Source organism: Ursus maritimus, unplaced genomic scaffold (genome assembly GCF_017311325.1).
Source record: "Ursus maritimus isolate PB19 unplaced genomic scaffold, ASM1731132v1 scaffold_9, whole genome shotgun sequence".
Lineage (NCBI taxonomy): Eukaryota > Metazoa > Chordata > Mammalia > Carnivora > Ursidae > Ursus > Ursus maritimus.
Window position 1 is genome coordinate 66,219,358 of NW_024427107.1, and position 72,089 is coordinate 66,291,446.

The 72,089-nt window shown below is 41.0% G+C and overlaps 1 long non-coding RNA gene across 1 annotated transcript; it reads right to left on the minus strand.

Annotated features, from left to right (window-relative positions):
* Window positions 1–39,861: 39,861 nt before the first annotated feature.
* LOC103661682 lies at window positions 39,862–57,087 on the minus strand. Its single transcript, XR_005833616.1, has 3 exons — window positions 56,929–57,087; window positions 53,367–53,476; window positions 39,862–41,503 (listed from the first exon to the last, which is right to left on the minus strand). It is a non-coding gene; the product is annotated as an uncharacterized LOC103661682 (long non-coding RNA).
* Between the last annotated feature and the right edge of the window lie 15,002 nt (window positions 57,088–72,089).

Consider the following 72,089-nt stretch of genomic DNA (forward strand, 5'->3'; position numbering starts at 1 on the left):
TAACTTCTCCAGTCACATAACCAATAAGTTGTAGAGTTGGGATTTGAACTCAGTTCTCTTCAGCTCAAGAAAAATCTCCTCTTCCTACCACAAATGAACTCTTCCCAAGATTCCTCAAGTCAGCTTCCTGATTACTTTCCTTTAATGCACTTTGGTCCTTCAAGCTCTCCAGAGATATCAAAATATATTCTAACCCAACTGACTCTTTGACCCAAAAGTCCCCTGCACCTCCAGTGATTCCAGGAGCCCAAATTCATTCCAGGAAATTCATGGTTCTCACTAGCTATCTCTCTCAAAGATTTTCCCCCATTGTAAGATATCCATCCTTTTAACCTGCTCAGTCCTGAACTTCCCATGTCAGTAAGTGGCACCATCATCAAGCCAAAAACTTAGAGGACACCCTCAATACCTTCTTTTACTTCCCTGTGCCATCCAATCCACGTGTTAATATTTTCTGTGCTCCCACCAGGTATGTCTCAAATCCATCATTTTTCTCCAGGATTCTAAGTGTCCGATGTCCTCTCATAGCTTCTAATCCTTTCCAATATTTTTAATGTCCCTTGAGAAACAATCTATCCCATGCATTCCAGAAATAACGGGTTTAACACAGACTAGGGGCTTACGTGATTGTGGGAAGAGCTGAAGGGGTGGGGCAGATAGCAGAGAAACTGAAGCTGAAAGTCATCAAAGTCCATACTGAAGATCTCCACCTGCAGTACCGAATCTGGTGGTTTTCCAAAGCTTGCCTGGAGTTGCAGGCAATTCTCAGAATGTCTAGGAAGCTCCTAGACTGTCTAGTCTGGTCTGAAGCCATGGAGCAAGTAGGTTGTAGAGTTTGCTGACAGGCTTTTCCGATGCTCACATCTGCTCCTTTGCCCATCTGCTATCACTGCTAGAGAATAAGGCTTTGCATTCACTTCTATTTGCAAGACATCACAGGCAGATGTTACGCTCCTTCATGGAACATAGCTCAGAACAAAACATGGAAGGTGATTACAAGAAATGAAGTTGCTAACCTTACAAGGATGTGTTGGTGGCATTCAGCTGACAGCGGAGAGCCCACCCCACCATCTGCCACACAGCAGCCAAAGGATCTTTAAATACTAACACAACCGTATTATTTTACAACCGTGCTTAAAATGATTCAATGGCTTCCCAGTTCTCTTAGGATAAAACCCAAACTCGTCCCCATGACCTGCAAACTTCCTTGATCTTTCTCTCGCCACTTCTTCAATTTCACCTCATTCCAGCCTTCCCTTTAATCACTATATTCCAGCCACACTGGTTTTCATTTCATTTCCTTTCATTCGACATGCTGAACGTTTTCTCATGTCAGAATTCATATATTTACTCTTCCTTCTGTCCAGAATGGTTTTCTCCTTGATTTTCACATTCCTGTTATCTCAATGCTCTCTCTAAAGAGCCCTTTCCCGGTTTTCTCTGCTGTCCCTGTTATTTTCTTCGATGCATTTATTGTGATCTGTTCTTATCTTTTCTGTTGGGTTATGATCTGCCATACCCATTGGGACATAAGCTCAGTGAAACCAGGTACCATGTTGTCAAGGGCTGGTTCTCCATCCCGAGTTAGTTATCAGTTATCCTCTTGGAACACAGTTCATCATGGGCTGAGTTCACCCCTTCAATCAGACAACATCAGTTTCTTTGGTGTCCAATGACCTGCAGCCATTGTACCAACCTTAACAGAGGTGCTAAAGAGATAAAAACAGTATCTGCTCAGTGCAATGCTTAAACAGTTTCAGCACATTTCAGGCAAAATATCCTAACGAACCCTGAACTCTGCAGCCTTCTACCCCTGATGTTCTACAATGCCTCTCTCCTCTCATCCCTTGGCATAGCCAGAAATACCCTATCAGTTTGATTATTTGTAACTTTACCCCCTTTCCCAAATATTTCAAAATTTTCTTCATTAATCAGTACTAAGCTTAAAGATACTCCAAATTCATTTATTTCTTGTCTGTGCTTGCACGGCTCCTTATTCTATTCCCATGATAACCTTCATCACCATCAGCTTATTAATTGATTTCTTTGTATATGTATCGACACCTCACTAGATGATGTGTTACATGAGACCAGGGATTCTGTCTGGAGTTTTTTGTCTTATATCTTTAATGGCGGGCATGGAGAAGGCACTCAGGAAACATTTATTGAATTGCACTGAATTCTTTCTGAGAGCAAAGTGCTGGGTTAACCCCCACAGAACTGTAAGATTGTGGAAACACCTTAGCTAAACTGTTTATAGATCCATAATGCACAATGCCAGCTTTCTCCCCTGATTAATGGTGTTTTCCAACCATTCATCTCATCTTTCTATCTACCCCTTGCTGTCCTGTGTTGTCTTGACCTCCACATTATGCTAAGTGCATGCCACCTCGTGTTCTCAATGAATTCTCATAAATAGGAGCCACCTCACCAGCATCTGGCGTGCCCAGCACTAACCCTCCGCTGCAAACCTGAATGGCTTTGCCACATTCAGATATTTCTATGAACACATCATTCACTTGTCCCTTCAAAGTCTAACGGATACTAATTAGCAAATAAATCAAACTGAATTTTCCATTAAACATGCTTTCATTCGTGACAGTATTTACTTGCCTGCATGTAGTAGGGGAAACAGGGATGATAAACATTAGCCACTATTTTTTCTCTTGTTGAAGATGAACATAAATTAAAATTTCCTCAAAATAGAGGGTGATATATTTTTTTTTAATTTTATATCCTGATGTGGTCTGAAGGGAAGGACTGCGTACTGAAAGTAAAAGCTAACACCAATTGTAGCTACCAACTGTGAAATCAGACGTGTCAGACACTATGCTAAATTATTTCTGAGCCTCACAAAATTGCATGGTAAGCGATTAACTCCATTTTCCAGATTACGAAAATGGTTGCAAAAGAATTAAATAGGGATACCTTGGGGACTCGGTTAAGCGTCTGCCTTAGGCTCAGGTCATGATCCTGGGGTCCTGGGATTGAGCCCTGCATTGGGCTCCCTGCTCAGCGGGAAGCCTGCTTCTCCCTTTCCCTCTGCCGTTCCCCCCTGCTTGTGCTCTCTCTTTCTCTCAAATAAATAAATAAAATGTTAAAAAATGAATTAAATAACTCAACTAAGGTCACAGAGATAATTTGAAGATAAATTAGGCCTTAATACAAAGTTGGCTTCATTCATAATCCAGAACTCCTTTGAAAAATAATCAATTGTGTGAATGTGACTTCCACTTAATTGTTCTAGGTCCATTTTCTCCACCTGCAAACTTGGGGGCACTAATTAGATAATACCTGTTTTTCCTCTGACTTTCTATGGTTCTACGTTCCTATACCGAAAGCTATTTGAGGCAAGTCTGACTTAAAGCATTATGCACTTTGAAGAATGCAATAATGGCGATGATGATGACCATGATGATATATACAAAGAAATTTAACACCGCGTAGATGAGGCAGGGAAATATTTTTTTTTGCCGAGAACCAGAACTAAAATGATTGCTGTAAGTGAGCATGAAATGCAGCTCTGAAAATGTGCAGGAAAGATGGCAGAGTAAATCTGGGTCACACAATCATCCTTCTTATTACCTAGCACAACCACCACCACCAAAACAGTAAGTGTCAGCAAAAAACCCATCAGCAGCAAATAAGCTGGAAACTGGATATAATGTTAGGCCCACAAAGAATAGAAGTGGCTGCCAAGGAAGCACTTGATAGCTCTTGCTTCCCATCCCACTGATCGACAAATAGGGAAAGTAAATAAAATTCTGGAAAGATTCATCAATACCCCCAATCTGAAATTATTAATAGACAGACCAAGGAAATATTTTTTTTTTCAAATCCTAGGACTAAAAACTCTATTCTTGAAGATTTCAAGATCTTAGCAGAGGCACTTCCTTTCTCTCTCCTGCTCTCTCTCTCTGTATGTATGTACACACACACACATACACACACACACACACACACACACACACATGCACACTGCTGCTGGGAGTCACACATTTTCCTAGAGATCCCTGGTGAACTGGGAGAATGACCAAAATTTAAGCATATCAACTCATGGAAATGAGATATATACATTTCCAACTATGGGATATAAATGATGATATAGGGAATTAGAAAATATTTCAGAAAAGAAAGTAACACTCTAACATAGTTGAAACTATAGCATTTCATGGACATTGCCTTCTCCTTCCCACTGAGACAACCTAGTTTCAGAATAGATCTATGAGAGCACAGATTCTGGAATATCTTAGGAATTCAAGAGGAAGCCAGAGCTGATCAAGACAGACTTGAGAAAAATATTCCATAAAATAACATGACCTTCGATGCAAAATTAACTATAACTAAACACTTAACTCAAATAAACATCATTCAAGTATGCACCTAAGAAAAGAGTATGGTATGAAAAAGATTAATCCAGTCTGGAAAAACAAACATAACTCAAGGAAAAGAACATTGCCTCTAAGTGTGTGTGTGTGTGTATATATATATATACACACACACACACACACGTATATACACACACATATATATATAGTTTTTCAATAATCAAGAGTTCAAAGATGACTAAATAAGAGAATTGCAGGAAAATAAGAGAATTATATGAAAAAGAGATAGATAGTAAAACACCGTCATAAAATTAATATATAAACTAAAACCAAAAAGAAACAAATAAGCTACATTAGAGAATTTTAATTAGTGACAAAAGAGAGCTTTGTGGTATCACTGGGACGGTCCATGAAAAGGGGGACATTCTTACAGACCCAACCAGAGATTAAGTGAACAGTCACATGAAATCAGAAGATAATTTTTATTTGTGAAGTAGAGAACTCAAAATCAAGGGAGAACTGAATATTCAGAACAAAATAATACTGTATGTTCCCAGAAAGCACTTTTTGTAAGACAGACTAGACTTACTGTGCATCCAGGTCTAAGGAGAAAGTTGCTGATAAGGAGGAAAATCAGATTTATTTAGAAGCTCTCCATCGCACCTATTAGTGCCAAAGACAACAGACATAAGTCTACCCAATTCTAAAAAAAAATTAAACACCATCAAATTGTACCTCAAATACAGAGCCAGAAGTAGATCTTCTCAAATGTGAGCCCTTTTTGCAAAAACAATTGATGAGATCCTGTTAGCCAAACGGCATGGCAAGAAGACTAGTCAGGTAAGTAAATAAAGTCCCAAGTTTAGAAAGGCCTTTGGTGTCACTGCAGTTTCCTACACTTTTGTTCAATTACAAATGAATGTAATACTTTATTTAAAGCAGCATGGAAAATCGGGCACCTGGGTGGCTCAGTCGGTTAAGCTTCTGCCTTCAGTTCAGGTCATGATCCTGGTTTCCTGGGATCGAGTCCCACATGGGGCTCCCTGATCAGTGGAGAGTCTGCTTCTCCTTCTGCCCCTCCCCCCCGTTCGTGCTCTCTCTCACTATCTCTCTCTCTCTTAAATAAATAAATAAATAAACAAAATATTCAAAAATTTAAAAAAACATGGAAAATAATCCAAAAAAGAAACATTTAAAAGCACACAGAGTATGAGATAATAAGACCGTTTTTATTCTCACATCTACATACACAGATATCTCGAGTCTACTTAATGTTACTAGTCCTCCTAGCTGGTGATTTTTAGATGACTTTATTAGTTTGTTGCTTTTTTGGCATCTCTTGATTTTGAAAACAAGCATGTGTAAATGTATAGTGAAGTCAACTCATTATTGTTATATTCAAAGAACAGGAGGGAAAAAATTAGGTCTTAGCTTATGGTCAGCCAAGGCAGGTGGAGCTTGAGAAATAGAAGGGCAGAGGGGCAGAGAAAGGAAACGTCCCACCAGCGTGGCAAGGTAGGAGAATCTCTTCCAGAACTCACCATGTGATCTTGGAGGTTCCTCTCTGAAACCTCATAGACATTAGTCCTCTTGCCTTACTGTCTAAAACTTAGTTCTATTGATAATAAAACAGGGGAACTGCCGCTACATCAGAATGTGTCTGTAATAATGACAGGAAACAATGCATGTGGTAAGACCAGAGCGATTATATGAGCATGTCGACATCGGCTCGCCTCCCACCGGAAGTGTACTGGTTTCCCAAGCAAAACGTTGGATTTAATGGTAGTTAAGAGGGAATAAAGTGAGGAGAAAATAAAAAATAGCAGACAGGTGAGCCTGGCTCTGGTGGGAAAATTGGTTCTATTGCCCCACATTTCTTCAGAAAAATAAGCCCCAAGGATCGTTTGCAGTTATGGCAACCCCGGTTCCTTTTTTCTGTGGTTCACCTGGGAGGTGGAGCTTATCTGCCTGCCTACAGGGATGCAGAGACAAACACAGGTGGAAGTCAGATGGAATAGAGAAATCCCAGGATCTTTGAAGGGCTTGAGGAGAATGAGCTCTCTCTTTTAAACCCAAATCGGGGAGGCAAAAGCCTGGATCCACTTGTCCATCCTACCCCTCTGAGGTGAGAGGCCATTGAGACCAGAACCAATACAAAGCAAAGCACAGGATCCATCACACACCCCCAGCCCCAAATATATTAAGTACTTGGGCTAATTCCCTTTTATTTGAGGGAGGGAGAGCTGGTTTGGGCCATTTATGATGAAGAGTCCTCCTATTTGACACAGATGAGATTGTCCGTCTTCACTTGTATTTGTCTCCTCGTTTAGGACAGGTTGGGGAACATCTGCAGTGTCTGAGTCCCAAAGATGAGGGGGAAAGAAACACACTGAGAGATATTTCTGGAAACAATTGTGTTCCAGCATGGAGTTGCCTCATGAGGTTCAAGAAATATAAGCGGATAACTTACATTATTTTAAAATTAGCTTCGGTGGCATAGAGTTCATTTTTTTTTCCCCACATCTGAGCATTCCAGGATGAAAACCTGTGGTTTGTGTCTTTACTGATAAGACACAGAGGAGACCGTTTTGAGGCCTTTGCTTATAACATTCTGCCAGCTGGGAAAGCCATGCCTTCTTCCCTGCTGCACGAGCTCCCTTTGTTTGACCAACTCCCGCTCAGGATCTAATGCTCAGTTTTGGCATTTCACCACAATTTACCAGCCATGGGTGCCAATGCCTTACCCCTAATCTCCCCGATGGGGCTCCCCTGTGTGTCTGTGACAGCCACCTCCGACCTCTCTCATTATATATGTCACACGGTAGTATGGTCCTCTCCTACTAGACTGTAAGCTCTTTGAAGATAAAGATGACTCACAAGTCTTCGTACTTTTAACACACACCACAGATGAGGCACGTGACAGATGTGCTAGATAGCTTTTGTTCACGCCCACCCTCAAGTCACTCTCTGCACTCCTTATTCTACATCATGGAGAATAATGCCATCGGGGGGGTCCTTGCCTTTTGATTCCTACTTGGGTTTGGCTAGTGGAAAGCACAGGCACGAGATAAAAGGGGAGAAGGTGAGGTTGGAATGTTTTTCCCTTGGCTTTTTCCAGCAGCCATGGCTTGCCTCCGTCTCTCTACCTTAAGGCCGCAGATACTGTCTCAGGGTGCGAGGTATCAGTCCCTCCCCCTGACTTTTTAGACCTATGAGTGGTAAGGGCTTCTCTCGCTAGCTCCGGGACACTGCACTACTCCTTGTTGGTTCCACTAACCCTGGCCCCACCTTTATTCAACTCTCCTTAAATTGCTAACTCTTTCCCATTATATACTGACTGTAGGTTGCTAATCGTAAATGTTTTAAAGAATCAGCGATTGACTAATGAATCATCGAACTTTACATCAGAAACCAGGGATGTACTGTATGGTGACTAACATAATATAATAAAAAATATTTTAAAAAAAAGAATCAGCGATTGGATGGATGATAAAAATAGGGATTGAAGGTATGAGTGATTGGCATAAATAGTATTGGAGTGTTCCAGATTTGCCTTCATTGTGGTGTGTGAGCGTGCTGTGCCTGACTGGTCTGAACCAGACAATATATGATGGGTGGGTAAGGGAGGGCATCAATTTGGACTAAGAATAAGGAATGTTTCTTAGGGTCCTGAAGTTATCCAGAGGTCAGGTGCTGTAGGTAAGATCTAATTTACTGAGATAACGGTGGGGGTGAGATAAGGCACGAGCAGGAGATAAAGTGTGGATCAAGGGGGGGTCAGAGGCACAAATAACCAAAGTCAAAGCAGACAAAGAAAGTACAGGAAGTGCTTGGATTTAGACACAGAGAAGGAAGAGGTGGGTCCAAGGTTAAGATACAGAGTGGTGCTTGCCAGGGAAGGCTTTATAGATGCTGTCTCTTGTCTCTGTATTCCATCATGTGTAACTTAGGAGACGGACGTGTGTGTCTTTTTGCATGAATTTTACAGGTACTTACACATGTTTGATCACTACCACCACCACCAAACTACATGAGGATATAGAACCATGCACACACACATGCACACACCAGACACAGTTCTACTCCAAAAACCCACAGTTAGCACGAGTCTTTTGGAGGGGATGTAGAGATGTCAATTGTGGTTTCCAGGGAACACTCCCCTAGGAATTCCATTTTTGTGTTTCTTTCAGACAAAATCAAAGAAACCTGCATCTATTTCCACACTTACCCATTGTCTCCATCCTGATGTTCTGTTTTGCTTTCTGCATCTGGATCAGTCCATTTTGCCTCAGGGACTAGCCTTCTGTGTTAGTCCCCTGGTTCCACTATTGTCAAGGAGCCTGTATGAAGTGGAAATAATGTGATTATGGCATTTTATGTCATTTCATTACTGAGGGTTTCTTCACCATTAATGCCATCCTCATTCTTTTGTTGACCTTCTCGGGGTCTCTCTCCTCCCAAGTCTGGATTTTAATGTTGCTCCTGATTTAACTATTTAAATAAACTTAATTATTTGCTTGCTTTTACCAAAATCACTCTTAATAACTGCTATTGTCTCTTATAATTACAGTAATCACGTTGGCTCTGAGTGACTCACAACATTAGCTTTCAGTCCAATAAACCCTGGCAATTGTATTTGGCAGAAGGTCTAGGGTATTGTTAGTGAGAAAATAGCATGGCGCCTGGGTCTGGTGGGTCAGAGCTACACTGAAAAGTCAGGAAGACTTAAGGCATCCCAAGGTAACAAACTTAAAGGTTTCAAGCAACCCCAGCTAGATCTCGAGATCGGGAGATAGTTTAGAAAAGCCCTTTAAGTTTATAGTCTTTGAAGTCAGACTATCTATTTAAACCCATCTCTGCCACCGATAGAGCTTATGTTCTTAGGCAAGCTAGTTAAAGTTTCTATGTCTCAATATCCTCATCTGTAAAATGGGTATAATTAGATACCTGTCCCACCTGTTTCAATTGCTTCCATTCTGACTGATCTGTAACCAAGCCATACCACTTATTAAATATTTTAGATACTACCCATATAACCATATATAACCATAAAGTATAGCCATGCAACCATAAGATAACCATATCTTTTAAAATTTTGAAATGTTTCCATTTTCTTTTATTTCAATTCTATTCACATTTTTATTTTAATATTTACTTATGTGTTTGTTTGTTTATTTAAGAGACAGAGAGAGAGAAAGCACCAGGGGAGGAGCAGACGGAGAGGGAGAGAGAGAGAGAATCTCAAGCAGAATCCATGCTTCGTGTGGAGCCTGACACGGGACTTGATCTCATGACCCTGAGATCATGACCTGAGCCGAAATCGAGAGTTGGATGCTCAACCAACTGAGCCACTTAGTCACTGCTTATTTATTTATTGTTAATTTGAGTACGGTTGACACACAGCGTTGCATTAGTTTCATGTGTATAACATAGTACATTCATTCAACAGCACTGTATTGTCATGCTGTGCTCACAAGTGTACCTACCATCTGTCACCATACAGCACTATTACACCACCATTGGTATATTCCCTATGCTGTACCTTCTTATTCCTGTGACTTCTCTGTTCTGTAACTGGAAGCCTGTATTTCCCACTGCCCTTCACCCATTTGCCCATCCCCCAGCCCCCTTCCTCTGGCAGCCATCATCTTTTTCTGTCAAAATAACCATATCTTATGGTTTCTGTGTGAAAATTAAATGGGTAACCAAGGTATAGCCCTTAGTACTGTACAAAGTACATAGAAAATACTCAGAAATACTGGCTGTTAGAATTATTTTCATTTTTATTATTACTCTTCAGAGAGCTTTCATCTGGGTCACAGATATGTTATCTCATAAAATCCTTTGCTAACTATTAAAATTATTATTATTATTCCATTTTATGGGTGAGAAAATCAAGATTCAGAGTCGTTGAATATTACAGAGCTAACAGGTGGCAAAATGGGATTTCACCCTGGTCTGGTTCTTAAAACTTTTTACTATACCGCATTACTTTGAACCAGAAAGAGCATTTATAAAACCCAGAGGGGGAAAAAAAGTTTTGGGTCAGAATGTCCCTAAGTATAACAATTACGAGGGGCAGAAAAAGAATTAAATAGTACCGAGCATAAATCATATCACACCAACACCTGCAATGGGCTCTCACAGCTCTTTGTTTTAATTAAAGAGCAGGATCAGAAATCCCATATGTTCAGTTCTAGTCTTGGGAGCAGAGGCCGCAGAGGACAGAACGTGTCGTCACAACCTCATTGACATGCATGAAGTACAAGAAAGAATAAGATAATTGAAATCAGTAGCCTTTCTTTTTTAAGAGATATAGTGCATGTTACAGTATGTCCACCCGGCTCCTTCCCTTGAGGACCAAAGTACCTATTCCCCTGCCTGCTGGGAGTGGATTGCTGACAGCTCTCAGCTGAGTCCCCCACTGAGCACTGCTACCAGATGAAGAGAATCCACTTGTCCAAGGTTGATCTCCTTCCTGGACACAGCTTGCAGCTACTGATTGGTCAAAACAGAAGTATAAAGGACTCCAGGTTTCCCCTGCTATCTGAAAGCAGATCACGCTTATGAAAACTTTTGTAAGCAGAAATGGGGTAGAGCAAAGGGTATCCCCCTGCTTTCTGAAAGTTCACAATATGCCACTTTGCTTTTAGGAAAGACCATTAGTATGGTACAGACTTTTTTTGGAAAAACAAAAATCCTCTTTGGATTTCTCTCAATTAGCAAGACAGGTACTAAAGTGGGTCTAAATGTGATGTGGTGTCATGGGAACTTTTGGAAAGTGGGGGATACCTGCATTCCCCTTGCATCGGCTGGGGGCAACTCTGTGAGAGCACCCAGCTCCAGAACTTCCACCTTCCCTGGGAAATCACCGAGGCTGCTCGGGTCCACTTCTCTTTCAACTTGCCCCTCTGCCTTCACGACACCACAGGTATTCACCCCAACAGTGCTACCCCATGCATTTCCTGCCCATAACTCAGGGCCTTGGAGCCTATGTCCTACGAAATGCCAACTGTAATGTGGGGTAGAGTAAGCACCTTTGTTGCGGCAGCCACCCCTGGTTAGCCTCCGTACTTCCGACAGCGCTCTAATGATTTGTCAAATATTTACTGTAGTATCAGTGACTACATCAGGGCACAATAAATATCAGAAGCACTTTTGTGAGCACCAGGATGGAAATATTTTATGGATTTCCAAGGAGCAATTCAGCTGTTGTCAGAGGCTAAGTCAGTGGTCTTGGCAGAGATCCAGGGCTCAATGAGCACGTCCATTAACATTACTCTAACTCCAGCATCTTGAACGCTCAGGCCAGCGTGGAAAAATATTAATTACCATTAACCAAATGGTGTTTGGGGAGTTTCTTCCTTCTGATTTGTTTACGACTATACAGGTCCTGGGAGCATTCCCTTTAGAACTGAGTCCCTCTGGCGATAGGTTGCCCTCCAGGTGCCATGTCAACAAGGGAACATTCCTGAAAGTTTTCTGGATGTGAAGATCACGGGGCACGTCGTTGCACGTCCTAGTGGTACAGTGTGCAAAGGGCAGAGCACAATCCTCTTAGGGTTTTGGAACTCAGATGATGTGTCATCATCACGTCCACGTCTCTGACCTAGTACCCTCACCTCTGGTCATTGCGAACCATGTGGCTTACTCGTCACTCTTCAAAGCCATCCCATGTCCTCTGCCCTGACAATCTGGCAGGTTCCTTAAGGCTTAGAAGAAACATGGCCTGCAGTGTCATGTAGTCACCATATTCTTTAAGGAATATTAATAAATATAAGCCTCTCCAGCAAGCAATTGACCTTTGTACTGTTCGTCATTGTAGACAGAGGAATTTAACCTCTGAAAGTCTATCTGAAGTGAGCAGTGCAAAAAGGACACACTGATTTTTCAATATAAAGACACGTACAAATTTCCAGGCATGACCATAAAAACAACCCTGTTCTCTTTTCATTCCGCCTTCGTTCTGTAGAATTTCAGCTTCATCCGGGCAAGGATTATGTCTGGTTTTTTTCACTTTTGTCTCCCCAGTATCTAAAACAGTGCTTAGCACGTGGTAAGTGTCCAATTAATATTTAACAAATCAATACATGAGTCTTCCAAAGTGCAGAAGGTAGTGGAAAAAATGAAACTATGTTGAGATATAAAGAAGGCTGGCCGAAGAAGAGGGTACCAAGGTATTTCTAGTTGGAAAAAATCAACATTGTAAAGATGCCAAAGTCTCTAATAATCAGAGAATTTACAACATTTCCACTCATGAAACAAACTGACTTTTTTTCTTTGAGAACTTGAAAAAATATTCTAAATTTCAGCTGGAAGAAAAGAATAAAATCGCCCTTTCCATTTTAAGAAGAAAAGTCGGAGAGGTTTTGTTCCGCCACATGTCCCTGCACACACACACACACACACACACACACAGAGTAATCACAGTGGTGTGGAAAGGGAGGAATACTTGGCCTGGTGATGGAAGAGCTTCAGTTCTGTGAGGTATAAAACCATGAAATGTGAGGTTCCCCCAGTTACTGTAACTGCTCCGTTGAATCGTCCTTTCCCACTGGTTAGCAGCCATTTTAAGCATTATGATTATTAAAACAATCTATTTCCAGTCCAGACCATTCTACAGCTTTAATCTCAAACTTCCCCTTCCACCTTCCTTTCAGCATAGACTCTGCTTGTGGCTCTGGGGCCTCTGAGAGGGGGAGAGATGTGTGAAGTCTTCTCTAAATGTCCTTCTCCTGCCAGCGCCTGGTGAAACCCATACTGTGAGATCCATAAACCCGTATTTTCTGTGGAAATTCCAGCTGCTATTAAAGAAGTTAGTGAACTCCCAATGAATCTATTGTATATCCCGGCCTAACAGTTACGTTCTCGGTGACTCAGAACAACAATTTTTTATGTGAGTAAAAAAACAAAAACACAAAAAACAGAGATTGGGCCTTTTAGCACCTTTCTGAAGGTACAGCTTGCAACATTAACTCCATTTTTACAAAACCCAAGTGTGAAAAGCATAAAACGAATGACATTACATTATTAGCACGTACCATCTTCCCTCTCCCACTTCTCCCAAAGGAGAGAGAATTATTACTTGCTAGGTCAATTCTGGATCCTCCTTTATTTATATAAGAATATCAGAATCAGGCCAAAAGGCAAAGGACAACAAAATAAAACAAATGACCTGAGCCAGAAAGACCAATGTTAGCGAGAGCGATGGGGCTGTTTCAGGCTGGGGAGAATGAAAATTTTTGAGGTGCATGGAGTGGGGGAAGGAAGAGATTTAAGACAGGGAAAGAGAAATTGAAAGGAATTGATACAGGGAAGGGGATTTTTTTTTTTTAAAGATTTTATTTATTTATTCGACAGAGAGAGAGACAGCCAGCGAGAGAGGGAACACAAGCAGGGGGAGTGGGAGAGGAAGAAGCAGGCTCATAGCGGAGGAGCCTGATGTGGGGCTCGATCCCACAACGCCGGATCATGCCCTGAGCCGAAGGCAGACGCTTAACGACTGAGCCACCCAGGTGCCCCAGGGAAGGGGATTTTTAAAAGAGTTTTGCTGACTTCCAGGAACGTAGCCACCTCTTTCAAAATTTCTCCTTCCATTGCTTTATTATTTTTTTTCTCGGAGAAGTATAGTATTTCCACTGTAATTATTTCTAGTTGCTGGACTATTGGTTTTTATGTGACTTTGCATAGCGCTGGTTGCAAAGCAATCAGCTTATACGGGGTACGTGAAGTCTTTCGTCTACCAAACATGCCATCTGTGTATTCTGGTCAACAAGAATCCTTCCAAATGCTTGTGATGCCCTGATGTGGAGAGAGTAAGATAATGATCTCTGAATGAATGCTCCCGTGGTTTCCCCAAAAGTTCTGTACAGCAAATACTGCATTGAAGTTATTTTCATCCTTAATAGTCTTGAATTTATCTTCAAATATCTGAGGTTCGTGTTCCAGTTTTACTGTGTTAACTGTGCAACCAAACTAAGAGCCTTTTGATGACAGGCAAGATGCATTATCTTTGTATGTGGCCACAGCGTTAGCAATTGGCCACCTGGGCCTACAGTAAACACTCAGCGTAAGTGGATAAGTGTGTAAGGCCTCAACCATATCCAAGAAATCCTTTGGTTGCCTTTATAAAGTCCTAGATTAAGGAGTCCTTCTGTTCTCATTATGAATCGATTCTTGAAGAATTTAATTACCTATAACTTCAGCAGGTAGGACTCTTCCTTAAGGGGTCATATCAGCTGCACTCCTCATACACCCGGAATGCGGTCTTTTTTTTTTTTTAAGATTTTATTTATTTATTTATTTGACAGAGGGAGAGAGAGTGAGAGAGCACAAGCAGGGGGAGCAGCAGAGGGCGAGAGAGAAGCAGACTCCCTGCTGAGCAGGAAGCCCGACGCGGGACTCGATCCCAGGACCCTGGGATCACGATCTGAGCCGAAGGCAGACGCCTAACTGACGGAGCCACCCAGGTGCCCCCTGGAATGCTGTCTTAAAGAAGAATAAATGTTTCAAGTTTGCTTGAATCCATGAGGAAATGAAAGAGGGAACGGAGAGAAAGATACAGGAAGGAATAGAGAAAGGAAATAATATGAGAATTTAAGGCAATTCTTTAGGGGAAAAATATCTATTCCAATAACTCCTTGGTTGAAGTAACCAATCAAAATGCCCAAGAAACCTGAAATATTCTTTTTTCCCATGTTGGAACATCTACAGGTGTTTTGGGTAAACTATTTAAATACAGGAAACAGGTAATATACAGACTTCCCCATACTCGCACATTTCCCCTTTTATCACCATGGTTACTCTTATTTAAATTTATTAGCACTGATGGACACTAAGTAATGTAGTAATGTACTCATACTGAAGAGGCTAGATGTGTTTACACAGTGTGGTGATTGCTAAACTACTTTTTTCCAGCCGGTCAAAGTGTCACCAGTTTTTCCCTTCTACCTTTTTCTTATAAAAGGCAATGCATCAAGTACCTTCTGAAGGCTTCCTGTTCCATCCCGAAGGAGCTTCTCAGTAATGTTCTTTCATCATAAATTGCTGGGTGTTCTGAAATGTTTTCTCCCCTGAAGTTATAAGTCACAAATTTCTGATGTTTTGTCTAATCTCTCTCTCGGCATACTGATTCTCTGGGGACAAGTGTCATGAAAATGCGTTTGGATAGATAAAAACACATTCATTCTCAGTCTCCACTGACCCTGCTATTCAAAGAGTCAATATCTATACGGATGGCAGTTGCATTCTCCGAAACATGGATTTTTCTTCTCCAAGTCTTGTAATTACTGATGCTTTGGACTCTTCCTGCTTTATCCATCATACTGAGGTTATCCTTGAAAAAGTACTGCCTGAGCCTAGAGCTCATAAGTCAACATCAATGATAATAGAAAGCATTTAGTAGATCCCATTAAGCACTTATCCTTCTAAAAGCTTTTTGTGTAAAAACTTTTTCAATCCCCACCACAACCCCAGGAGATCAGTTCTACTACTATCCCTGCTTTATACATGAGGAAAATGAGGCACAGAGAGGTTAAGTGATTTCCTATTTCACATAGAGCAAATGGTAGAGGAAGGGGTTGCGATGTGGGCATTTGCTCATAGATAGCTCCCTACACACTGGAACGTGTTGTCTCCAATTAGCAAGAAACGGCAGCAAGGCAAGATTTTTAACCTGTATGTAACCTTCATGGGGCCAACAAGGCCCCTGAGAATTACATGCAAACATGTCTGCACACTGTGTGCACAGGCGTTTGTGATTATGTGAGCATTTTTCTGAGAAGAGACTCTACGGATTTCATTCAGTTATCAGAATGGTCCAAGGTTCCCTAAGAAGTGGTTAAAGAACAATATAGTGAAAAACAGTCTAGTGTTTGAGATCTAACGACTCACGGTTTAAATTCTGGCTCTGTCACTTACTTTATTGAGTCATTAGCAGCTTTAATTTTCCTGGTATGTTACACGGGGAATAACAATGCCAACAACATAGGGTTACTGTACGAACCAAACAACATGATACATACCCAGCATCTAGAAGACCGTCTAGCATATACAGCAAATAAGGAGAGGTCCCTTCCTGAACCATCTGGAAGCCTCTAGGCAAACAGGATACTTCCCATCAATCAACATAAGTAGTGATGTCTTCATCTGCTTCTTTTCCCAGGTTCCCAGCGATCTTTCCTAAATGTTTCCAGCCCAGAGCAACAGTGGTGAGTGTGGATCCAAGGTACGATGCTGGTCTCTGTTAGACCCAGTTCTCACCTTTACACAGATGGTGTTCAAGTTTTCTCCAGGCCCAGGTGAACCTCTTAGTCCTGATACTCATTTCTCTTGGCAGAGGACCGATTAGGAAAGATATCAACAAAGCAACAGCCTAAACCTTCCCTATGTGGGGTGCAATTGATACTTCCCTTTTAAAAAACTGAAAATTTTCTGAATTTCGAGGAAAAAGCAGGTTAAACAAAAGAAATTAAAATGTGACTGCATTGATTTTCTTGGCTGCTATTAAGAAATTACCACCAATTTAGTGGCTTAAAATCATACAAGTTTGTTATCCTGTCTGAAGTCTGATGTGGGTCTCACTGAGATAAAATCAGTGTTACCAGGGCTGCATTCTTTTCTGGAGGCTCTAGGGGAGAATCTAGTCTCTTAACTTCCCCAGTTTTTAGACACTTGCCTACGTTCCTTAGCTCATAGTCCCTGCCACATTCCAAGCCAACGATGGCCAGCCTGGTCTTTTTCACTCTGACATTGACTTTTCTTCTGCCTCTCATTTCACTTCTACTTCAGAACCCTTGTGCTCACCTGAAAAATCCAGGATATTCTTATTTTAAGGTCAGTTGATTAACGTTCTTAATTCCCCTTTGCTATATAATATAACATAGTCACAGGTCCTGGGGATTAGGATGTGGACATCCTTGGAGGGCCATTGTTCTACCTAACGCAGTTACCTTCTAAATTAGGTCTATCATGACCACCTTATTTAAAATTCCAACCCACCTGTACCCTGCCGATCTTCCCTATGAATTTAAGACATAAAGGTTGTAATAAAGGCGTGAGGTGCCAGGGGCATAGATTTCTTTCTTTTCCCCCCCCCCCCAAGATTTTATTTATTTATTTGACAGAGAGAGAGAGTGCACAACAGTGGTAGGCAGAGGGAGAGGGAGAAGCAGGCTCCCCGCTGAGCAGAGTGCCCGATGTGGGGCTCGATCCCAGGACCCTGGGATCATGGATAAAGGAGTCAAGTTGACCTGGGTTTGAATCCTAGTCCTGTCATTTTTAATGTGATAATCTTTGGAAAATCTTGGCATTTGGGGGCCTCAGTTTTCTTATTTGGGAAATGGTGATAATACGTCAACTGCACAAGATTTTTGTGACTATAAAAGAGGATAGTGTTTTATATGTTTCTGGCACAGAAACACACATGGCAAGTGCTCGGTATTTATTCCCTTGCCAGCTTTCTTCTTCCTTCCCCCTCTAATTCTAGTCAAGTTCTTTGTTTTTTAATTGTGGCCAAATAGATATAAAAGTTACCATTTTAACCATTAAGTATACAGTTCAGTAGTGTCTAGTATGTTCACATTGCTGTGCCACGGATCTCCAGAACGTTTTCATCTTGCAACACCGAAATTCCGTACTCACTGAATAATTCCCTATTTCCCTCTCCTCGCAGTACCTGGCAACCACCCTTCTACTTCCTGTTTCTAGGAGTTTACTCCAGATGCCTCCTATAAGCGGAGTCACACAGATTTGTTTGCCACTGACGTATTTCACTGAGCCTAACGTCATTAAGTTTCATCCATGTTGTAGCATATATCAGAATTTCCTCTGACACAGCATTTTTACAGCTAAAGAATATTCCAGTGCATGTATATACTATAAATTGTGTATCCATTCATTCACCCATGGTCATTGGGTTGCTTCCAACTTTTGGCTATTGTGAAGTGCTGCTATGAACACGGATGTATACATATCTCTTTGAGACTCTGCTTTCAGTTCTTTTGGATATTTAACCAGAAGTGGAATTGCTAGATCATACGGTAATTCTATTTTTAATTATTTGAGGAACTTTGATACTGTTTTTATAGTGGATGCATCATTTTACATTTCCACCAATAATGCACAGTGGTTCTATTTTTTTTCCCACATCCTTGTCAACACTTGTTAGTTTCTGGGGTTTTTTTGTTTTTTTGTTTGTTTGTTTGTTTTGATAGTAGCCATCCTGATGGTTGTATAATATCTCACTGTGACTTTGATTTGTATTTTCCTAGTGATTAGTGTTTGAACATCTTTTCATATGCTTCTTGGCCATTTGCGTATCATCTTTGGAGAAACATTTCTTCAAGTCCCTTGCCCATTTTAAAAAATCGGGTTATTTGTTTTCTTGCTGTTGAGTTGCAGGTATTCTTTATATATTCTGGGTATTAGCCTCTTATCACATATATGATTTGCAAATATTTTCTCCCATTCCTTAGGTTGCTTTTTCAGTCTGCTGATTGTGCTCTTTGATGCAAAGACACTTTTATTTTTAGGTAATCCAGCTTCTCTGCTTTACTTTTATTGCCTGTGCTTTTGGTGTCATATCACTAATGAGAGTTATAAGTCCTCCTTTAACACATCCATGCATACACATAGACACACACACACACACACACACACACACACACTCATAGGAGCCAAGCATTTAAAAAGAAGCATTGAAGAAATCACTAAAGCCACTACTACCAAATGAAAGAGCAGACTAAAAAACCAAAACAAACCAAAACAACTGAACAAACAAACGAACAAAAAGAGCGAAAAGAAAGTTGTCTATTTCTTAGAAATTTCCTTCTCCGATAAGAAATGTGCCATCTTCACGTCTTATGGTGTCTTCTCCTGAGAAATAAACACGCGGAAATAAGAGCAGCTGTGCTACAATCCTGGCAAGAACAAGGAAGTGGGAGCCAGTAAATCAGTATTCTTGCAATTAACGAGCTATTTGACCTTGGACAAACCATTTTCCCCTTTTTAGGTCTCACACATCTTATCGGAGATCTCCTCCACCTTTAGTTCCCTGCGCCCAGGTATTTTTTCACGTTCAGGAGAAAAGACCATATCCTTGGTCCTATCATTTGTGACACTGTTGGTGGGTTTACTAGCAAGCAATTGCCCCTCTGACCACTCTTTAGAGTGCAGTTTCCCTAATGGGATGAGAGACAATGGGATTTCCTAGCCAACTGCTTTTACTATGGTCTTCCCACACCAGGTGCCAACTGATGAGTGTCAAGATAGAGTTCAAAGCTCATTCATCACCCTTCTTGACTCCCTTGATGTCTGCAGGTGTTTCCCCCTGTAGTCATTCCTAGTTTCCAGACCATCTCCTCTAGTTCTTCTGAGGAGCCCTGCAATATTGTCATTGATAACTTGCCTCAACTTGGTTTGCTCTTTGTCTTGTCTTGTCTTGGGCCAAAGAACCCTTCCTTAGGCTCGAGTCTTACTCTTGTCCATCTAAGACTGCCAAGGTCATACCCCTCCATTCTCAGAAATAACGCTTTTCTGCATTTCTTCCATCACACATAAAATCAGTGTCTAAAAGCAATTCTGAGCTACTCAAATTCAGAGTTCTCCTTAAAACTGAATATCTTAAATCCTACGTGGCCCAGAGTCCCATAACGATCATGACCTCCGCTAGGACCCCAAAATACTCACTATTCCCACAAATAACTTGACTGATGCTATCTGGGCTCGTTTTAGATTATAATTAGAAGTTTTTCTTGAAAGTGATGAGCCAACTTTTATTTCATTCCGTTCCTAGGCTGTTCTTGTTTAAAACTACTGTGGCAGAACTTACGCCACACAAGTGGGTGGTGACAGGTGTGCAATAAATAGAAATAACAGATAATGCTCCAAACATTTTCATTTGTCTCTAATGTGTTATCACACTTAAGTTTGAAAATGCGGAGGCCTGATGTTAGGAATTAGTGATAACCAAACTCTAAAGTCACAGAAAACACACACACACACACACACACTATGTCCTAAACTCAGAAGACTACTAAGGAAACTTCCCATTGCCTGTAAGTTTCCTGGCATATTCACATACATGCACACATGTGCTCTTGCATGCACACACACACACACACACACACTTCTTTATTTCTTCTATTCCAGACTGGGCTTAGAAAGACTGCCACATCATGACGCTAAGTGCCAACCTGTATCAGATCACTTTTATTTCATTAAGTTTGTTGTAACATACTTTTACCCCCTAGTAATAGCATAAATACAGACAATCTCTGGCCAGCCCATGACATCCCTTAGACACTTACTGACTTCGAAATGCCATCACCAGAGTCTGAAATGTGGAAGCTAGATCTTAATTCGGGAGCAGCACTGTGCTAAGGGTGGTTGGCACCCCGTTTGCTTGTTGCCTTTCTTCTTGATTTAAATTCCTATTCTGACTCTAGCATACCGGAGAAGACAGATGCTGAAAGAAGAGGGAGTCAGGTTTGTGACCCCAGCGAGAAAAGTGGGAGAATCCAAAAACGAGGAGGGATTTAGCAATAGACTCCACAAATTTTCATTGTGTTTTAGGAAGCAGGCTAGGAGCTTAGAACCCCCCGGGAAAGGCAAATCAGGCCTTTCTGATAACCTGGAAAGACATCGCTAAGACAAAGAAGGATCACTCACAAGAGTAACAAAAGCCAGAAGATCACGTTACTACTTTGGAACTGATGTTGCAATCAGAAATACAGATCGTGGAAACTTGTGCTCTATTTCCTGGATACAGAAAGACTCAGTATATTGCTAAACTTGATCCAACTGACCAGGGGTGAAATTCAGACTTCTAAGACTTCCTGTGTTTTCCATCATGCTGGTTGAAGAAAGACTATGAAGTCCCTTGAACCCTATGCTGAAAGCGTTTCGACTTTACTCAGTAGGCAACAGGGAACCAGTGACATGTTTTTGAGCAATAGACTGATATATTATCACCTTTTGGTAATGTCTTCTCACTAATAAATTTGGTTTGTTTTTGCCCCGGGAGGAGAAGTATACTGTGGTTGATCTTTTCAAATCCTTTTTTTTTTAGAAAGAGGGAGAAAATAAATGTATAGAAAAATAAGCAAAAGCAAATAAACAAATAAATATATAGAGTGTGTTTCCAGTTTAAAAAAAGGTAAATAAGGGGCGCCTGGGTAGCGCAGTCGTTAAGCGTCTGCCTTCGGCTCGGGGTGTGATCCCGGCGTTCCGGGATCGAGTCCCACATCGGGCTCCGCCGCTATGAGCCTGCTTCTTCCTCTCCCACTCCCCTGCTGTGTTCCCTCTCTCGCTGGCTGTCTCTCTGTCACATAAATAAATTTTAAAAATCTTTAAAAAAAAAGTAAATAAATGCAAATAACCAGAGAAACAAAAAGCCTGAGTTATATAAATCATGGCCAGTTGGGTACCAAGTTATTTTTCCCTACAGAAGCTCTTGATAAATGGTCAATAAACGTTAGGTGGTGTATTATTTTGTAGTTAATTCCTCTTATTCTCCAGTTTGCTCTTCTAAGTCATTTCACCACTTTATAATTGTGGCATGTAGGAACATATCCATATATATCTTTTTCCCCACACCAGGAGAAGAGTGCAAAGATCTCATTTCAGACAGCTAGGTGACTTACAGGAAGGCCTACAAGACAATTCTGAAAATACAGTGCAGATCTCCTGAGCTTTCTACATTTTCAGGTTAACAGTTAGTGGTGGAAGAGAACATTCAATTTGACTGAAAAATAACACACACAGAATACAAAACTCACAGTCCAAGGGACTTGGCTAGGTACCAAAATTTACATTTTCCCCGCCTGTAATGCTAATAATTCAGCATTCCATTAACACTACATTAAAAAAAAAACCTCTCTTTTATCTTAACCGTCTTTGTGGAAAACTCCCTCTTGGCCCGCTGATTTTTGACAACCTGTTGCAAGGTAATGATAATACAGATTTGCCTCTGAGCCATATTACAGCTCAGCTTCCTGACAACCTTGTCTCTGGCTAAACAAATCATTTGCACCCTGCCTGATTTGTTTCCGTGTTTGTAATTCAACTGCAATTTGCTCCTTCCCATGGCTAAATGAAAATGTGGTCATCAGATCTAATCCTTCCTGTTGCAGCACCATGAATAATAGGGTTTCTGAGGTGCAACACATAAATGTTTTACTAACCACAATGTAGGTGGGACGCCATGGCAGAATGAGAGTGGTAGAGATAAGATTTCCTACAGATTCATTTTTACAGGATCTAGAGGCCATGTTACGGTGTGGTGCGTTCATTAGGCTCTTTAAAAAAGCTGTTTCTCATCCGAAGAAACATAGTAACATAAAGCTGTGCTTCTCAATTCCTTGACATACCAGCTGTATATTTTCTTCCTGGTTGAGTTGGGAGCTAAGATATATCATCAAGTATTCCCAGACCTGATTTTAATTCATTCACTGCCATTTTTTTTTTTGTCTTTGTTGTTATTTATTTTTTTCTACATAGCATTGCTACCTCCTGGGCAAATTAAAAGCCACTGTAGAATAATGAGGTTTATACTGAAAATAAATTCTTCTCACTGATGCCGGGCCAGTCACCTGAAACTATAGAGGGGGGTAAAGCACTCGGAGATTTGAGAGGGACAAGGACGTGATAATGAAGAGTAGTACTGTAAACATAATTCTTCTCTTCTCCAAGTTAAAAAATGTTGTTGCAAAATATATTCCCTCTGGCCCGAAAAGCTATTTCCTGTGTCCTGTGGTTTCTGTTCCACAGGTGTCCTGAAAATAATTGGGTATTTAAAGAATCTCAAAAAATTGCCGATCACAGAGCCAACCGCCTCTTGGTACTTTCCCTCGGAGGCTCTTATTAATTTTTAATCAGCCCGCTGCTGTTTCGGGTCTTTAGGACTCCTGTAAGTAAAGGAAAATGCTGGGTACGCGGCAGAGGGGGAGTAAATAAGGCAGGGGGAAAGGGCTCCCCAGAACTCAGAGACAAAGGCCGGTGTGCTTTCAGCAAAGGGTGTTGAAGCAGCTTCAGAGGAGAAATAGACCGCACGTGAGCACAAGAATCCCGTTCCTCTCCAGCTGCTCGACTGGGGCACACTGCGTGCAGCCTCTTGGTCTTTATTCCCATAGATGAATGCCACTCCTTTTGCTCCCAGACGGACTGAATGACTTGACACTCGAGGAAATTTTCTAATTTTTCTACTTCTTCTAAAAAATGTGTCAATCCCGCCCTTGTCCCCAGTCGCCCTCTCTCATTGCTCTTCATCGTGAAAACCCTGCCCAGGGCCTGGCCCACAGCAGGATGCCAACCGATATCCGTGCAGTTAATGCTTCCCCCTAATGGGGAGGTGCTATTTTAAACCATAATGGGGGGCCCGGTCCCTTCTGAGGGCCATCTTACCAACGCCCCCTCCGACCCTCCAGTGGGGTGTGACCAGGTAGCAGGAGGCCCTGGGATTCTTGGTTCCAATGACAAGATAGTTCCTCTGAGTGGACGTTTTCCTTTTTTCTGCATTCTAAACTGTCAGGTGGTAGAAACCATCAGGTAGGAAGACCTACCTGGCAAGACTGGAGTTAGTAAGAGGCAGGGATCGTGATCCGAAACTGAGCCATCAGATGCTCTCCTTTTCATTCTGTTGCAGTATTTAGGGTATAAAGAGACTTCTCCCAAAGGGAGGTTAAATTTTAACAGACTTTGGAATAACAGATGTTCTGATTTTATCTATTTATTTATTTGTTTATATTTCAGTTATTGGTCAAGCTCAAGAGGGTCATTTTCAAGTATGCAGAAAAAAATGATTTTGTAGAAAAAACTTGAATGTTACCCCCTTTAGAAAACCCTCCTTAAGACTGAACTTTTGGGGGGAAATCCTTAAAATAAGAGTATAATTTTTCACTTAGAATAATTGTTGCTATCTGTCAATAGCCCATTGCTTCCTACTGCCGCATAGCATTGCAATTTATGGCTATCATAAATAAGCATTCAGTGAGCGTGTAGGTACAAGTGTTTGTATGGACATATGTTTTAATTTCTTCTGAGTAAATGTATGGAAGTGGGATGGCTGGATCATACGGTTAAGTGTACGTTTAGCTTCTTAAGAAACTTCCCAACTATCTTCCAAAGTGGTGGAAACGTGTACATTTCTGCCAACAGTGTATGAAAATTACAGTTGCTCCACTGCCTCACCAACACTTGATATGATCACTCTTTTCATTTTAGACGTTCTGAAAGTGTCCCCTGGAATCTCGTGGTTTCAATTTTCATTACCTTTATCATTAGTGATGTTGAGAATCTTTCCATAGATTTTCTCTGGTAAAGTGTCGTTCAAGTATTTCGCCCACCCTTTTAGGGCATTGTTTATTTTCTTATTTAATTTGTCTGTTGTTTGTATATCCTAGACGTAAATTCTTTGTCCGATATCTGATACAAAACTACTTGCCCCCAGTCTGTGATGTACGTTTTTATTCTTTTAACAGTGTCTTCTGAAGAGAAGTTCCTAACTTTTGGTAAAATCCAAATTTATAACTTTTTTTTTTCTTTTATAGATTATGCTTTTGAAGTCACATAAAAGAAATCTTTGGTTAATCTAAAGTCATAATATTTTTTCCATATTTTTAGACATATTATAGTTTTGGATTTTAATCTATAATCGAGATTGACTTATTTTTGCACATTTACAAAAGCATGCATTCAAAGCATGAGGTGAAGTGCATATCTTTATAAGTGAACACTCAGCTCTTCCGGCATAACTTATTGATAAGACTATCTTTCCTCCACTGCATTTCCTTTGCACTTTTTTTCTCAAAAATTAAATGACTAAATATGTGTAAGTCTAATTCTGGATGTTCTACTCTGTTCCATTGATATGTCTATCTTAACAACAAAAAAATGAGACTATCCTGATTACTCTAGCTTTATGGCAAGTATTAACATCTGGGAGATTAAGCCCTTAGACTTTGTTCTTTATTGAAGTTATTTTGTGTAATCTCTGTCCTTTGCATTTCCATATGAATTGTAGAATCAGATTTCGGCAGTTAAAAAAAATTAAGAGGGTGTCTAATAGTACATTTACAGGTAAATATACTGGTTTGTTCTAATCACGTAAATCATGTAGTTGCATCACTAAAAATATCCTTTTGTGATAGATGACTTTTTAGCTGTTTCGGAAGGACGTTTTTGTTTTTTGTTTTTCCTTAGGCAAAGTCATACTGCAGCAAGAGTTCACCCCAGTATCCATGTGGCTTACAATAAGAAAGGCTCATTTCTTTCCAGGCTTCTTTGTCTATCACAGGTTGATAGACAAGCTCTGCTCCACATTGTTTCCATCTTAGACCTGGGCTGAAGGCACAGCCTCTACTTGGATAAGCCTTAAAACAGAGAAAGTTAGAGAGATGGCACAACCGCTCAGTCTTTACACGTTTGCTGAGAAGTCACATGTCCCATCCATTCACATTTCATTGGATAAAACCAGAGACGTGGGCAAACCCGATGTCAGTGGTATGAAAAGAAAAATTGTCCCAGAAAGAGGGCACCCTAGGTGAAGGGATAGAATTGTTTTTAACAGAATAAAATCTATCACAGATACAAAATAGCTCTTTAAGTGGCCACTTTCACAATTGTGTGCCAATTTACAAATGGACAGGATTGATTTAATGTGGAATAAAGTTTTCATGGAAAAAATTAAGGTAGCCCACATGTTTTGCCTTGCATGGCTATGCCTCTATTTCTCCCCAACTTCATCGTCTTAATTCTAGTGAAGAAGCCTTTGAGCAGGCTACTTTGACTTCACATCACATATTTCTGGGGAAAGTGGCAGTATTTATTCCTGTGTCACTGTTTTGCCCACCCCTTTATTCTTTTCCTTCTATTATTTAATATTTTCTCAGAGATAGCTACAGAAAATTTACAAACATGTAATTCAGTAAGTAACCAATTCTCCCTTAAGCCTAAGTGGGAATAGAGAAGTGGACTGCCTGAAATCCAATAGGATAATTATCATAAAAGCCATCATTAATTGTGTGGTCAATGTGTGCCAGTCATGATTCGAAATGGCTTACCCGCATTTTCTCATTTAATGCTTCCAGAATGCTGTTAAGTAGATACCATTGTTATAATATGAATAACAATGGGGAATCGGTGCACAGAGATGTTAAATAACTTGTCTAAAAACTCACAAGTACTGTATTTGAGTCTTGATTCAAATCCAGGCCTGTCTGACTCCAGAACCTAAGTCTACAACACTATAATTCAAGAGCGTGACCTTCAGACAATCTCAGAGTTCTCAGCTGACAATCTGTAAGATTTTAAAATGGGCAAAGCTGGAATTTTAATATCAAAGGGAAGTAGTACATTTTCTATGAAATCACCTGCATCTGGACAAAGCAGGCTATTGATCTCAAGCTAATCTTGGAGAATTGCCATGTAGGTGAATAAAAATCTAAATTATAGTACCTTTCAAAGCAATATATGGAGGTATCACTCTAAAGTTCAGATAGACACTGGAATTTTTCTAAATGAGCTGTGATTAGGATTCGCTGGATGACACAATGTCATTTAACAAATATTAGTTGCATCGCCATATAATTATAACTTCATTCCACTTAAAAAGAAAAGGATTTTAAAATCCCCAACAAAACACTGTTAAACCAATCCAGCAGCAGATTAAGAGGATTATCCCTCATGACTAAGTGGGACTTATTCCAGGAATGTAAGAGTTGTAATAAGAAATCATTCACTGTAGTAAAGCAAATTAATAGAATGAAGACACACGCACACACACACACACACACACACACACACTCATCTCAATGCATGAAGAAAGAGCATGTGACAAAATATAACACCCTTACATAATAAAAACACTGAACAAACTAGAAATAGAACACAACTTATTCCACATGATAAAAGGTATTGATGGAAAACCCACAAGTAACACCAAATTCAGTACTAAAATAATGGACATTTTTCTTCCCTAAGATCAGGAGCAAGACAAAGGTGACTGCTTTTGTGATATCTATTCAACATTTTATGGAGGTTCTAGCCAGAGAAATTAGGTAAGACAAAAAAAGGAAAAGGAAAAAAAAAAAAAAAAGAAAAGAAACAGCAACCAAAATGGAAAGAAAGTAGTAAAATTATATTTTCCCATTTGATATGGTTTTATATATAGAAAATCCTAAAGAACCCATAAAATCACATTAGAGCTAATAAATTATTTCAGCAAAGTTGCAGGATAAAACATTGACAAACATCTGTTTTATTTCTATACTCTTATAATCAACACTCCAAAACGAAATTAAGTAAACAGTTCCATGTGTAATTACATCATAAGGTGTGATATTGGCATCAAGGTATACATACTCATAGATAGAACAGACTAGAATCCAGAAATAGCTTCTTTATTACCAAGGGCCAAAGCAGGTGAGCATATATGTGAACCTGAGAATTTCTGTATTCCCAAGACTGCGATGTCAAAATCTTTAATCAAAATTTTAGTAATGGATGAAACTATAATATCTATAATGTCTTTTTATGCAGTGATATTTGAGATGAGCTAAAATGAGCCCTGGTGTTTGTGAAGAGTTGCCTGCAAGCTGTCTAGAGGGATGGGGGAGGGGGTGGAGATAAGTCACGTGCCTTTGTCTCACCACAACTGCTTCCTCCAGAATAGCTCCATTTTTATCTATTTTGTTTATTGTGTCTCCCCACAAGGTTTTGGTAGGCATGCCAAAATTTACACAAATTTATTTTTAATTATTTCAAGATTTTCTGGAATTTGTAGGGGCCCAGACAGAGGCCTCTCTTTTACTTGCCTTTAATCTCAATTATATTCTCTATGAAAGTAATGAATGATGCCTGCTTTCCATAATGCCAGTAAGACCTATAATTCTGTACCATAGAGAATTTGCAGCACACTTAACTGGTGTGTGTGTGTGTGTGTGTGTGTGTGTGTGTGTGTGTGTGTAGATATATACGTATATATATCTCCTACATCTTCTTTATCCATCTACCGGTCGATGGACATTTGGGTTGCTTCCTTACCTTGGATAACCCTAACTCTTTATGATGTAAATGTACCTATAATATTGACAGTACAATTAATAAAGTTCCTGTTTTCCCAAATAAACAACTGAGATAGGAACCAAGTGGTAGCCAAGCTAAAAATCAAATTCAAGTTTATCTCAATCCAAATTTAGTACTCTTGGTATCTGCAGCTGTATCTCTAGAGCTTAATATGTTTTATCCTAAAATACTTTAAATGAAATCTTCTGGAGGCTTAGGAATAGGACCTAAAGAATAGGACACTAATATTTAAAACTAGCTAAAGCCTACTTTGCCCTCATGGATTTTTGGAAGATAGTTTGCCACTACTTAGGTTTTGCACTGAATTAAATAGTGCCTCTCCAAGATTTATGTCTGCTCAGAACTTGTGAATGGAACCTTAGTTAGAAATAAAGGTTTTGTAGATACAGTCAAGGTAAAGTTATGTTGAATTAGGGTGGGTTGTAAATTCAATAAAACTGGTGTCCTTATAAGAAGAGAGAAATTTGGACATACAGACACATGCACTGGGGAGAAGGACAAGAGAAGATGGGGGCACTGATTGACTGTTGCAGCTATAAGCCCAGGAATTGCAAGGATTTCCTGCAACCACAACAAGCTAGAAGAAGCAAGCTTCAGGGGGGCCACAGTCCTGCCAACATCTTGATTTCAGTCTTCTAGCCTCTAAACCTGTGAAACAATAAATTTCTGTTATTTTTAGCCACCCAGTTGTACAGAAGCCCTAGTTAGGAAACTAATACAGGGTCTGTTTGGGAGAGTATCTAGTTCCATTATCAGTTGCATGGTCCTGGGGTGAGAGGACTTAAGAATCTGAGAGCTATTACCAGGGTTTCCCCAGCGTATCAAGGGAAGAGGGTGTTTACTAAATGTGGATAAGAATGACCCAAGAAAAATAAGGAAGTTCTCCACAGGGCCCCAGCCACCAGTTTAGTGCAAAGAGTGCAAGTATTCAAATTTAGAGAGCTAGGATCTGTGAACATGAATCAAGGAAAACCTCACTAATATAGAGCGGGAAGCCAGCAGGGGGAGCTCTCACACCCTACCGCTCCTTGTCAAATTGCAGACTTAACAGGAAGACTCACCTTGCAAGCAAATACTATTTGACTATCCCAGAAGGAGAAAGAAAGGTTTTCCTTCACCCCCAGCGACAGCCCAGCCAATGAGAGACAGTCACAACTCAGCCAATGAGAAGCTACCATATCTTGGAATCCCATTTAATTCCAATGGGCTTTTTCTTTACAACAGCCCCTCGGGCTTCCCCCTTTCTCCTCCTTTGTTTACCTGACGTGCTGTAGCTTGCTTTGTCAAATTACAATTCTCTGCTATTCTCAAATAAACCCATTTTTGCTGGTGAAATAACCGACAACTTTATTTTTTAAGGTTAACAGCTCTCATTCCTGATATGTCAGCATCCAAAACTGAGACCTTGTGCAAAGCACTTACTCTCCCCAGGCCTTTCCCTCTCCTATAAAAAAGGAATCTTTTCTGGATCTACTAATTTTCAAAGGGATAGCGAGTATCTGACAATGAAATGATTGTGAAAATGTTTTGAGACACCCGGAACTGTTCAATCCATTGTCATAAAGGACTATGGAAATATAAGCCAATCTAATTATTTTCATTTTTCAATTACATCAGCTAGAATCTTCAAATACAGAGTGAAGAAATCAAATGGTTATTTTGTTTCCAAAGCTTAACGTTCTATTCTTTTCCTAACCTACTTGCAGAGCCTATAAAGAAAAAAATTCCATGTTCTGTTTTTCTATTAACCTAGCTTGCTAAAGCTTCCACCACTTAGCAAACAACAAGAGCAACAACAAAACAGTGTCATTACAACCCTCAAAGCAGGGAATAAAAATTACTCTTCATCATTGACTTAAATGGAAAATGAGCTGTTTTGAATACAATTAAGGCAAGTGGCCAGTGACTTGTTTGTTTGCTTTCAGATCCATTCCCTAGTTTTTCCTCCATCTGTATCATGGGAAAGCAGATCCCTAAAAACTGAGGTGTTAGAAGAGCCAGTAGGGATCCCTAGGAGCTGAAGAGAGGGCAGAGACAGGTGCCGGGTATCTCTCCCTCTCTCTTTGTGGTTCTAGTATCTTCCCTCCCACTCTCCAATACCTCCCTCCTTGGGCTCAGTTCCTGCCAGAATCACTGTGATTCAAGCTTCCAGTGTTTTGTCCTGGCTCCTGCTCTGGTAGGGCCTCCGCCCCCCTTCCCTGCCATTTTCCCTCCAGCCCTCAGGATGGAAGTGGCCTCCTAGAGTTTCTAATTTCATTTTTCACCTTCCCTTTTGTTCTTTCATCTCTTCCAGCATCCTTGTAACTAATTCCCAGTATTAATGTCCCTCTATTTAATTTACTTGGCATGGTTTTTGTTCTCCTGGATGGACCCTTATTGAATCAGTAAGTTAAATTAGTTTGTCTTTGCATGGAAGAAGGCATAAATGTTTCCAAATTTTTCTGATTCTCCAGCCTTAGAAAAGATTGACTGTCTTTAACATACACTATAGCATGGGAAAACTACAGCCACACGACTATTTATCCTGCTATAAATGCGTGTAATGCAGGGGGCACGTAAATAAGTCTTTACTTTTGTCCTTTCTCCAGTGTGTTTGGAGACAATTATGAAAACAAACTTTTCAGAGGCGGCAGGGGTGGGTGGTAAGTAGTTGAAAAGGGATGTGCAGAATGTTCAATCCTGCTCGGAATTTTGGAGTATTTCTGTATATAATCAGAGTGCACCTTTAGTCCTTCTAACTAGTGAGCCCTTATCCTACAAAATTCTGCTCCGATACTGCTAGCTGTTTGCAAAACTCCATGCTCTCCTCTTCTTCATGGTCACACAACTCCTGTACATTTCTCAGCCTTCCGGGTTGGTAGGCATCGTCATGTGTCCTGGGCCTGGAATGTAATATCACTTCCTACTGACACTAGCACTTCCGGGCATGGTTCATAAAAATCTCTTGAGTTAGCTTATCTGTGTGTTTTTTCCCCTTCTGCCTGCTGACGAGCAGGGGCGAATCAACCAGCTGACCCATTCACTCACTGATACTGTTATATGAACCAACATAAACTTACTTTGGGCTATTATACAGCTGGGGTCTATTAATTATAGCACCTAGCATGTCCCTAACCAATATACTCCCTCCAGAAGTCTTTCTTTAACTTCTGCGGAAGCACTGATTTCCTATCTTTGGTGCCTTGTTTATACCCCTCTGGCAGCCCTTATCAAATTGGATGAGAATTAATTGTTCATAATGTTCTCTCCCTTTCTGTCTCTCTCTCTCCAGAACATGAGCTTTACAAGGACAGGGAGAGGGTCTCATTTACCTTTGTATCCCCAGGGCCAAGCATTAGTTGTGGAGCATACAAGGTCTTGAGAATTGTATGTTGAGTTGAATGGACTGGAACTGGAGTCTGACCTAGTCTATCTTTGCTTCTCCATCCTTCCTGGGATGAAAATCTTGTCCTGAACCTTGACCTTTTTAAATGGGTGTTCACTATTTGCTGCCAAACATACATCCCATCCATCTACCCATCTACTCAAAGTTTTAACTTGAGACTTCTGTATGCCAACCATTCCTCTTCTCCCCACTTTCCTACAAAACCGTCACAACTCTGAGCCCTATCTGTCTTCATCATGGCCCACAGACTTCAGTCTCATGGAAGTATTGCTTACAGTATCCTGGGGGATAAAAGTAAGTATGAAGTTTTTGTGAGCACATAAGATCTCCCTGAATTCATACTCTGCGTGTGTTGTTTATTTAATTGAAAGAATAATATTACAAACCTGAAAATCTCTGATTTCTAAATTTAACCATTGTTAGCTATAATCCAGGATTAAACGAACTAACAACCTTGAAAACTTGTGAGTCCTGTGGTCAGAACAAAGGTGTGAATTCAATGAAATACAGTAGGGGGGATATTTTAGCTGTGGAAGAACAGGGACAATAGAATAGCAGAATATGTCTTTATAGTCTTTATTCAACTAGAATGAGAGTAGAAGCAGAGAAAGACGGTTATCATGTGGTTTCACTTAGTTGTGGAACATAAGGAATAGCAGGGAGATCATTAGGAGAAGGAAGGGAAAAATGAAGGGGGGAATCAGAGGGGGAGATGAACCATGAGAGACTATGGACTCCGGGAAACAAAGTGGGGGGTTTAGAGGGCAGAGGGGTGGTGGGAAGGAGGGCACGTATTGCATGGAGCTCTGGGTGTTATACGCAAACAGTGAATCACGGAACACTCCGTCAAAAACTAATGACGTACTTACTGTATGGTGACTAACATAACATAATAAATAAATAAATAAATAAATAAATAAATAAATAAATAAATATAGAGTGAGAATAGAAGGTGAATTTTTAACCTCTATTTACCTCACCAGTACTTCGATATTAAGAATTGTACAGATTCCTAGTCTATTCCATTGCAAAATAACTGAATCAAAAAATGTCAAGACTGGAAGGCACCTTTCAATTCATGTAGGCTAGTGGTCCCCGCCTTGCTGAAGGATGTGAACCTTTTAAAGTACATTTTCAGAGTTGTGGGTACACACACACACACACACACACAGGCACACAACCACTTCATATATAATATCAATGACTTAAGTATTCCCCAGAGGACATGATGATCTCTCATCCATCCATGGGAGCCCATTGGTGAAATGTCATATGCACTAACAAAGAAATCTGGATATCAGCTCTGAAGTTTACTCCCTATAACGGCAAAGTGCAATCAGTGCCACACTGATAAGTTTATCAATTTCTCCAAATTAAATTGCATCTGCTTCTAGCTCCTACTCACTAGGCTGATAGAAAAGTCTATCTCAATCCTCATTAAGAAGGCTACCTCATCCATTCTCCCAGGATGATGTCCCAGGTCTTTCATAGTGCAGACCGTCCAGGGGGTTTACACTAGCTACAGCTGATGGGCTCCTGGCTCAGGGCCCCAAGCTTCTGTGGCCGAGCTTGGGTAGGCAGTCTCTCCTGGTGGCTCCAAAAGCCCTCACTCCTCCTATTCTGTCACATCAGCATGGCCAAGCTACCCCATCAGAGGTATTATCACCTGTAAAGGGAAGGGAGGATGGTGGCCATACCGGAGGTTGGGGCAGTGCTGTCGGCTAATCCTTGAGGCACCCATACTCCAGTTCCGTTCCCAGTTCTGGGGGAGAAGCTCTAAAAGCTTTCTCAAGTCCTATAGCTTTCGCCTCTTCTGCTCCACCGGCTGAGAGAATTCAGCATAAATCATGTCAACTGCTTTTTGCAGGACAGAAGGTCGTGTGCCTTTATCGTCGAGCATCTGTGCTCTGGGGCAGACAAGCTGGGTTCGAGGCCCAGCTCGGATGCTTGCTAACTCTGTGAATGCATTCGTTTCATTCTGCCATAACAAATTACCACAAGCATGGTCACTTAAAACAACAGAAATGTATTAATTCATGGTCCGGAGGCCGGAAGTCCAAAATCAAAGTGTCATCAGAATGGGTTTCTTCCAGAGGCTCTGAGGGAAAATCTGGTCCATACTTCTCTCCCAGCTTCGGAACGTGACCCACACTCCTCAGCTTCCCTTGGCTTGCAGACGTGTCACTCCAATCTCTGCCTCCTCCATCAGGTCATTTTTCTTCATTTATAAGGACACTTCCCATGCAACTTTGTCATTCAATTTAATGCAGGATGATGGCATCTCAAGATTTTTAATTCAATTACATCTACAAAAAGCGTCCTTCCAAATAAGGTCAGATTCACACGTTCTGGATGGACATATCTTTTGCAGGATTACCCTTCAACTCACTACAACAAACTAAAAGCAATTTTTTAACTCTACAATGTCCACCGTGACCCATTGTATAATGCGGATGATGACGACAATTGTAAACTCCCCCATACGTTTACTGGGGATAAATGAGTTTATCCATGTAAAGCACTTAAAGAGTTCCTGGTAAATAGCAAATATTCTTTGCTAAACAATATGTGTTGTGATGGAGAGTTAACTTCTGAATAGCAATTAATTTCTGCTCTTGGGTCGAGTCAAAGTCCCATTAACAAAACCCAAGACAGGAAACCACAAAGGCTAATAAACTTCTGCTTATGAAGTTGGGGGGCTGGATGTGCACATTGGAAAGCATTCTGCCATATTCCTGTAGCTATTTTGCCTTAATTCTAAGAGAGAGTTTTCATGGCGAAAATATCAACAACCTGGCTTGGTTGCCTTGTATTTAGCCCAAAGAACATAAAAATTTCCAGCGATAGGACATTGGGATGAAAAGAGGGTCTAGTAAGGAAATCAGGTCCACACCAGGTTTTAACACAGGGAATTTAACATAGGGAACTGATTAATCAGGGAGGACTGAAAAGCCAAAAAGGAAGCACAGAGGTAACACAGAGACAGTAATCACAGGGAATAGCTACCTCTCCCAGTTAAAGGAATAGAGGAGTCATTCTCCCCTCATCTCATCAAGCAGGCAGCCTATGACCTCACATGGTCACAAGAAGGGTCAGTACAGTTCAATAAGTTATTTCGAGATAGAGACCACAATCACATAACTTTTATTACAGTATATTATAATAAATGTTCTATTTTATTATTAGTTATTGTTGTTAGTCTCTTAGTGTGCCTAATTTATAAATTAAACTTGATGATAGGTATGTATGTATAGGAAAAAGCATAGTATATTTAGGGTTTGGTACTATCCGTGATTTCAGGACTCTGCTGGGGGTCTTGGAACATATCCCCATGGAAAGGGGGCACTACTGTATATATATATAGAAATATATATATACACACACATATATGTATATATGGTCATATATCATGTGATAATATAAACAATCTTTGATTACATTAAAACAAAACTAAACTACAGTTAGGAAAGCCGAGTTCTTCAGCATCTAATGCTAATAAGTAGCCAGGCCCATATATTAAGCAAGGTCTGTCTGATTTTAAGGCCATAGTCTTTTTAATCTGAATTATCATCTGGATATCAGAGCTAAAATCTGAAATGTTCTCAGCATTTGGAACACTGGAACACTGGAAAAAACTTAAAACGCATTTCTTATACCAAACATAAATGCAACATTCTGCACCTGAACTAAAAAAAAAAAATCACCATTGTCAGGGAAAGAATATATGCGCCTATATAGCCCCCAAAAGGATTAGTGTGTTCTAGCCTATTACAATCCTAATATTAATAAACAATGTGGTTCAGCTGTCAAAAAATAAATGTGACCATTTTCTGCAGTATCCAAAACAAGCAAAGGGATAACCCATCTTCATTCAGCAATGGTCAGGTCACAACTGGAATATTTGTTCACTCTGAAGTATTATAGCATCAGAGGAACTTTGAAAAACTGAACTTAATTAGACGAGAGTGACCATCATGATGACAAGATGATAGCATCATCCCGTCACCATCCCGCCACCGTCCTGATATCTACCCACCTCCTCTTGCTTCATAAAGTAATAGGCTCCCGACGGGCTCCTGGCCTGCCATGCAGTAACCATCGTGCGGGAGGGCGGTCTGTCTAAATGCCAGCGTCCTCACATTGAACCTGCCGCAGTTCACCCCGCAGCCTGGGGAATGATGTCCAAATCCCCTAATAAGGTTTTAAAAGTCCTCAGGTTCCTGTATGTGTTTACCTCTCCAGACACACACCATAGCTGGATCTTGCTGATTCGTACTTCCCATCCTTTGGGCATTCGACTCTTTCTACTGGATAACTTTCTACCTCTGATTTCCACTTACACACTTGCCTTCCACCCACCCCTTTCCTGCTATTCCTGCTCATTCTTCTAGGGGTTAGCTCAGGCTTCACGGTATCTTGAAAGCTCTCAGCAGCCCCTGCTCCAGATTTCAGGATTTCTTGGCCCCTCTTTTATACCTCCATACCCCTCTGAGCTTCACCGATCTTAGTGCATAGCACACTTTGCTGCAATTGCCACTTTCTTGTCTCCTCTACTGGGTAGGAAGTTCTGTAAAAACAAGAACCAAGTTTGCTTCCTCACTATTTTACCCCCACCACCAAATACAGAACTCAATGAATAATTGTGTCTTGGAAGGCTTCATTTTTGAATAAAAGAAGAAGGGATTTGAATGGAATAAGGCTATCTGCAGAGAGGATTGTGAAAGCCATCTCCTGGGTATAAAGCAATATACACTGATTTTTCCATTTAGACCAGAAAGCACAATTAGGACCAATGGGTAGATGTGAACTGAAAGTAGATTTAATACATTTAATACAAGAAAGAACATCTAACAATTAGAAGGCTCTGGAAACGCGGCATGCTGTAGTTAAACATAGAGATTCTCTACCACTGAAATGTTCGAGTTCAGAGGCAGGTTCCTGGAAGGCCAATAGGATATATTGTAAATGTCAGCTCAATAAATTGGTAGTTTTCTAGAGTTGAGTTGTGTTGAGAAAGAGTCTGAGGGACAGGGAGAAAAAAATTATGTAATCAATTATTAGTGTCTGTCAAGAGCTTTCTTAGGATTGAAAAAATTTGCACTAATACTGTCCTTCTCCATCCCTGTTTCTGTCCTCCCCACCCCCAGCACACAGAGAAATATACGATTATAAAACAAGAGTCTTAATAGGGAGACTCTCACTTTGTCAGTCAAAACTCATCCCCGTCAGTGGCTACACTGCCTGGAAACCCTTATTTTGTTGTTTCTTTTTTGAGTCAATGGGAAACTGTAATGTCCACTGTCCCTTCTCTTAACTGGAAAGTGGGAAACTTCATCCTGGCTAACACATCGTAATTCATGACTGTTTTTGTCTTGAAACAGCAAAACGGAGAATCGGGTAGATAGTTGTGGGCAGAAAAGATGCGAGGGAATCGTGGACTCGAAGAACACCCAATGGCTCGTACCTGAGAAGCAGCACCCAACGGGATTAGTAGATTTTGCTAAGCATTGGACTTGATCACGAAACAGAAAAATAAGTCCCAGCACATGGTATTTAAATCACGCAGTTCTCAGAAGAGTATCAAAGTTCACATTATCCTGGTGAAGGCTCCAGCTGTCCCTAGTATTGGGGAACCACTCTGGTTTCTGCATTTTATACATTAATTTTTTTAAAGACTTTATTTATTTGAGAGAGAGAGACAGTGAGAGACAGAGGGAGAGGGAGAAGCAGGCTCCCCGCTGAGCACGGCTGGATCCCAGGACCCTGCGATCAGGACCTGAGCCAAAGGCAGACGCTTAACCAACTGAGCCACCCAGTCGCCCCTGCATTTTGTACATTAAATAAAGATCTTGAAGTCGTTAAAGAGAAGCTTGTTTATTAGCTGTGATGTTATTCTCCTTTCAGGGCCGCCTTTTCTTACCACATTAATCTTGGGTGTGCTGCTAATGTCTTTTCTGCATTGAAGTCAGGAGGCCGGTTGACATGAGGGCAGTGAACCGTGAAATGCCTGCGTGGGTAATATATGGGTTCCAGCAGCCAGACTCTTCGGAGGCACAAATAAATAGACTCCTTTCTTGCTTGATGGGAGCATTAAATGCATGGGTGCAGGGACAGCACATACACTGGATGGATACTAAATACTTAACAAATGCCCTTTGTTATAATTTTCATACTAATATTGTTTTTATGTATTGTCAAGTGTCAAGTCAAGAGCTTTGCTCCCAAAGTTTTACTTTTAGGACAAATATCAGACTTTGGTCTGTAGTTTCAGGGCTGAATCAGTCAACGCCGGGAAAGGAAGCAGCAGGATTTTGGGACCAGGTACGGATTTTGGAACCTCGTACTTACATTTGAATCTGGATTCACCTACTTATTAACTGTGTGAACTTGAGGAAGTTATTTTCTTCTCTGACCTCAGTTCATGATCGGATTGAGACTGTGCATGTAATCAACCTAGTGCTAAGAGTAAAATAAAAATACAAAACAAAATAAAATGTTAAAAAGTTAATAATCTCTTGTTATTTTGTGCATTTGTTTATTTTTATTTTTTTAAGATTTTATTTATTTATTTTGCGGGGGGGAGTACCCGGGGGAGTTGGGGTTGGGGCAGAGGGAGGGAGCCTAAGCAGACTCCACACTGAGCCTAGAGACCACGTGGGACTCCCTCTCACGACTCTGAGATCACAACCCAAGCGAAACCAAGAGTCCAATGCCCAGCCAACTGTGCCACCCAGGTGCCCCCTCACATTTATTGAGATTCGGGTTTCCTCCCTTTGATCAGTTCACCATGCTGTACCCAATGTGACCCCATCACTGCCCTTCTTCAGGCTCCTTACTGGTTCTCCTTACACTGGGGATAATCGTAACAGCAGGCAGTATTAACGGTTCTGTGTGAGGACCAAGTACTGTTCCCCCCAATCCTTTTGGATGGCTCTCTCCCTGGCCTCAACTGTTTGGCCTCACCCACATTCAGTATTCTGCTGGGTATTCAAAGGAGATGCTCTGTAGGTGTGCGAAGTCCTCTCTGTGCAGCTTTCTTCTCTCCAGCACTTGAAAATGTAGCCACCCGGGTCTCCCCAGACTCTGTTTCTTCAACTCAAGGATTCTACCAGGCTTTGCCCATGTTTCCTCTCCTCGTCCGTACCGAAGCCTGAAAAGTTCTCTCTGGGGCAACTGTACGGTTCACCAAATCGTCTCCTACATCCTAGAAATCACCGCCCTTCGTTATCCATCTCCACTGTCTTAAAATCATTGTTTCATCTATTTCGTCCAATTTTGCATTTGTTTTAGGTGTGGGGGTAAATGGGACCCGTTATTCCATCTTGGCTGAAAGCAGAAGTCTAGGAGCTCACTTCTCACAGTGCTCTCAGCTTAGGCATTTATAACCTTCGGTCCCCAGACAGAAGGCTCAAGACCCAATCATTGCTTCATCAAATGTACGTGAGCCGAATTCCCATCAGACGGCAGCTTTCTTTACCATTTTGCCCTCTCTGCCTGGACTTCTGCCTTAGTTTCCTCCTCTTCAGCTCTACATTCCTAGTAAAACCCTCCTCTGAAGCCAGGGAGCCTGGTTCCTGCTTTTTCGAGCCAGGCCCCACACCTTGCACATAGCCTGTGGTCAGTGTTTCTCCGGGGCTGTTATTGGATGCTCAGCTGTTGCTGTGCTGAGCTCCGGGCACTCCCTACAGAACATACTAACTATTTCTGGATTAAGTGTACCTGAAAACGACTTATGTACTACTCGTTTGGATATCCATGGATGTCGATCCTTACCAAACCAAGACGAGGTGTATTATAAAGCCCTGGACCCTGGAGCCAAATCTCTACCCCCAGAGCTCTGCCTGTGATCCATTCCCCACCAACATGTGATCACAAGGGTCCAGCATACCCCGAACTCCCAACTAAGGACACCGAGAAGCTAAATAGTGACTATTGCGTGTTTTGTCCTTGGAGGAAAATATTCACGTGCAGAGAAATTCCTGTGAAAGCTTAGTGAGTTGTCTAGTGAAAACTTCTTTTCCTGTCTCAATTTACAAGTTAAAAAAAAAAAGCAAACAAACAAAAAAACAAGGCCAGCAGAGTTTAATTGAATTTCCCAACATCACAGAGCTAATTAATGTTAATGGTAGTACTCAAACTCAGGTCTTCTGTATCCTAATTAAAATTTCTTTTCTCTTGGATCACAAACACTTAGTTCTTTTGGTGAGCTATTTATTATTGATATCATTCCTGAATAAGGGGGGAAAAAACTCACACACGACAACCCAATTATTGTGGCCTTCTAATTTTTTCTAGACGTGACTCAGAGGGAGAATGTTTTTGTAAAGATTTCCAAGCCTCCCTCTCATTCCCTTCCCTCCTATAACATGGTCATCTACAAAGGAGAACAGAGAGAAGCTCTTGGCTTCTGATTTCCTAACTCCTTCTTGATTTCTGAAGAGCCATAACTCTACCATAAACGTTCAGGCATCGTGCTCTGGCACTGCAATTTTTAAGTTCCCAAGTTACCTAATTTGTACATACTGGAGAAGCAGGGTAGCTTGTGCTGTAAGTCAATGCACTCTAGACACCTGTTTTCTAAATCTGAGCAGATGACCTGGTGGGGGACCTTGATTTTCTCTTTTTCTCCCCACGGAAGTATGGTCTAATCCATGGGCACATAACCATTGCGTTCAGAGAGTGATCGGGTGTGATCTGCCGATCACATATGGAAGAAAATCCCTATGTCATTACTTCCTTGAGATGATTGAAGAAGCAGCCTCCAACCCGAGCGGACAGTCCGTAGAAGTCAGGCAGTGGAGCTCAGTGGATCCCCACCTGAACTAAAGCTGAGCAGAATTCAAAGCTGAGTAAATATTGTTGTTCTCCTCTCCCTTCTTGCCAACTCCCACCTCATTCCCTGGAGTGCTACTGATGGAGCAAAAGTGGGAATACAATCCCCAATGTCTAAATGAGATAGAGACAGGTTTGGGCTTCAAACACAAGTGCCTCCTCCCCCAGTATCTTATAGCGTCGGGCGTCACTGGGTTCCATTCCACGCAGAGCTGCTCCAACAATTCACAGAACGAACTCCTTAAGTTCTCGACGTTGCCGAACACTGCAGTAACATTAAAGATTACAGTTGGGACATACATGAGAGTCGAGAGAAGAGCTATGTTAGAGATTAGTTGGGATATGAGAAGAAAAAAAAAGCGACTATGAAATAAAGAACCGTTTAAAGTTATTTAATCTTGAGTAAATAACAGCTCAGTCTTCTCTTAGACACACACACATACCCACAAATGATTCAAAAGATTTCTAGCCTGTCAGCCTGGCTCACCTTGGAAACCTTAGTTACTAATATCCCCCCAAACACTGGCAATAGCAACAATAATTTTAATTGCATGGGTACTGAAACTATGCCAGGCACTACCTAAGTCCCTAAACACCTCTAACTTGGACAATAACCAGGTAGAAATAATTTTACCATGTTTCCAGCTAAGGAGATAGAATCTCAGAGAAGGTAAGTAACTTGCCCAAGGTCACACAGCTGGCAGGTGCTGGAGAGTCGGGACTCTGTTTGATGCCAAAGTCCTTGCTTTTGCAGTCACTAGAATTATCGCTCAGGGTAAATTGTTCCTCCCTGCTCTCTGTTCTCCCCAGTCCAAGGGTGGTCATCATTATTATAATCTTGGAGCTGCTTCAAAGGCCGGTGGCTCCGCAGATTCAACTCCAGGATAAGAAAAGCAAACAAAGTGAGTGTTCATTTGCAGCCTTTATGTGGGTCTTTTCATCTTCAAAGTCCTTTGTGAATATTAAACAATTAATCCCCCTGGAAGCCCTCAGCACTGGGGGAAGCGAATGTTTCCATTAATGTTGATGAATGTCTATTGCTATTGGTGAAGTTTTGCCTTTCAGCTTGTGCTTCTAAAGCCTGAAAGCCTTTCCATATAAATGAAGCACATTTTCATTCACACGTCTCTCCCAGGTGGATGAGGGAGTTGCTGAGATGTCTAAACACAGGGCTTTTTAAGTACCTTTGAGGAGTTAAAAAGCTTTGCTGGTTCTGCATCCTGAACACACGCACACGCGCGCACGCACACACACAGTTTTTATGATAAATCAGAAAAGTTGATGGCACGCGCACATGTGTGTGTGTGTGTGTGTGTGTGTGTGGCATACTGCTGGGTGCTTGTGTTTTATTCCAGACAAAACGGCACATAGAGGGGACTTCCCTGTTGGAGCTAAAGCCAGTAGCTCAGCTGCACGGTTGTCTCTGTGGTGCACCCGGTTAGCACATTCGGCTGCTAGCGGAAAGGTTGGTGGTTCAAACTCACCCAGGGATAATTTGGTCTTCTTTTCAGAAATAGGCGAGCAGTCCATTTCAGGACTTTATTACTCTTTTGCAAAGCACTGGTTCAGTGTTCTCTAAACCGGTCTGCTAAATCCCACCCCAGGTGCTTATTAAAACCACAAGTTCCCGAACCTTGAGATTCTGATCCCGTTGTTCTCGGGAGATGCCTGAGAATTTGCTTTTTAAAGACATAGCCTCTGCCCCCAGGAAATTATTATTATCATTCAAGTTTGAACAGAATTTGTGTGGAAGATAAAAATAATTGGCCCCAGAGCCACGCTGCCTGGGTCTGACTCTGCTTCTCCACATATCGACTGCAAAGTTTTGCGCTGCCCGTCTGAAGTGGCCGCCGGTGGCCCTGGCGCGGCATCCCACCGCCAGTGTCTACATGCTGGGATCTGATAGTTTTCTTTTTTAATTGTTGGCTTATTGTCTGTCTTTCTTAACTTACTACCACCCGAATCTCTCCCTTGCCCTTATAGGTCTGCTGTGCTGTGTCAATTTAGCAAAACCAGAGCTGGATTTCTTGGAATTCCCTTCCTTTAAAGAACCAGGTTGGGGGGGGGGGTGCATCTGGGTGGCTCAATGGGTTGAGTGTCCAACTCTTGATTTCGGCTCAGTCATGATCTCAGGGTTCTGGGATCGAGCCCCGAAATGGGCTCCGTGCTCAGCGCAGAATCTGCTTCTCCCTCTCCCTCTGCACCCCCGCCCCTGCTGATCATGCACTCTCTCTCTCAAATAAATAAATAAATAAAATCTTAAAAAAAAAAAAAGAACCAGGTGGAGATCTGAGATGTGGGAGTGAGTCTTGACCGTTCTTTGAGGGTCATCAACGGTTAGAGGTGGTAAGGGACAGAAGCGGAGGGCAGCAGGGTCCAATTTGTGTTCACTTTTCCTCGCCCCATGTCCGAGTCCCCTTGCTGACCTCCAGCCCTGCTCAGCAACCTGACCGGAGGCCCAGTGCCAGACCCTGCTCTGAGACCTCACAGAGACGGAGCCGCGAAGAGCCCGTGGCCTTCCATAGACGGCTGCGTCCCTCCGGGAGCTGGTCTTGCCCTTCAGCCGGCAATGAATCAGAGCTCAGCAAACTCCTCACGGCTTTACTTTCAAAGAATGTCAATTCTGTGAAGTCTGAGAGCTCGGCTAAATCTGCTCATCACGATTTCCTCAGTACCTAGAACACGGTTATTGGCTGAGTGGCTGATGAAATTGATGGCTTCATCCATAAATGGGGGGTTATGATGCTTCTTTCACTGAGTTGTGTGAGGACAAATGAAATAACATATAAAGAGCTCAGGACTATTCCTGGCGGATAATACGCACTGATACATGGTTGTTGCTGTTACTCATTCTGTTGTTACGGCTTTGAAAACATCAAATCCGCCACAGGGAGCCAACAACATTATACGTATGTGTGCGATAAAATCTCTCGAGTCAGTGTCTCCCAATCCGCCTGGGTTTAGTCCTGCCTTTGAATCATAATGTCATCCCAGAGAGCTATGAAGCCAGGGAGAACGCTAGAAATTCCCAGGACAGCGCCCGTGTTTGAAAGATGAAGAAACACAGACCCAAGAAGTGAACAGATTGGCCCGAAGTTATCCACTCATTAGAAAAAGATGTAAAACTAAGAACGGTTTTCATTGAAGCAGTTCAGAGTCCTTTCTGTGATCTTACGGAAAATAAAAATTTTCTAACACTTCATAATGATGCATAACACGTATGTATGTATATATACGTGTATATAGAGAGGTACACATATACACACACACGGTGATATGTATGTGTATACAGATTTTATACACATACTGGTATAGGGTCACAGGGTCCTGCCTTTCCTACGGTTTGGGGGATGATACATCCAAGTCGCCTGGGACAGTGCGGTCTATGCTTATGCCATGGTTTAATTATTAACAGTATCCCCTTCGCTCTTAGAAGTTTCCCTCGCTATAAGGGAGGCCTTTGTTTTCCACTTTCTGTGCACGCATTTAGAATGAAGTACCCTACAGAGATGGACATGTGTGTGCTGGGCATCGTCAACCAGAACGTCGCATTCACTTGGCAGTAGTGACCACTTTGGGGATGGGTTCATGGCGCGATCGGAGCAGTAAACCGGGACAGCCAAGTGAGCAGCAGGCTTTCTCTTCTCTGAGATGGGCCACCAGTGAAGATGCTAGACATTCGGAGCTGCCCCATGCTTCGCCAGGGGACCTGAGCAGGAAGCCAACATGAAACAAAACACAACCAGGAGATGAGAGAAACTGAAGCCTAATCGCTGATATCGCAAGTGCTTGATCAAGCCCTTCCTGAAGCTACCCAAACGCCAGATGTTTTTGCTAAAATTAGATAAGATGAGTTTTCTGGCCTCTGCAATTCAAAGCATCCTAACTAAAGTACTGATTGAAAAAAACACAAATGTAATAAAAGGGATGGGACAATTGTGCCATGGTCCTAGTCCTCCACCAAAACTGTTTCTGGGCCAGAGTTGTTCCTCTGATAAGTTAGCAGGGGAGGTATGTCCCTGCGTGTCCTAACCTCCCCATCCTACCCTCATGCTGTGTAACTCCATCACTCTGGACTTTGCAATCCTGATGAAGCCGTTCATTCATCAGCACACGTAAGCTGAGCCCTTTACGACCCCCGGAAGTTTACATTCTACTCAAGGAGAGGATTAAACAGTGCGATGACAACTTCTACCCATACCGTGACGTGCCAGGGCTTTATGAAAGCTGTCTGCAGGCACCATAACTGACCCAGACTTGGTAGGAAGGTGAGCAGAGAGAAGGCCTCAGAAGGGAACAGAGATGGAATTAACCCTGAGAGGTTGAGCAGGAATTTACTAGCTAGTTAAGAAATTACAGGGAATCCTGTGAAGAGAGAAGACATGCACCATTATACAGATGACAGCTGAGGAAAGGCAACCATTTGCTAGGAGCTTGGAAGAAAAGTCTAGAGAGAGAGAGAAGCGGGAGTCCTCCCACATCACATTAAAATCCCCGGATTTCTACACTGTGAGCAATGGAGAAGCACGACAGGGAGTCCCTGATCAGGTTGTCCGGCTTCTCTTGGGCCAAGGTAACAAGACTGCTTTGCTCTCCACTTGACTAGCTTTCAAGAACCTGCACACAGGCTTGCATAGCCTTCTGTACCGACGCGCCCAGCAGCACCTGCCCCCCTCCTAGGAGAAGGTGGACTGCGCGAGATTCCGAACTCTTCTTTCCCCTCTGAACCCTTTGGCTAATTGATAGACAGCTTCTGCTTTATTTTACTCCTTCCTCCTGTCCCTAATCAATTTTCTTTTGCTTCGGACTAATCCTTCCTTAAGCTCTCATGCCAGGTCCCTCTCTTTCTCTTTTTCATATCCAGTGATCAGATTTGCATTTTAGAAAGACTGTTATCCCTGCAAGAGTTTGGAGCAGGGGAAATCCGGAAGCAATGAGAGCCTGAAAGTTGTTACAGAAATGCAAGGGAGAGAGGAGGGAGTCGTGGGGAGGAAGGGGAGGGGAGGATGCTTCGCGGTGATAGCCACCACACATGTGGGATGGGATGAATGCATTTGGGGTCTGTGTATCAAAAAGCAGTTAGCATATGTTCTGAGAGAAGCCTCAGCATGTGGAGGCTTAAACTGCATTCGGAATTGAATTTCCAGGCTCAGTAAATTTACAATATGCTTCCTCAATCCATCCCACCTCCTTGCTCCTCAGCTCAGTGAAATAGCTAAATAATTAAATGCTAAAATGCTTCTTGGATATGCTTTGTTGTTGAAACACATCTGCTACATGTTGGAGGACCCCTTCCTGGCAGATGTTCCTTTCCTTTGGCTTGTTTATCTATGGAAATGAATATCTTAAACCTCCTCCCCTGCTAAGCTTAATAAAAAGGAATCCTTTCCATACTCAGCTCCTTCACTGTGCCGCTTGTGGTCCTTTATCAAACTATTAAGGACATACACTGTGCAACTAATTATTATTATTTTTTGCTGCTACTGCACTGCTTTCATCCAAGGGAAGGCCATCGTCAGCTCAGGACTTAGCGCGGGAGACCGAATCCACACACCATATTCTCTCCCAAAGAAAACAGAGTCTCTGTAGTGAAAAGACTCTGGAAGCCAGGACTCTATAAAGAGACTATGGAGTCTCTCCTTAGCTCTATTCTTTGAGCAATTACGTACTTCATGGAGTTAAGGTTGCCCACTGATAAACTAGAAGATAGAGAAAACAAAGAATAAATTGAGATGGCATAGCATACATTCATCCAATTTGGGGAAGATTGGGAGCTGTGGAGAACAAGGAGTAGACAGGATTCAATATGTTTGCCATAAAGACCATGAACATAAGGGAAGATTTAATAAACTTACTGAAGACATTCATGGCCTCCGAATTTATTGAAACCCCTTGGTGAAAGAGTCACTAGGGCACTCGTAAGGAAAGCATTTGCTTTCTGATTGTGCGTGGAGATGGTCAAGATTATACGGGCTCAATACAAAAACATAACTAAGACATCTTTGAAATACAGATAAGGGAGGAAGAAAAAGGAAATTTTAATTAAAGTCACATATGGTACAGCTTAGCAGAATGAGAGACCATAGGGGCTGTTTTAAAATTATTTGCATGTGTCATAACATTGAAATGGGAGAAAATAGATGTTTTTTCCTTTAGGGTGAGAGAAGCATTTGACTCATGAGCTCCATTTTGTGTATTATTTAATTTCACTAAGTCCCGGAACCTGAGCTTTTAATCCTGGTTGAGTTTCCTTAGCAGCATTTGGCCTCTATTTTATGGATGAGTATCTTGTTGTAGAGAAGTCTTGTATTATAAAAAGAGCTAGTCTACTTTTTGTTCCTGTGTGAGGGAAGCTTGCTTTCTCTCTAGATGTTTGTGGGATGTTTTTCTTCAAACTTGAAATTCATGTGTCTGCCAGGATGTGTCTACATACACAACTCTGATTCCACGGAGCATACATGACCTCTTTCTATCTGCATCCTTCACTGTCGGCTCAGAGATCTCCTAAATACTCAGAGATTTCCAAAATATTTTCGTTGTATTTATCAATTTCCTTTGCAGACACAGCGTTACTCTGCAAGTATGGGCAGAACATTGTCTTTCCCAGCCTTATGTAATCACCCTCTCTCTTGTCCTCTCTATTTTCCTGTCCTTGTTTTCTCAAGTTTTTCTCTACCACCCTGATTTGATTCTCCACGTTCTTATCTTGTCTGCTTCCTTCTGCTTTCATTATGGTCTGGAATTCTGCTACCAGAGTTTTGGTATTTTTGCCTTTCGTTTTTTTTACTTTTAGCTCACTCAACTGTTTTCATTCTATTCTGTTCTTTTATTTCAGACTACTTTTCTTTTGTGAATTTTTGCTCTTATTTAATAAATACTTCTCTTTTTCTTGGTTTATTCGATTGAATATTCAATTTAAAATTTTTCCTTTGGGTTGCAAAACTTCATTTTCAGAAACATGTTCTTCTTATATTTTCCTCTCCTTTTTACGATTTTAAACGCCCAATATATTTTTTTTAAGATTTTATTTATTTATTTGACAGAGACAGCCAGCGAGAGAGGGAACACAAGCAGGGGGAGTGGGAGAGGAAGAAGCAGGCTCCCAGCGGAGGAGCCTGATGTGGGGCTTGATCCCAGAACGCCGGGATCACGCCCTGAGCCGAAGGCAGACGCTTAACGACTGCACCACTCAGGCGCCCCAATACGCCCAATATTTTCTTAATATTCTCCACTCAGCCTTGAATGAAGCCAGGTATCTGCAGACCAGGTGTTTGCCAATAACGTGTGGATTTCCTTGACTCTGCTACCTGTCTGTCTAAAGTTGGATTTCCATCTCCATTTTACATCTAGAGTGATGGGCAAAGCTTTCAACCCATTTTCTGGTTTCTGTAAGATATCCGGGTAATATGCCTCTATTGTATCAAACTGGGAGCCTTTCCATCTTGGCTACATACATAACATGTTCTGTCTAATCTCCAAAATGCACTGCTTCTACGTATTTTTTTGTATTTGCTTTCACTACTTACTGTTGACAATCATACTTCCAAAATCTTCCTCCAAAAGTCCTGACACTTTCAGTTTTGCTGTGTTCTTTGTGGATGGAAGACATCGATGGATGAGGAGAGAAAGATAACTGATCACCTGGCAGGGGGGTGGGGGGGGTGTATAGAATCAGTGCTCCTGCATTAGAAGTGTACTTGTCTTGTTTTAATTTTATGGCGACCTGAATGTCTTCATCAGAAGAATAATCTAAGATGGGAGAATTTTCTTTCAATCTTCACACTTTGAACAAAAATAAAACTATTTGCTGGAGACTGGGTAGATTTTTTTTTTATTTTTTATTGCAATATATTCCGTTGAATTTTAAATTATTATGAATCCTTTCAAAATGTAAGTCTTAATTTCAGGAAGGATGCATTTTTGCCTTGTTCACTGTTGTCATGGGCAGCAGGAGAATGGACAAAGCTGAATTAGGAGCTGCTCAAATGCCAGATGCCATTTTAAACTGGAATGCACCCAGCAATTAGCATCTGCTCAGTGCTTGGAACATGGTAAATGACTTACATACAAATGAACCTTTGGGATATTATCCATTCATAATGTTGGCACCAAGTGTACTATAAATCACCGAATTTCCCTCATCTCAGTGCGCATTTTGGTTCCAAGTCAAAGGCTGCAGAATACTAATTGTTTTTTAAAAAAGATAAGATGGGGGCGCCTGGGTGGCACAGCGGTTAAGCGTCTGCCTTCGGCTCAGGGCGTGATCCCGGCGATCTGGGATCGAGCCCCATGTCAGGCTCCTCTGCTATGAGCCTGCTTCTTCCTCTCCCACTCCCCCTGCTTGTGTTCCCTCTCTCGCTGGCTGTCTCTATCTCTGTCAAATAAATAAAATCTTTAAAAAAAAAATAAAAAATAAAAAAAGATAAGATGAGGTGAAATCATTACTGTCATCACAGATTGAAAGATAAGAAACAGATAAAGCAGGGGAAAAAACCCTCTATTCTGCACATATAATCCTCACAATCACCTACAGCTTGTGACGATGATCCCATTTCTTAGATAAGGAAAACAAAGTACAGCGGCAAGTAACACGTTCTAGGTGACACAGCCACAAAGTGAGAACGAGGAGCTTTAATTCAGAACCAGATCTGGCTGGCTGAGTTCAGAGGTCAATTTCTACTGTTATGTACATCCCCTACCCACAAGCTCAAGCTGTACTGGAAGGGTTTCTCTCAAATGTATTTCCGGTGACTTCATGCATCTGGTACAAAGAAGTCCCGCCTTTGGGTCCTTCATGTCTAATGGAGACACTTAATCTTGCTTGTTACAATCTCTTCTTCCCTGGCCTCACATAAACCCAAGAGGGAAAGAGAGGCTGGAGGCTAAACAGTAAAACCGTCCACTGCACTTGACCCTTCTCCTCTCCTCTATTGTCTAGTCTTGATCTTTGGACCAAGCATGGGCTAATGTCATTAAATACTTGAAAAGAAAGACTGTTCTTCATACATAAAAATAAATTCTCCTAAATTTCATGAATATTGTGGATTTCCTTGCTGTGGATACAATGTTTTCTGCACTGCCTCTGCCATTCTACACACCCTTAGCCTTTGGGGATCGGTATTGTTTAACTGATACTTGGGCACGGAGAAAGGGTGGATGTAGAAATGTCTGGGGGATACAATCTTTTGTTAAGGAAAAGAGCAAATGTAGCTGACTTACAACTCTGCAGAGGAAAGGAAAGTAAATGTTCCTTAGAACGCAGTGATCAGAGTCTTCACCCAACACATCAAGTCTGGACCAGAGCTGATCTACCTTCTCTCTTTAGAATAGACTGGAAGGTAAGAAAGTGAGGCGTGCTCTCATGTACGTTGACCTGGCAAATTACCACCAGATATTATATAGGCCGTCCTCTAAAATCTAAAGAGAGATGAGATACCTTCATGAGCATTTTTTATGATTAGTATTCTTATATCGATCTTAACACCAGTGGGTTGTAAAGAATCTGCTGTCATCATCTCTTGGTGGTATGGGAGCAGTTAATAGGCATAGACCATGAGATATCTCTGGCCATACTAACATGAACAATTAAAATTCCTTCTCCTACTTCCTGCACCTTCTTCTTTCCTCTCCTCCCCATCTTGCTGCTCTTCAATCATTCCTGCTGTGCTTGGAGGTTCCTATAAAAGGGCTTCACCTGTATTCTCAAAGCTCATTAGAGCAGGGACAAATAAAGATTGAAACCATTTCCGGAGAACAATCACTAATTCTTCTTGAACAATCATGGGAGATCCTTTAGGAGTAAGAAGGAGCTGCTTCTTGTGTTTTTTAAATAGCTAGTATGTCATCCATTCTCCTTAGGCATTGTCCTAGAAAAGATGTTTCCAAGAATGACATCTTTACTAGCCACGTCTACATAGCCTCAAGGAGTTAGATGGAAGAAAAGAAAAACAAATAAACAACAAGTAAAACAAAACAAAACAGAAATCAATCGTCTGCTACAGGTTCCATGTACACTAAGCAAATGGATGTTTAATTTTTTTTATTTTTTAATCTGGATGTTAGATGCCCACATCTGATTTATTGTTTTACATCCCAAAGCACCTAGCACTCTGTCTTGCACCTGGCATGTATACCCAATAAATATTTATTGAATGAATAAATGCATGAATGAAGATAATGCATGGATGTGGGTAACTGATGACATTATTTGGAAAGGACTTGAAGATATAAAGCCTTGAGACTCTCTTTTTCATGGACAGTGATAGAATTTAAAGAAAATGGAACTTCTCTGGGTTTTTTTTTAAATTAGGATTTTATGAATGCCCTAATGCCATATTCTTGATCATTGCATGCTAGACAAAGGTAGCAGATGAGGGACAGTCTTTTAGCTCAGATGACACTCAAATTAGAGTTGCAGAGCCTACACCAGAGTCTGTGAATAGTTCATCCCTATGTCTAAAATTACAACTGGTTCCATAAAAACAAGGAGTCAAAAGGAGACCATACCCAGCATTATTCTGTGTGGGGGATGGCAGGACAAATGTTAAGAGGGTAGAAAGAATGAGGAAACATTTTATCCAAATGTAAGAAATGCTTGTCCTGCAACATGAGCTTTCACCTAAAAATGAAAGAGCAGATTCACAAAGTAGTTATTTCCTCCAACACTGGGGATATTCAGCACATTTATATGTATAAAGTACCTAGAGTAGAGCTTTGACATATAAAGATATTATATAAGCATTTCTTCAACAAAACAAAAGCTATAATACCTGAAATACTGAGTAGATGAGTCTTGTGTTTTCTAAAAGTTTCGACTTACAGCTTATATGATGGTTGGGCTATTTTGGATGAAAGTCACAAATGGGCTCTAGGATTTTGGGGCCAGAGGAAAATTTTACTGAAAGGGTAATTCAGGAAAGTGGATGCATAAGAGTGAAGATAGTCCAAAGAGTCTGTTTGGAATGGGATTCAAGAAGATCCAGAGGCTCCAGTTACTATCTCTGGAATGAATGAGAACTCTAGTTATTTTCAGTCTTTTCACTATGTTAACTCATAGTCAAATTCCAGAAAGGGAGCATCGGTTGGACTTCATCTCTTGGGCCATGTACCCAGCCTTTTACTAGATTACTTAATTGGAAAATCAAACTGTGACTACTCAAGAGATAATTCCTCAAGGGTAAATAAAGGTATAATTTCCAAAAGGAAGTGTAATGGATACTGGGTAAGCTAAAAAACCCAATGCCCACTGTTTCCTCTAAGCCTCTTCCAGCTCTATGGTTCTGTGGAGCTCTCATAATGTAACATTACGAACTCTCGTTAGATGGGGTTCATGACCCCCTGACTCACTCCACAAGCATTTTGTCCACAGACAGACCATTGCCTAATAATCCTTTCTGGTGATGACAAGAAAGAACGAATGCATAACTGGATATGTGTACCTTCTCTTCCCAAAGTGCATGTAGTCACTCTGGGTAGAACAAAGTGATGGGCTTGGGAAGCAGTGAGTAAGGGAGAGGAGAGCCTAGGGAGGGAGAGAGAGGTAGGGGGTGATGTGACTAAAGTCATGCCAGGAGCTATGTATAACCAGGCTCACAAAAATCCCAAAGGTGGAGAAATAGACATAATATTTACAAGAACACCTTGTTTGTGCTCATGATAGTTACAAGTCCACCCCCGTTCTTTCTAAATATAGATGTGATATTAACAAACCCACCATGATATTGACAAGAATTTTACCAAGTTCTACGGTCAGTTTCCTCCAAAAGACCAGCCATAAGAGCCGTCAGTGACAACCCATTAGGGACCCCTCTCACTCTAGAGAGCTCTTTTTCTTTCCTTTCTGGTCTTTCACTTAATAAACTTTCACTTCACATCACCCTTTTGGCCCGAGATTCATTCTTCAACTCCATGAGACAAGAACAACCCCGCAGCAGGGCTCTGGCCAGACATCTTTTTTTTTTTTTTTTAATTTTTTATTATGTTATGTTAGTCACCATATAGTACATCATTAGTTTTTGATGTAGTGTTCCGTGATTCATTATTTGTGTATAACACCCATGCAATACGTGCCCTCCTTAATACCCATCACTGGCCTGTCCCAATCCCCCACCCCCTCCCCTTTGAAGCCCTCAGTTTGTTTCCTGGAGCCCATAGTCTCTCGTGGCTCATTCCGCCTTCTGTTTACCCCCCCCCCTTCATTCTTCCTTTCCTTCTCCAACCGATCTCCCTGCTATTTCTTATGTTCCATAAATGAATGAAACCATATGATAATTGTTTTTCTCTGCTTGACTTATTTCACTTAGCATAATCTCCTCCAGTCCTGTCCATGTTGCTGCAAATGTTGGGTAATTGTTCCTTCTAATGGCTGAGTGATATTCCATTGTATATATGGACCACATCTTCTTTATCCATTTGTCTGTTGAAGGGCAGCTCGGCTCCTTCCACAGTTTAGCTATTGTGGACATTGCTGCTATGAACATTGGGGTACATATGGTCTGGCCAGACATCCCAACTGAATCTTGTGTCAGCTACACACTTGTCACTTTATGCAAATTACTGAACCCATGTACATGTCTCAGTTTATTTCATTGTACCTACCTCGTAGGTTTATCATATGTATGGGTGAAATTAGGTAACACATGTAATCAGACTGGCACCTATTCAGCCCTCGGAGCGGAGGACTGTACATGACATTTTAATTATTATTAATATTACAACTACAAATAATGTCACCATGTTACCTTATTGAGTAAGATCCATGTCAGACACCCACAGCTAGTCCAAGGCACATTTGCAAAGATGGCCAACCTGTTCTACCAGACATTTTTCTTCAGGAAGAGAGGAAACGTACCTAAGATATAAGCAAAACACTGTAAGAGAAGTGTTGGGAGAGAGCCCAAAGCCTGCCATTCTTTATGCTCAGAACACCTTGGAAATGGCTCTACTGCCTGTGCAAAACAGAAACTCTTAGGCTTTCAAGAATAATCACACTTAAAGCAAAACAGAACAAATAAAAAACAAATAATAAAAACAAAAGCCCAACTTTCTCTTTCTATCCAGGACATAGCTTTTTAAAATACTTTTCTTTTAAAAAATAAAATAAGATGAAATCAGAGAGGGAGATGAATCATAAGAAACTCTTAAATATAGGAAACAGACTGAGGGCTGCTGGAGGGGAGGTTGGTGGGGGGATGGGATAACTGGGTGATGGGCATTAAGGAGGGCACTTGATGGAATGAGCACTGGGTGTGATATGCAACTGATGAATCCCTAAACTCTACCTCTGAAACTAACAAAAAATAAAATAAAATAAGGCTTCTAATCTATTAAAAAAAAGGTTTTTTTTATTATTATAAAAATACTATCCATAATCTATCCAAACAGAGAAAACATTACTGGATTGTGCCAGCTAACTGCTACATTAGCCAATTGTTGGCATTTCCAGTAGCATTTTCTATGTACATAAATCTGTACAGAAACAGATTTGAACGGAATGTAACTGAAATGCTTTTGGAAATGAAGGGGGTACTGGGTATAATTTTGAGTGGGCCAGCTCTGGATACCCCATTAAGTAGAAAACCACCTAGGACATAGATCCCCTTTCAGGCTACAAAGTAGTTAAGAGGAAACCCAAGCCCTCAGGACCATCGCGGTTGAAGTGAGCCACAACAATCCTTCACCCTATAAAACCTAAGGCATTTCCGCTGACTTGATTGACAGAATGCTGTTTTCCAGGGGCATCACTTCTGCATCCTTCCTTCAGTGACCCATTTCTAAATGGGGCATTAATAAGATCTCAAAGTGTTTCAGTTTTATAGGAGTTATTAGAAATCGGTTCCAATGCTACTGACATAACAGTGTGCATTACATGTGGCCATTCTTCCGTTCAGCACTCTCAGAAACACTGTGGGGGAGGAAGTAGCAAACCCATTTCACAGATGAAGAAACTGGAGACCAGAGAGATGACAAGATTTGCCCCAGTTCACACAACCTCTAAGGAGCACAGAACAAAATCCTACATTTTGACATTACGATCTTTACTCCTTACAGTTCCTGTTTCCTTGTTTTAAGACTGAGGGTGCCATTTGCCTCTTTATAACAAATGCTTTGGGTCCTGAAATTGGGTTTCCAGGTTGTCGATCTCAATGACGGCTGCTTGAAATGTCTTTTTAGGAAACCAAACAGCTAAGGTGGACAAAGCTCAAAGAGAAAACAAAAACAGCACATTTATCTGGGCTTCTTGCCCATTCTCTGAATCATTCAGAGGGGATCATGAGGAAGAGTAAAGGCACATTTCACTGTTAATGGATTTTAACTCACTTTTAATTCAATAGCAAATGGAAGCATCTATTGTTTTTGCAGATCTAACATCCCATTATTCCTCTCAAGTACCATTGGCTGACTGTTTTTATCAATGTTGGCATGGATACAAGTCTAGTAAAATGCAGAATATTTGAACACAATTTACATTTTTTCCCCAATTACCATTTAATTCACCTGATATTGGCCACATGGCAAACTGGTTCACATTCCAGACATCAGTTCTCTGGTATTTTTTTATTTTAGCAATAACATTTAATATAATTTACTTAATTGAAAAATAATACATGTACACTGAAGTGCGTTTGGAAAATATGGTAATTTATAAATTAATAAAATAAAGATCGCTGTAGTCCAACTACCCAGAAACAAAGACAATTTACAATGTATGATGTATGATTATTTTACTATGCATATGCGCATATTTTTTTAACAAAGCTGAGATATTTTCTCTTTAAATTTATAATCTGCTTTTTCAAACTTAATAATACATTATAAATACTTATTTACTCATTAGTGTCTCCTAAGACTTTGTTTTTAAAAGCTGATTATTTGGCTTCATAATTTCAAAAACTAGTTTTTTCTTGTTGGATGTTAGTTTTTTTTCTCACTTCTTAACTTTTATAATAACACTCAACATATCATTGTACACAAATTTTTGTACACAGCTGTTTGTGAGGCATGTTTTTGGCAGAAAATTCAGAAACCCTAACTACTAGTTTCTTAAATGGTATAGACATTTCCCCAAGATAACAAGACATCTGGAGGTAGAAAACCACGGCTGGGACACAAGCTAAATGACATCAAAGAACGCCCCAAGCTCTTTCTATCTTTTTCTGCCCCTGGTCTGAGTATTTGCTTTTTATTTCTATGCTTTCGGAGCTCATTGCTGCAATATGGCTACCATAGCTCCAAGCATCTGTACTCAAGGAAGTAGAGGGAGGGAATGATGTTGGCCACACTCCAACAGTGTGATATCCATGTAACCACTCTAGATGCAAAGAAGTCTGGGAAAGCAAGTATTTAGTTCTTCTAACCTCCATATAAACTGAGGTCAAGAGAGAAAGGAGTTGGCAGTAGGTGTTAAGTTGGTCAACCCACGATGTCTGCCATAATCTACGATATAAAATAAGAAATTTCTCCCTATAGGAAAAACCCCTAGAAGGGATACCTTAGAATTTCATTTCTTCTCTGATATAAAAGAAATATATGTTCATTGCAGAAAATTAGAAAAAAAGCTCAGAAAATAATAGAAAATAAAATAAAATATTTTATAACCTCACCAAGCAGACATAACCAGCCAATAACTAGACTGTGCATCTAGTCTTTATCCTATACTAGCCCAGACAACTCTAGGTGGAAGCAGGAATTACAGGTTACTGTAATAGACATGATTACTAGTCCTAAGAATCCAGATGAATGGCTCTCAAGTTTAGTCCAAGCAACCGTTTCTAGTTTTGTACTTGATAAAACTCTAAAAACCCTAACAAGTTCACTGACTTTCATGGAGGACAAGCACTAAAACAAATAGATATATATTACACTATATTTAACAATACAGTCATACACAAAGTATTAAAATAGTACTGAGCAGTAGTAGTTCTTTTGGGGGGCAAGGGATGGTTCAAGAGCTGCTCAGAAAAGATGATTCCAGAATAAATTTTAAAGTTTAATTGAATTTTCCATGGGGACAATGGCAGGTTGCCGTGATAGAAATGAGTATTCAAGATTCAGAAAACAGCATGCAGAAAGCATTGAGGAGTGAGAACAAAGAATGCATATTTGAAATTACGTATAAATGAGGGCTTAACAGATTATAAAGTTTGAGAGATGTCTATTTAGTAAAAGTAGATAATTCTGGTAAGAGAAACAAGACTCTAAAAGCTTAGCAGTTCACGCAACAGAAGAGCCGCTCTGCTGTGCCCAGGTGTTAATAGAAAGTCCTGGGGCAGGGGCTGAAGCAAGGTGTCTTGATCACATTACCTGTGAGAAAGATCATCTTATCAGCCAAGTTTCCTCTAGGTACACAAAGGCAGGCGATCAGCTGAGTCCATTGCAACGATGGTTTCTACCTCCTCCAGAAACCTCTCCTCCTGAGAACGCAGCCCCGAGGAACTTCTGGTATGTTCTAAAGGAAACGTCCATGACCTGGGAGTCCCAAGGATAATCACCATCAACATCATCATCCTCCTCCTATCAGTTACTGTAATATCTCAAACAACTTCCATGTTCCTGTCACCAGAGCTAGGCGCTTTACATATGATATATCAAGAATTCCAAGCATCTTCTTTTAAAACGATATTCTTGGATGCCAGTGCTCTGGATAATTTCAGTCATGACATGGGAGCTGAACATGTCAGGCTCAGTTCCTGCTCCGCCCCCACCTGCAACTTTAAAGGTACAGTTGTACATGTATTTATTTTACATCATCGCAGGGTAAGGAGTTTCTCTATCTCTACCTCCTACATGGGTCCTAAAACCTTCCCACTTTCTTTGTTGGCCAGGCATACAGTAAATTAGGGAAAAAAGCAGGAGGCCTTTTATACTATAATTCAAAGCAGAGAAAAGAAACAGAAACTGTTTTAGTTTAATAATGCCAAAGAGCATGGGGGGGGGGGAAGCTGGAATGGATTAAGAGTCCGGACTGCCTTATGGATGGTTTGACTTTGCAAAGGAATATTCTCTTCACCTGTCTTCTCCACCTATATACAACTCAAGCCCTCTCAGGGAAAGACTCCTGAGTCTAAGAGGACAGGTAGTATGGCGGAGCATCTGGGAGAAGGATAGAAGAGAGTTTTAGGAGTCAGGGGCATGGCAAGGGAGGTGTTGAAAGGAAGGGGACCCAGAGAGGGGAGCAGTCGGTTCAAGCTAAAGGCTTTAGCATGCCAATTAAAGCTAAAGGTTCCCCACGCTCTCCTAGGAGCTGGCAGTCTGTTTAGAATAGAATAGAGCACAATTTCCAATTCTCCATGAATTCCTTGACTCGGTGTGGATTATTATAATGGGGAAAATAAGCCCGAAGAACAGGCAGGGCTACATGGGTGCTGGCTGCAGACTCTCGGAGACTAATGAACTCTTCTGTTTCTCAGTTTTCCCATCTATAAGATGAAGACAAAAATACTACATACTTCTTACCTTGATGAAAGGAAGAGAGAAGATAAAATATTTTAGGAAATTAGATTGGTGCTTTGGGGCCAGCAGACTCTCTGTAAAGAGCCAGATAGTACATAGTCTTTGCAGACCCTACTGTCTCTGTCACAGCTACTGAACCTTGTTCTTACAGTGAGGGAGGCAGCCACAGACACATGTAAACAAATGTGTGTAGCTGTGTTCCAATAAAACTTTATTTACAAAAACAGATGGTGGGCCAGATTTGGCCTGCAGTTGTAGTCTATGGGCCCAGAGCTTAGAACATTCCTGGACATACTATAAATGATTCATAAATATTAACTATTATTGTCATTATTAATTGATCACCATGTCTTTCCAGATTCTTTCTGTTTGACAATCAGCCAATGGTAAAAACTTCCATGATAATGTCCTATAGCAATTTTCCAAAGTCAAGGAAATAATAAAGAAATTATTTTATATTGGACTTCACTATAAAGTGTATTTTTATAAACAAGTTTTGCTTTATTTTTTTTTTAAGATTTTATTTATTCATTCGACAGAGATAGAGACAGCCAGTGAGAGAGGGAACATAAGCAGGGGGAGTGGGAGAGGAAGAAGCAGGCTCCCAGCGGAGGAGCCTGATGTGGGGCTCGATCCCATAACGCTGGGATCACGCCCTGAGCCGAAGGCAGACGCTTAACCGCTGTGCCACCCAGGCGCCCCAAACAAGTCTTGCTTTAAAAAATAGATGTGTGTTAAAACTAATAGACTAGATTTGACCAAACTTCCTTCGACTGCTTATAATCCCAAATGCTCACAACTTCTCTCCATGACGATTTAGATTTCAAGACTTCTTTGTAGGATGCAGGCTTTTGCACAGCTTGTCCATGGGCGAGAGCCAATTTTTAACAAGACTGGTCCTCCTCACCAACATCCTTACTGCCATCACTGTTACTATCATCCAGAAAATTCTCATTTCTCAAGGAGAGCACCCAAGTTCCAGGAGATGGTTCTGCCAGTGTCTCGGCATCTTTCCAGTGGGCCCATCTGTCTGCACTGCTCAGCCAAGGCCTAACAGCTCAGAACATATGGCTGGGACTTCTCATCTTGGAGAGCTGAAGCTGACAAATACTTGAGAACATTCATTTGGTGTGGGAGGTATGGTGGCTCAAAGAAACCTGGTCTATTTGCAAGCCTGAGGCTCCTGGGGAAATTACCTGAAGTCCTTGCAGGGGAAGAAGAGCCTTTCCACTTTCACAGGAATAACTGGAAATGATTAAATATTAGTATTATATTATTCCATCTGTACAAATACATAGAGTTAGTCTCAGAAAGTTTGAAGGACATGCCCCAGTTGAAACTGGGATAATGTGGCAAGCACTGAACTAGTTTGCAAGTATTCTGTGCAATGGGGTTCTTTATATTTACTTAATCAGAATATCCCTTTTTCCAACCACTCCAAATAAGTAGAATTTTACTATACATTGGAATATCAAATGGCCTGGGAATCGATGTTGTGAGAACAAATCAGGGTATAAATACAGCTGGACAAAATATGTTGGAAAAACCCAGGAGATGGGTGCAGAGTAGGCAAATGGTTTATATCTGAACATGAATATTTAAACAAGAGGACACATTTTTATCCACTTGTCAGGCTCAGTGCACCTGCAGTCCTTTCAAGAACTAGTTACCCTTGAGAATGAATCAATAAACAAGGCAGCCATGGTCCCTGCTCTCATGCAGCTTACAGTCTAGTGGGAGGTTATTAATTAAGACCAGGATGAAGGCAACAGCACTGTCGAAGGGTTTACTGAAGAGAGTTTAATGAAGGGTCTATTGAGTTATGAGCAAACTTAAAGGAAAAGGATGGAACAGGGAAGCACCTCAGGACTTACAGTTTGGGGAGCTGGTACCACCGCTAGGACTGAAGAGGCAAGAGGAGGGAACAGTGTGATCCCAGCCTGGCAAGAAAATGAAAGCTTAGAAGAGGACCACCTTGCAGGACCCATGGTTGCAGGGGTGCATAGCCAGAGACAGGAGAACCCAGCAAGGCAGAGAGGGAGTAGTTGTGGGAAAGAGATTTTCCTGCTCTCTCCAAACTCCCCCCCGTGGACCCTCAGTACCCAGAGAGCAACAAAACCTGTAGCCTGAAAGTCAGCTTCCTGAGGCACAGAGTGCGGTTGAAAAGAGTGGCAAATATGTTTTTTGGGGGTGGGGATATTGAAAATTAAGAATAACCGGCTTACTTGTGGCAAAGTTCTAGTACTCATGAAGGACATATAGTAGTTCTTCAACTCATACTTACTTAAAAGAAATGGCATAATGGAAATACACGGGCTTAGCGTCAGCTCAACTTGGACTAGAACCCCATCTCTGTCACTTTAGAGCTGTGGGATATTGGGCAATTTCCTTAATCTCTTCGTTTTGATTCTATACCTGTAAGATGGAAATAATAATGCCTTCTTTACAGGGGCTTCATAAAAAATAATAGAAAGAGGTTTTTTTTTAAACACTTGGTACGTAGGAAACTTTCAAACCATATTATATTCTTCCCTTCTTGTTTTTTACCATTGCATCCTTATTACTGTAATAATTCCAGGAATTTATAGCCCAGCAAGCATAAAATTCAATGTTGGACATAACTGGCAAATATTTTAACAAACTTAAAAGTATTAAAAACAATCTTTCAAAATGATAGCAAAAGTAAAATAATGCTGGTCTTAAAAGAGATTAAGGAAACCAACCTAAAGATTACAGTCATCTAAAATTCCACTCCTTCAAATAGCTTTTTGATTTTTTACATCAGAGCGTTTTGGACAATCGCTTAAAAATGTTGTGAAAGTTGTCATCCCTGCGGTGACGAATGTGCTTCTAATCCCTCCTTACCCTACTCTTCTCCTGCAGAGTTATTTGTCCAAAACCAGAATTGATTATATCACTTTCCTCTCTTAAACATATTTCCCATGTGCCTATAGCACAAAGTTTAAATTCCTTAGCGGGACATCCAAAGGGTTTCCTAATCCAACTCCAAAGTAGAACTCTAATCCAAGCCCCGAGCCCCGCACACTACGGATCAGCTTCGCTGAGCTACTCGCACTTGGCAATACATTTTTGTACCTCTGTTCCTTATTGTTCCCTCTGCCCGTATCTCCCTTCTTGGCCAAGTGAAAACTTACTCATCCTTTGAATCTTGGTCTCAGTGTTGGTTCCTTGGAAAATAGGTCATTATTTTTCCTCTGTTCCCATAGTGCTTTATTATAATTCTTAATTCTGCTTTGTGTTATGATTTCTTGTATCTCTCCGTGTCCCTAGGCAATTCAACTTAGATGAGTAAGTGCAGAGCCTGTATGTACCACATAGAGTAAATACCACTTAATTAAATAATTATAGTTAGAGTAAGGGGTAAGGAGGAATTCATTATGGTGAGCTTCCAAAAGAAGGCTAATGTGAAGTGACTGTTAAATTTGTAAGTGAGGAATAGGAGTCCTTTAATAAAGGAAGTGGCAAGGCCATTGCTTTGGGAGTGAGACAGAGCAGCAATGTTTTCATGGAAGGACATATGAGTAGGATGAAATCTAGGGAGAGGCAGTGGACGTTAAAGGAATTAAGAACAACGGGTCCTTAATGCCTCAGTTTCCTCATACAGCCTTCCCTAGCCACTTCAACCTTAGGAAACGGTCCTCCTTTGGCTCAGTTCTGTCACTCCCACAAACTTTAGCATTTCTAGCCCATCCAGAGCTGTTGTTATGAACTTTGCCTTTCCTCCTCACTAAATTACAAGCTTCCTAAAAGCTGAAACTGCATCTCATATCCTTAACCCGTGCATACACGTTAGTGAATTGTTGAAAGATGTGACGAAAGACTTTGAGTCCCTAACCCAGAGCTTGATTGTGTTGGAATGGACAATGGAGAGGCAGTACCCATCATGGCCTCCTCTTCCTCACCCTCCCCCCACCAAAAGAAAAATGCTTACTTATTTGTTTACCTTGTCAAACACCTGCTGCGGGCCAGTCCCTATTGAGGGGGTGGAGATGTAACAGAGAACAGGACAGACAAAATTCTTGACTTGATAGAGCGTCTCCTTCACTGAAGGAGACAAACAAGGAGTAAATAAATACAACGTAATATATTTCAAAAAGTGGTAAGTCCTGTGAAGACAAATAAAGTTGGATGAGGGTCTTAGAGTGATGGGGTAGCAATGTGAGAAGTAATTTTCAATACAGTGGTCAGGGAGACATCTCTGTGCAGGTGCTTTATGGTCTGAGATGCACGTAATGTGAGGAATGAAGTCACATGGAGATGGTCCAATTAGATTATACCAAGACTTTCTCAACCAATTACCGAAACTGTCCAAAAGCTCATTTAACAAGTCCTTCAAAGGGAGATCAGATTCATGGAGCATATTTTTTTCTTCATAGTCCCTCAGCATCCATTACCAATTATTTCATTAGTTTCTGAACATTTTCTTTTATTACTTATTCAATTACTTGCTAATTTCTGAAATGAGATTTGGTTTTTGTTAACTTCCAGGTTATTTTTTCCGTAAAAACATTGAAAATTAGAAATTCCTTGCTTAATCATCTCTGTTCTCCCTTTCTTATAAAGTCTTATTGTAACATTTATGGGCCATCTACGAGTTTGATGGATGTCATTGAAAGGCAGAAGAGCGAAGAAGGTCACATATTGGCTCCAGGACACACGGCATTCAAAGTGCATTCCCCTCCAATCTATTCAGGAAACCTCTGTTAAATGTCTTCAATGGGCCAACCATTGTTCTACCTGATACATCAGTGAAACAAATACTCAAGTTTCCCCGTCTCATGGAGCTTACATTCTTAGAGGAGGAGACAGATAATAAATATAGGACATATATAAATTACATGGAATGCATAAAAAGTCATGAGCGCTATTAAAAAAAAAAGAATGTTGAGCCATGTGTGAGGAACTGGCTGGGCTTGCTGGTGCTATGGAGCCCTTTAGGCTTTACAGAGAGAAAAAGAAAAGAACACTGCATGATGAGACATGCCTGTGTGTTCAAGGAAATCAGTGTGGGTGGAGTGGAGAGAGCTGAAAGAAGAGATGTAGAAGACAAGGAGAGATGGGCAACAGGAACCAGATCCCATAAGACCACGGGCTTGTGTTCAGAGCTAGGGTTAGTTTCCTATCAATCAGTTGTCTGTCAATACTAGCCTGAAAATGCAATTCTGAAGTAAACAGGGCTACTGAGCTCCATGATTGAGATTACATTCCACTTTGGAGTTGGCAATGTGTTTTTACATACATTCATTCATTTAATTCCCCAAATCCTCAAGTTACTATTATTCCACTTTTATTCTTTTTTTTTTTTTTTTTGAGAGAGAGAAAGAATGCATATGCATTAGGAGGGGGGAGGGAGAGAGAGAATCCCAAGCAGGCTCCATGCTCAGCACGGAGCCCAATGCCAGGCTCAATTTCACGACCCTGAGATCATGACTCGAGCCAAAATCAAGGATCAGATGCTTAACTGACTGAGCCACCCAAGTGTCCCAATATTATTCCAGTTTTAAAATGAAGAAACTAAGTCTTGGAGATATAACTATCTTGGTATCTCCGTGAAGGTATGGAAGATCAAGATGTAATTCATATCCAGGAACATCTTATTGGAACAATTTCTACTACCTCCACCATTAGCTTCCTGTAACCACTACACTCCTGTCTTCCTGGGACTGCCTCATTTGCCACTGAACTGATGGACTTTCATTCACTCTTGTCTTACTGCAGCAGTAGCCAACCTGACCAGGTAGCATCCTTATTTCAATGAGTTCCCAACTATTGGTGTGGTCTGCAGGACACTGAATGGATGGGTTGTGTGTGTGTGTCTCTCTCCACCGAGGCACACCCCCATCTCTCCTTTCTGGGCTATAGCACATTCACTCACTTTTATCCTTGGTCCTGCTGTAGGTCCACTGTACGTGGTGTTCTCTCTACATGGAAAAAAATCCTTTTTATGCCCCTAATTATTTCTACTTTTCATATCTCAGCTCAATCATTTCTTCATATTACCCCTTCCTTGCTTTCCTGGGATCTCAAAAACATTTGTTCAACAAAAGACACTCTGGAGTCTCAATAAGTATTTGTTAGATGAATGGATATACAAATGAGTACAAGCCACTATTCTCACATGCAAGTATTTTATACAAGCCTGTGATTCATACGGAAGACTAAGCCAGAAGAAACCTTTGCTAAACAGCTAACTGTGCACAGTTAGTTAATACATCCTTTATTTTTATGACAAATATGCTAATTCAGGTACTCAACACATATTTGCTGATTTGTTCATTAAGGTAAAGTTGCAATTATGTTCTATTTAACCATGAAAACTACACTTGAATAGGCAATCTACAGCTAGCATTGTACTTTTACTTACTGTAGCTCATTGAACCCTTGGAAAGGCCCTATGATGTCGTTGTTAACGCAACATAGCCCTGACTGTCATTGGTTTAACTAAGTGTTTTATCAAGGCACCAGTGGCTTAGACAATACAGAATTTAAAGTTATTCATAATTTTGCTGAGACAAGATCTTGAAACCTGTCTTTCAGTTGTTTAACTAGTCAGGAAGCCTAATTAGCCATTTAACATACTCACGATATCATGGCTTTGTTTTTCTTTGGAAAAAGGAAATTTAAGCAAAATGCTGGTGAAGAGAAAATAGAAGTATTTAAGAAAGTGGTTCTTGGCTGGGTGCAAATGATTGGCTGTAGTGACATTGCCTAATGTAATGCTGAAAAAGTTGATTTACCTGCCTTGTCACCATCCCAGGAAAGTGCCAGGCTCATAAAATCATATTCAAGAACAAATTAAGTAAGTCAATATTTTTCCTAAATTTTGTGAACAGGATATAAACTGCTCATTTCTCTTTTTCTTCCATTCAGTTCTATTACATGTCACAGCTACTCCTGCACCTCATACTTTGGCCCCCTCTAATTAGACATCTACTCAGCCAGGTGGCTTTGCCATGGGCTTCCTCCCTTCCCATTTTGTCTGGGTTCTGCATTCAGTGCTCGGAGTTTGAGACTGTGAAGTTGTCCCGCACTTGGCAACTTGGAAAGCAGGAGAGGGTAAATATTTTATGAGCTCATCCAGAATTCTCCCTTAATGGATAGAGAGAGGGATAAGCCGGGACATTTTCACAAAAATTCTGTTTTATTACCAATGAATTTTGAGCTATAGAAAAGTGAGTACTTTATTGGTGAATGCTAAGTGTTTACAAAGAATAGTCCCCATGTAGAGAGGAAGAAACTGATGCTCAGGAAAGGTGTGTAAATTTGACACTGTTTTCCTATAGTGTCAATGTCAATTTTGTTACCTTTTCATAACACGGTAGAAAGAAAATTACCTCAACTAACTTGTCCTTGGCTCCTACTTGCTTTTGACCTTGAACTTGCTCAAGATCCAAGCTCTGTTTCTATATGTTGTCCCCCATTTTGCACACAAGTGCTCTCTCTCAATGGACCCAAGCCCAGACTGGTTTTCATCTTTGCTGCTACTGGATCAGTAATGTCAGCTCATCCATGGATGCCCCAGCTCCGTGACCAAGAAGGGGCAGCACTACCATGTCCAAGATTCAGAGCTAGGAGAGTGCAAAACTGGAGCTTGAACTTGGTCCCAAACACTTGTCAGAACAGCCTGGGAAGCTATTTCATGAGTTCTTAGACAAAACAAAAATGTGGGGTGAGTCAATTTGACCTTTGATTTTTTTTTTAAATTTTTTCTTTCCCTTTCATCATACACTTGGGCACCTTATTCTTGTCTCCCTTACTCTCTCGATGTTAACTTAATACCTCCAGCCATTTGCACAGCATAACCTCTCTTATTCTGTCCTAAACTATGCCACCCGCTAAGAGACTTGACTCTTCCACTCAAAGTTCTTCTACGTTCTTCTCACACAGGTGTGGGAAGGCAGCATGGAGTGTGGATTTTGGAGTTAGGTAGCCCACGGTTTGATTTCCAGCTCCACTGTATGCTGGCAGTTGAGGAATAAGCCCAACTCGATGTTCAGGTCCATCAGGTAATAGATGTCTGGTTCACTACCACTCCAACCCTGTGATTTTACAGCAATTTCACATGCCGATCTCCACCAGGTGTTAATTTATTTCCATGACTTAACACAGTTTACCTCTGAATTGAAAGTCTCTAGAAAGCTCCAACACAGAGGACTCCACGTTAGTCAGAGTTATCCAACAGACCTTTCTCAGATGACAGAAATGCTCTCTATCTCCATGTCCAGTACAGTAGCCACTGGCCACATGTGGCTATTGAGCCCTTGACATGAGGCTGGTACAAGTGAGAAACTGAATTTTTCCTTTTATGTTAACATTAGCTATTTTAAATTTAAATATAAATAGCCACATATGGATTGGGCTACAGTACTGAATAGCAGAGTCTTAGATGATAAAATTTCAGACATTAAGACAGGTTATACGATAAATATTTATGTGAAAAGGCAACTTCCCAGCACCCCTCAATGACTAGAAGTTGTACCCACTCGGTCTATTCCTCAGTTCATCCGTACGTACGACCACAAAACTCCAAAGTTGTGTATGTTTAAGTATACACAAGGTTATTATTGCTACCAACTTTTAAAAATACATCTTTATTATTTTCCAATTATCCAGATTGCTTTTTTATTTTCCTTTGTTCAAGACAGATGCTAAAATAAATTCGGGAGAGAAGCCAGTTTAGAGTCATTAATTTCATTTAGTAGATTGTCTCCTCAGCCCCTACTGCTGCTTCTTTTTCTTATAAATGTATTTTCATTCCTTTAACTCTCTTGGGGTAGGTTTAACTCACTATTGATGGTCTGATCTCAGGCCTTTATTAAGTCAGAATCCTGCAGTTTGGAAGTTTTCCCTGGTGGAACATTTGCTTTGAACAAGGGACGTATTCCCTATATTTCTTCTGCTTGGATGGGGCATCATTTAATAAATTACTGTTGCGATTTTATATAGAGAAGCCTAAATAAAAAGTGGAATGAAATAACTCCACTTTTATTAAATTTTCTGTATACGCATTTTATCAGGGTCACACATGATTTGCCTTCTAAGGCAGTGAGTTCCTTATCACTGGAATTATCTAAGCAAAGGTGCGAGGTCAAGTTTCAGGTATTCTAAAGGCATGCATCTTGACTCTAAGGTCTTGGCCCTTAAATGGGTTTGACATTGTGATGACAGACTATCTGGAACCTTGCCTCCATTTCTTAGACTTTGTCCAGATACAAGAATCTCTCATATTGTGATGTTTCTGATTTCACTTCCGGGTTGTCTGTTTGTTCTTTTACTAACCCTCTGCTGCATTTTCCCCTGGATTTCTTTCAGACGCTGTCTTCCTCTCCCAGTTGCATGAATGGTTGGTTCCCCCAAATCCTCTCCTTAGCCTTCTCACCATATCTCTCCCTATATGTTCTTTGTCATCATGGTTCACCCTGCCCCACAGGCACTGGTGACTGCTAGATATGTTCTCATGCACACATAAAATTGCTTCCTTCGAGGTCTCCTCTTGGCTCTCCCACAAGCACTTCACACACAATGTATCAACAGTTTAACTCAGTGTCATCCTCAAACCACCCAAAATATCTGTTCCTCCTACATTTCCAATTTAGGTGGTACTATCATGCGACCAGTTACCTAAGTTCAGAACCCGGGGATCATCTTTGACTTTCCTCCTTTGGATCCCTCTCCCATCGAAAAGGTCACCAAATCCTGTCCATTCCACTGCCATTCATTCATGTATTCATTCAGCAAATATTTATTATGTGCATGCTCTGTGCCATATATCCTGCCGGATGTTATGAGTGGAGAAGTAAATAAGACAGACACAGTCAGTGCCCAAATGCAGCTTAGAGTACATTACTGAGAGATACAATTAAAATGAAACAAAAAACACATAAACAAAAGTAATTTGCAATCCACACCCCATAGTGCATGGGCTAGAACTGCCCCAGACTCTTATGCATCCTTGTTCCCTGAAAAATTCCCCAAAATGGCCTTGAATTCTTATTTGCACATAAGAAGAACATAGACACCAATACTCTGGAATTCTTTCCAAACAGATGACCGCCTGTCTATGCAAATTGCTTGGAGTCTGCATCGTTTATGCACTGAAGAGGCTCTTCCTCGAAGACTCATATTACTTGTACAGTTCATTTAGTCTAACCTCTAACTTCACACAAGATTCATTTTTACAATGGCATGACCTGCTTTTGACCCATCAAGCACAGGGCAAGCTCACACCCTCACAAGGCAGCTCACTGAATATTTAATAATTTTGCGTGTTAGAAAGTTCTCCCTGAAACTCCTCTCCACTGCCATTGTTCTGGAGTTACATAACACACCCAACATTTCTTCTTGTGATTGCCTCTCAAATACTAGAAGATAATTATCTGAAACTTATATTCTACACACCAGTTTTTCTCACTTCTTTCACCTGTTCCTCATGGAAATGATACAGTCCCCAGATTTTGCAGTGGCCAAATCCTAATGGCACTCTGGTTTGCAAATGTCCAGATTAAAATGTGGTATTCAGAACTGAACACAAAGCTCCAGATGTGATAGGACTCCTTGTGATTACCATGTTGATGATTACAAAAATCATAAATACCACTACATATTATAGGCCTCCTATGTGCCAGACGTGGAAAGAACTTAATTATCTCATTGATACTCACAGTAATTTTGTAGGCCGCATATGCTTACTATCTCCACTTTTGTTGACATGGAAAGTGACATGACCTAATTGGTAGCAAATGGCTTATAAGTGGCAGAGGCCAATGCTACGTGTATCTTTAAAGCCCACATTCATAAGCGCTTTTTGTTCTCTTTCCTCTGTACAAATAAAGCAGGGAAAGCAACGTTTATCTCTTTGTGCCTCTGTAATTTCAACTTGCATTTTCTGATGAATCTTAATCTATTATCTTAGAATAATGATAATAGCTGCCTCATAGAGTTGTCATAAGGATAAAATGAGGTAATATATGTTAGATACAATATGACTAACGTGAATTTAAAAACGTGAAACTTTTTTTTAAAAGAGAGAGAGCAAGCAGGGGGAAGGGCAGAAGGAGTGAGAATGCCAAGAAGACCCCATGCTCAGGGTGGAGCCTGACACGGGGCTCAATCTCACGACCCTGAGATCATGACCTGAGCTGAAACCAAGAGTCAGATACCCAACTGACTGAGCCACCCAGGCCCCTAAAAATGTGAACTTTTATTATTATTGTCATTATCGTGCCGCATGATACTTGATAGTCATTAATAAGTGATTTATAACTGAGACAATCCTAAGGAAATCAGAGATTTGTAGCTAACGACAACTTGTAATAGTCAGGATAAGATAGGCTAGGTGGCCCAAACAAATCCCAATTATTAATGTCTTAACACACAACGACAAAATGCTTATTTCTCATTCATCGTACATTTCCAGCAGGGCTTTATGGGGGCTCTGCTTGTCTACTCAAGGTCCGAGAATGTTGGGGACTCCAGCACCTTATAGGTTGTTGCCACCCCATCTCCCCATCTAGAACGTGTTGCCACTTTAATGGCTGCAGTGGGTAATGAGAAAAACCTGAGGGTCAGTTTTCATGAGGTTCCTTGAGCCCTGGAGGAGAGGAAAAGTGGCTACAAATAAAATTAGATTTGTTAGGTGACCATACAGAATGGTTTTCTCTGGGCAGTCCCAGTCTGCATGCCCTGTCCTGGCATTTATTTCTCTCAAAAGTGCCCTGGTTTGGATGATAATCTCAAGTTACCCTGAGTAATGTCAACCCCCTCTTCCTACCTTTTTTATTAGAAGTCATTTTGTGAGAGAGGCCTTCCTCTCCACCTACCCAGAAGTAGACTCCCCTCCTGTGTCTAGCCCATCACCCTCCCTACAGGCATCACAGCACATGTTACTACTTCTCTGTTCGCTTGTTTGCTTCTTGTCTACGGACCTCATAAAAATGTCAGCTCCATCAGAACAGGGGTCTTTTCTCTCTTGTTCAGTGCTCTCCTCCCAGATAGTCCTGGTCACATGGCTATAAGAGTTGTCTGATTTAGTCGTCCTGGGATTGCATCCTCCCAGTTTCTAGCTCAGTAAATGTTTATTGAGTACATGAAAGAATGTGCCGTTTTTCTCACTGTAGCATTCATAATTGGGAAATGAACATTAAAGGTACATTAAAACATTAAAACTACTCCTACCTGAAAGGAAAACTAAAAATATTTAGTAAGAGCAAGTATTGATGAGAATGTGGAGAAACGGACACTCTCATCCACTGCTGTTGAGAATATAATTTGGTAAAACTACTTGGAAAATAGCTGCATATTCCCTAGTAGAGCTGGTCATGATGTGCTCTCTCTAAAACCCAGCAACTCCGTTCACAAGTGTATAACCAAGGGAGTGTGCCCACGGCACCGGAAGACACGTCTGCAAACATTCTTAGCAGGAAAGAAGAAACGTTAATCTAAATGTTCATCTATAGGAAAATATATGAATAAACTAGATATTCATAAAATAGAACATTAGATAGCAGTGAAAATGAAGGAACTACAGGTACATACAGCAATAAGAATGAATCTAAAACATCTCATGTTGAGAGAAGAAAAGTCCCAAACACTAGACCTTGTCTCTCTAATGTCTCTAGATACCAAAAAGGTGTGGTGGGGGGGAGAAAAACAAGAACTAGATTCCTTTGGAAAAGCTGTCTATTAAACTTCCTTCTTGGAGAGCCACATACATAGTAGCTGTTCAAAGATAGAAGAAATCCTGCCATGTAAATTCAACTTTTTGAAATTACATATTCATGCTATGTGTTGAGAGCAACCAACAACAACCTGTGGCACACATTTTGGAAAAACGTAATCAGATTTAGGATTTCCCATCTGGAAAATTTTTACAGCCTAAATATCATCTCAGAATTATATTAAGGTTTTGAGTAATCTGATTACGCACCAGATCTCACTGTTGACCACAGTGAAGTTAAGTGCTCAGCCAGAGCTCCCTGGTTTAGGAAATTGTTGCATGGGTATTTATAATATATACACTTATGTCATGTCTTTACCTGGCCCTCAATATCTACAAGAAAAAGTCCAGAATCATTAACTGGAGGCCAGTAACAATAAGAATTCAGTGACCTAAACATTTAAACAGAGGCAAGTTGTTTACAGAAACATTGGAAAGGCTGGAGGAGCAAGTTCTAGGGTAGAACTGTAATAACTTCCAGAAAAATACCGGAGATTAGGCCTAGTAAGGAAACCAACAGGGACTCAGGACATATCTATGTTAATCACTGGCCGTCATTGGGAAGCAGTCACTCCAGCAGCTGCTGCAGAACCCACACCTTACCCTTCCGGGAGCTGCCAATGCTGCCAGAACTGGTAACTCCAAAGCCACCCCTTGTCCAAAGGATCCGCACTTTGTGGACATCCTCACAGAGCTGGGTTTGGACCTGGGACATTCGGTGAGAGTCTACACATGAGCCCAAAGTCTCCCTGTTCATATTGCTGGTGGACCCTTCAGAAGGAGCCGTAGTGTTCCCACCTCACGTCGGCTTTCTTCATCGTTCACAGATCCACCAGATTGGCTGAATCTAGATCACACCCAAACCCTTGCTACAAAAGGATGTAGAAAATATAGGTTTTGGTTTTTCAGTATCCATTTCTGAACACACCAGAAGGACTGAGGAAAGGGTGGTGAGCACCACAGTACCATGCCCACCATAAGGACTTTCCTTAAGACTCAGGGCCAAAGAGGCAACAGGTAGCGAGGCAAAGGGGAAAAGATTTTGTTTCCTAAAGCAGCTTAGAATGCCTTGGAGATCTGTTCAGTTATGAGACTTCTGATTTATTGGTTTAAAAACATTTTCTGCAGTGATGTTTCTTTTAACTTTTCCTGTATGGTAGCCACTCCACACGACTTTGATTTTGGTCTATTGCTTTTTGCTTTCTTGGTAGGTCTCTACAGCTATCAGAATCCCAATCCAATAGGAATACTCTAGTCAGCACGTCTAAAAGAAGAT